This window comes from Amblyomma americanum, chromosome 10 (assembly GCF_052857255.1).
Source record: "Amblyomma americanum isolate KBUSLIRL-KWMA chromosome 10, ASM5285725v1, whole genome shotgun sequence".
Lineage (NCBI taxonomy): Eukaryota > Metazoa > Arthropoda > Arachnida > Ixodida > Ixodidae > Amblyomma > Amblyomma americanum.
This window is the reverse complement of record NC_135506.1, coordinates 116,135,550-116,207,638: the sequence shown is the minus strand read 5'-3', so window position 1 is coordinate 116,207,638 and position 72,089 is coordinate 116,135,550. Positions and strand designations below refer to the sequence as shown.

At 45.9% G+C, this 72,089-nt stretch overlaps 1 protein-coding gene across 2 annotated transcripts; it reads right to left on the bottom strand.

Annotated features, from left to right (window-relative positions):
* Positions 1-38,547: 38,547 nt before the first annotated feature.
* Positions 38,548-71,314, bottom strand: LOC144107621 (uncharacterized). Of its 2 annotated transcripts, XM_077640721.1 has the most exons (7): positions 70,618-71,314; positions 59,921-60,077; positions 56,328-56,524; positions 54,943-55,019; positions 52,747-52,848; positions 50,481-50,552; positions 38,548-42,782 (listed from the first exon to the last, which is right to left on the bottom strand). In XM_077640721.1, exons 1-7 carry the CDS (start codon positions 71,059-71,061, stop codon positions 42,698-42,700), a joined length of 1,134 nt encoding a protein of 377 aa, XP_077496847.1. In that variant the 5' UTR covers positions 71,062-71,314; the 3' UTR covers positions 38,548-42,697. The 2 variants fall into 2 exon arrangements, with proteins under 2 accessions (XP_077496847.1, XP_077496848.1); XM_077640722.1 differs by lacking the exon at positions 54,943-55,019 and having other exon boundaries at positions 70,618-71,305.
* Between the last annotated feature and the right edge of the window lie 775 nt (positions 71,315-72,089).

Sequence of the window (72,089 nt, the reverse complement as noted above, 5' to 3'; positions counted from 1 at the left end):
CTTGGCTCGTTTTAGCAATTTTGAGAAAAAAAAAGTTCGTACTGTGAGGGTTGCTTCCTAGAATGTGATTGGCTGGAGGAATGTCACGTGATTCACGTGATACGCAAGCATAATTCAGTGAGGTCAAAATGACGTTTAGTGACGCAAAGGAAATGCTTCCATTGCTGAAAAATGCCCCATTTGGCCGCCATAATTTGAGACGGCCGCAAGATGGTCGAATTATGGTGGACATAGTCGAATTATGACCCCACTGATTTATACGGCTGTTAGCTCACCGTAGTTTGGTAGGCGCTTATTTGAAGTAATAAACTGTTCCGAAACATGGTTGTTTTGAATGTAGAAGCATTGAAACGGCGTTATAATGGTACCTCTTAATTAAGCAGCCTTTTAGAGCCTTAATTATCAGAGCGTAATTTTGCACCCGCGTGAGGACTCTAGCTGCGCTCCCGTTTCAAACGCTTCTCTCATGATAAGAAATTATCGGTCCGCGCGGTCGCGGTTGCTACAGCACGGATATGGCGGCGTCCGTAGCTGCCGTTTGTTGTCACGGGCTGCGAGAAGCGAAGCATTCGTGAGAGCGCCTCAGTGTTTTCGAAGGACTGCCCGGTTCGTGAGTGTGACTGCCTGGCCAGCGATATATGGTGTGGTGGCTGTGCAAGAAGCTTTGCGGCAAGGGGCAGCTCGTGAGCACACTGGTCTGCCTTAAACATGGTATTGTAGGTGCTCCGGCCGTTACTCTGATCCTGTGTTTCAAGGCGCGATCGGTAGCTGTGAACGTCTGGACACCGATTAGTTCAGTGTTTGCCTCTATTTACACGCTGTCGCTGACCTGATATTCAACTGCGTGAGTGATGAGAGGGTGGCACAAAGGGTTGTCTGCCGGCTGAGCAACATGCTCCGAGAATGTGTTCGGCTTGTCGGCGGGACTGTGCTCATCAGGAAATTGCCCTCATCAGTGCATCATCTGTGTGCTCAATTTGTGTGCATCAGTGTCTGTGTGCATAAGGGCAGTTTCTGAAGACAGCGGCGTCAGCAAGGCAGCGTACATGTGCCGGGTACATCGTCTCGAGTATCGATGAGGTAAGAAAAACAGCAACGAAAAATTGCTGTTGACTTTCTTCAGATGGCTGCATGCAAGGTTGTTCATATTGATGGCTGGTGGCTTTCTTCGGGTGTGTAATAACAAGTCCCTTATGTTCCTACCCTTTTTTGGTCACATGCAAACAGCTGTGAATCTCGTGGCACATTTATTTGTAGCCTATTAAGCGAGGAAGCCTTGCGCAAATAAAAACAGCATTTCAAAATAGTCTTCTCTGTAAAGTAAAACGCACAACGAGTTTTCAGATTACTACAATATGCGGATGTGGGTGACTCGTAGGGCGTCTGCATGTCTATGGTTTTCTTTCATTGCACACAAATGCAATGGCTTGGAATCTGCATTTTGATAAATGCAGTTGCAAAAGCATTCGTGTAGTGAGATTTTAATGCAGTTAAATATTCTGAGGTAAAGTTAACCTTGGACTTCCCCTACAATGTGCCTTGTAGCAGTTGCCTTCACTGCAACACAATAAAAATAAATATGTAATAATTATTTATACCCATCAGTCTGGCTGTAGTCAAGCTGTTTTCACAGTTTTGTTTTACTTCCTCCATCATTTTGATAGAGATGACCAATAAAATATAACTGTTACAAAAGCAGTTTATTTGAGTAGTATTTACAGTCATACATGAAACTTTAGTTTGATAATTACAGCCCTGTGATGTCTCGTATTTGAAAGTCTTTTCTCTTGTGTGTATGGAACTTGCATTGCACTCAAGCTCACGCACTAAAGACAGTGTTGATTGCCTTCCAGGTGACATGTGTATAATGTGCCTCTTCGATGCATCACTGCTATCCTAGGAAGCCATGTGCTGAGGAATGCTGCTGCAAGGTTCAACATCATTCACCTCTCAGCTAGAGTGCTTCTCAAGCAAAGAATCATTCTTTGGAAGGGTTGCATTGGATGTCTTCACAGGTGTCAAGTGCTGTACATATGGAACAGGATTCTTTTCAAAGGCAATCACAACTTGCACTGTGCGACACATTGCATGCATCCGCACTTAGCTGCAGGACTCACTGGCATAGTTTTCACCTGTAGTCATGCTATGATCAGTCTATGTAAACATTTTTGTGCTTCAAGTTTCATTGCACACAGCAAGAAAGCTGTTCAAGTCTGTGATTTTTGTGCTGCTCTTTAAACAGGACCAAATTTTCCTTTCAGTTTGTCACTAGAGTGTGTAATGACAGGTGTATTTGATGTGTAGACTACACACTAAACAAATTCTCACCCTTAAGGGTGCAAATCAGCTGTCCCCAGACGAACACCCTTTTGGGTGCTAAAAAGGGTGCAGAGATCAGCACCCTTCAGGAAGGGTGCACAGCAGGAATGTTTAGAGGGCGCGCATCAGTCCAAGGCTTTTGCTTCATGAGTGGATCAATGTGGAGCACCCTTCCAACATGTATTCGTAGAGGCATTATGGAAAAATAGTACCCTTTAATGAGGGTGCATCCATTACATCCTCTAAAGTATCATTAAGTGCACCCTTTCTTAAGGGTGCTGATCTCTGCACCCTTTTTTAACACCGAACAATTGGAAAAGGGTGTTCGTCTGGGGACAGCTGATTTACACCCTAAAGGGTGAGAAATTGTTTAGAGTGCAGGCTTTTCTCTATTGCTGCAGTTCTTCACGTGACAGGAAGCGTAGAAGAAACTTTAATCCTACCATCTGCAAATTGGCCGGATGTGTGCTTATACACATGTTTTAACGCTACTGAACAGTTGCTAATTCTGAATGTACTGCAATGCTGTGTGCTCTCTTTATGCAGAATGTGCATGTTGGTGCTTGAGTGCAGTGAAACAGAGGAAGTCACCAAAATGTTTTTCTCTTGCCAGCAGAACTTTGAACCAGTACTTCTCTTTGATTTCTGTTAAAAGTTTGTGCTCCATGACGTGATTACTGCTTCACTGAAATTTCTTGACATGCACGACACATAGGGATGTGTACAGTCATTTATCACATCTTGCTCAGGGCGCAGTCTGATTTTGTAGGCAACTGTTCGTCCGATAGGACGTCCCTAATGTGTCATCTGTGTGTGCTCACAGAGCAAACCAAGCTTTGTCTCCTGACATTTCTTTGCCTCTGTGCCTGTTTTCTACTGTTGCTTTTAAATGCTATGTGTAGTGATACAGCAATCTACTAGTTTTCCTCTGAGCAAAAAGTGAGGCAACTCTTTCATGTTTGCCATCTGCCAAGCTTGTATGAATGAAAGAAAAGGCAGCTGTCTGCTAGTTTGATTAGTTTCGCTGTGTAACGCCCCGCTTTTACCAACCTTGTTGCTGGCACTTTGCTTCTTGGCTGCTGCTAATGCTGTTAGGCAAATTTGACAAAAATTCCAGACAATCTGTTCAACCTATGTTTCTTTGGTAAAACTGGGGCATCAATGGATGCATTGCTATTTTTTTGATTCAACACAGGAATCTACTGGATTTGGCACTTCGTGAAATGGGCATTATCAATGTGCACATATACCGCATCACACTTCTTTCACACATTGCAACTTGTCTTGTTACCGGAGAAATCTGCCTCTGTGACCCTGATGTGCGCGGGATTTTACCACTTTTGCTGTGTGGCAGCAGCAATCGGCTCATTACTGTCATTGCCATCACATGTCCTGCAGCAGTCATGAAATTTTCTTTTGTATCAAAAACAAATGTGTTTGTTGTGATACTTTGCAGAAAGGAAGTTTGTTCTACAGCTGACTTGCTCCGAAATTTTGCTTGAGCTTCAAAAGAAAATTGGAAGCAAAGCAATTATTTTTTTAAAAACAAGCTAATATTTCAGGGGGCTCAAATTTTGTGCAATATATCTTCCAGTGCACTCAATTTCCACTAACATATCGCAGTTTTCTCTGCCTTTGTATTACAGTTGATTTGTTTAGTCAATAAAATACACCAGTTTCACTTACATCTATCCTGATCACCAGAGTTGAGTTTCCCCTTCCGGTGGCGATGAGAGGAAACTACTTGATGATGAAATCGGGGTTTCTTGATGACCCGGTGGTTCTACTCGCAAGCATTCACATTACTCAAGGAAAGGAGAAGGTTAACTATTTATTTACAACATGGGTAAAAAAACGAGAAGAAACAAAGCAAGGAGAAAACTATTTACATGACTAAATCGTGGATCAGACGAATTCAGCCCCCGCTCAATCCAGAGCGCTTGGTTTTAAACCCTCTGTCTCCGCCCTTAGCGGGGACAGCAACCAATAAGATAACAAACGACCCATCTCGCCAATCAGTGGTTAGGGAAAGGAAAACAAGGTCCGCCCACTGATCAGAGATTGGGGAAAAAGTACTGATTAAACATTTGGGAAAGGAGAGGTTGCAATCAAATAGACAAACAACACAAATGCGACTTCCGTTCCCCACGCCACCCACGGCACCACAGACGCTAGAAACATGTGCCGACGAGGCGATGACTCAGGTTGTTGACAGCAACAAAGAGAACACAGTCGTTAAGGGAAGTAGACAGTCGTTACAGGAATAGTGGGTTTCCGGTCACTCGGCTAATACTCAGCCGTATCTCGTGCGCCCCCGAAACCTCGTCAACCCCTTAACAACCACATGTCGTCAGCTGTACTTGGTTCGCGTTTTTCCCGGCGGGTAATCCCCGTGACGGCGCGGCGTAAACGAGGACGTCCGCTGCACAAAGGGGAAGCAGGGACGGGACGGGCCCCTTTGTTGGGGACTTCCGACCCCGCTGGCGCGGCCTTGCTTGAGAACACAAGACCAACGAGTTCGCAGAAAGGTCAGCGAACTCCACAACCAGTTTATTGTCTACTTTACCCAGTACTCAGGCCTTCCCTTGCGATTAACTGTGTCAGTGCCACCAATGTCTAATCCCACCTCTGTGTAAAATTATCTACACATGCGTGGCTGTGCTGATGTTCGGCAAAAAAAAAGAGGCAAATGAATAAATGCATGAGAAAATTGCATTCAACCCTTTAGGGCACTTTGTACACAACTGCGTACATTGCGAAATAAGTTTTCTCGTGGTTTGCTTTAGTTGTCACTGATTTATTCATTTCAATCCCATTTAGCATCCATCGTCCTCTAAATAGGGTGCTTTTTATGGTTGCAGCACATATTTTTCTGGCAGAATACAACAGCATAGCAACTGCTCCAGTATGTATGTTTGTAAACAATGCCTAGATCAAAAATTGGAATGCTTGTTCTGCTTTGTATTTGGCATTTCTGTTTTGGTTTTTAATGGTGCGCCAGCTGTCTTCGATTGTAATGAATTGCAGGGTTGTAGTCAAGTCTTCAGGCCACATGGTCTGCTTTTGATCCCCGAAGTGCAAAACTCAGTATTCTTGAAGCTTAAAGGCCCTTGAAAGGCTAAAACAAGGGTTTTCCTCACCTTACAGAAGTTTATAGCATGATGGGTGCCTTGAATACTCCACTACACAGCTAAAAAGTGAACCCTGTGGCGTGAAGTCTTCACGTAGGGGTCTACATGCACCGTATCGTTGCAATTCCTACTGCTGACTTCTCCTTTTAGCTGTGTATTGTATGGTGCTGTGAGGATAATTTATTTCGTGTTGAACAATCTCCTGTGGTTAATTAATTATCATGAATACATCCTATGTGTTGCACACATTAAAAAACCTACCGAAAGCCAGTGGCTACCGTCGCTGGCTAGATTGCTTTTTGTGCATCCTGGAGACTTTTATCTTAATAGTACCCTAACCAGAACACTACCGCTGTCTGTATTGGTGCCTCCCATATGTTGTCCTGAGGGCGACATCAACATTGAATGTCTTGCCTATTTTCTGTCTAATCTTACGCTTTTGTTTTTCCTGCCATGTTCCTGCCTCTATTGCTGCAATCTTACGCTTTTGTTTTTCCTGCCATGTTCCTGCCTCTATTGCTGCAATCTTACGCTTTTGTTTTTCCTGCCATGTTCCTGCCTCTATTGCTGCAATATTTGGCTGTATTAAATTCAAAAAAGCAGTTACCAATTTTATGTGTTCCCCCACTCTTCTTTGTATACTTCTGGGCCTTCAGAGTATGGAAATAAATTAATTTCCTCCTTGTCTGTAGTGCTCCTAAGTTTACTGTCATGTTTTTGTTCTCCTTGAGCTCTTCTGCTCATGGTGCCACTTAGTTGTCTCTTTAAATACTGCGTGCAAGACCAACCGGAATGCTTGGCCCCATAACACATGTTCGGGCTTTGTGTGACATGTACTAGGCAATGAGTGTGCATACATGAACATTAAATTAAGTTCCTTGCATCATACAAATAAAGCTGCCGCGGTGGCTCAGTGGTTATGGTGGTTGGCTGCTGACCCGAAAGACGCAGGTTCAATCCCGGCCGCAGCGGTAGAGGCCCGTGTACTGTGCGATGCCAGTTCACGGCAAAGAACCCGAGGGGGTCGAAATTATCGAGAGCTCTCTACTACAGCATCTCTCATAGCTTGAGTCGCTTTGGGATCATAAACCCCATAAAACAAAGCAAATAAAGCAAGTATCTTGTACATTGCATGTGTCTTACCGTAATATGGTGTCGTCACCGATATTTACTCTCTACCTCTATGTTCCTCCCCTGACCTTTTGTGGAATAACAGGTGAAGGAACTTTTCCTTATCCGACCTCTCCACCTTTTCTGGCATATATCTTTCTCTCTTACTTGGAAGCTTGCTGTACTGTACTTGATCAGGCATCTAAAGGAGCTGCTTGATTTGTTGTTGTTGTTAGCCTATCAACGAAGAAACTTCAAGACGCTGCCAGACTCGTGTTGCTTGTGTGGACAGCAAGGGAGGTGAGGCGGCCTGTAAGTGCTCAAGAAAATAAGTTTGCCCCACCTCACAGAATGTTGTGCTTACTTGCATCGCACATATAGTGTAGCTGCTTCTGTGTGGTGGTCGTGAGTGTTACGCATTCACTTGAACAAGTAGAAAAAATTTATGCCTTTCTAGGAAGGGAAAAACAAGCAGAATTGCTGACAGCATTTGTAATTTTTATGAAGTAATATATGTGCCACTTACATCACAAAAGTGCATGCGTGCAGGCTTGCGAAGCAAAATATGAGTACATCACTGAATTTTGTGAGGATACGCTCTATTCAAATTATGTTGTGTGTGTGTGTGGGGGGGGGGGGGGGGAGTTTTCGCTTTGTTTTATGTTGTTTGTTATTAATGCCAGAAAAGAATCTTTTTTCCCCGGCTTAGCACATTTAAATTGATAATAAGGGATGCGCACTCGGTGTGTTCTCCTTGACGAGATTTCCTCCGATATTCCGCGCTTTGCAGTTTCGTTTCGTGCGCGGGTGCATGCAAACATGACTAACAACAGAGTCTGGTGCAACGCGTTGCCTAAAATGTGCACATCGGCTTGCCTTGCCAAGCATGCATTTCAGCACTAAACACATCTTGGAGGCCTTCCAAGCGCACACAGATACAACTCCGCTGCACCCCGCTCTGTTAAAGCCGATACGTAGCGATTAAAAGCTTTAGCACCTTTGCTGACCTGACGGTATAGCTGACGCGGCGCCTAGGAAACAGTGGGTTTCCGCAGAGTTTACAACGCTAAGTATGTGAGCGTTGTCCTCAGACAGGGACTGCTGGCCTGCGCGTATTCAGGCGCCGTTTCGGGCGCCTTTTCAGCAGTGGCGGCACCACTCTAAAAATATTGCTCTCGTTGCTTCCTTTCCTGGCCCGGACGAGATGACTTTTCCCCCAGAAAACTGCCTTAGTCTCAGTTCCTGCATTCAACTGTGGCTGGTAAGCAAATGTGCGAAGCTGTCGTCGATCGTTATAAGGAGCAATGCCACAAAGGCATCATGCCGGCCAAAGCTTTCACTTTCCGCTCCCATTCGGCACGTACGCCATTACGAATACCCTGGCCCCGTTCCTGATGTTCGCCAGCTTCTCTGGGCAACAGTACGCACGCGTGTGGCGCCGCTCGTGACTCGCGGGTACGCCAGTTCACCTCGACTGCAAAGTCGTCTAGGCTGCGCCCTCGCTCGCACCGCCGCATCGAACTCGATGAATCCTTTGACAACCGACGTGCGAGTCTTTCGCACTGAGTAGCCTAAGTCTGCCCTTAGCTGCTGCCGGACATCCGACATGATACTCAAGAGGCCGCAACATATTTCACTCCTTCGCACTGCCCCTCGACGCGTATGCACCGAAGATTGCAACGCAGAGGCTCAGCGCAAGCTCCCGAAGCGGCGCCAATAGTAGCAGACGACGGTATTTATTTCTAGATCAGTTTTTACTTTTGTTCTCTCTTCACGTAATCAGATTCTGTGAGTACGTAACCTGGCACCGCCTTGATGGTTACGTCACACCTACGTCACAATTTGAACAAAATGGCGAAATGTCGGCCCCTGGTCAATATATGACATATATGCTGCTTCTGCAGTGCACAGGCTTGAAGCAGCCACCGATAACTGCGGCAGCTGCGGTAGGCACGGGCAAGCGGAACCTGTTTTGCCGGACGCGACTAACCTCTGCGGAATACACTAGGTACACCAGCCCTCTAGTGTCCCTAGCGCGTTGAGCCTAGCGTTTTTAGCTGCTCAACTTACTGAACCTAGAGCTTGACAGTCCCTAGGCCACATTGGTTGGCGATGGTTGCGTTATTTCAGTTTAGCAATGACTATGCGGGGGTTCTTGTTGGCGGCAGCCAACTCAAGCGATTGTGCTGAAGTCGCCTACGTTTATGCCCGTCGGTTGAGACCTGTACGTTTAGCTTCGGGGGCAACTCAAGCGATTGTGCAGAAGTCGCCTACGTTTATGCCCGTCGGTTGAGACCTGGGCATTTGTGCCGCAATTACACAGATTTGTGTGTGCAGAGAGTGCGGTGGAAGTGTTGAGCTCATCGAAATTGTGACAAAACGGGTAGGTGTTGCAAGCGTTTACAGTTTGAACTGTGAAGTGTGTAGTGCCGCACAACGATTTGAGACGTCGAAGAAAACTACTTCTGGCCTCTATGAAGCCAACCTCAGGTTAGTGTATGCCTTGAGGTCCATTGGTAAGGGAATGGCTGCAGGAAATATACTCTGTGCTATGCTAAACCTTCCTAAGCCGCCGACAAAGTTTGCGAAATACAATCAAGAGCTTCTAGGTCACATCGAAGCTGCTGCTCAGGAGTCGATGAAAAGGGCAGCTGACGAAGCTGTGCAGCTGAATGAGGGGGATAAAGACATCGCAGTTGCTCTTGATGGAAGCTGGCAGAAGCGAGGCCATACTTCCAATAACGGCATAGTCTCTGCGACCAGTGTAGACTCTGGGAAAGTGCTGGATGTGGAGGTTTTGTCTAAACGTTGTCCAAAGTGCAGCATCAAGGGTACAAACAGTGACCCCCTTCATAGAGAGGTGTGCCAAAGCAACTACCAAGGCACCAGCGGTGGAATGGAAGTCGCAGGAGCACTGAAAATTTTCGGCAGGAGTGAGGAGCTTCACGGCGTTCGATACGTCAAATACCTTGGGGATGGTGACAGCAAGGCTTTTATGGCTGTGAAGGCACAAATGCCATATGGTGATTCCGTTGAAATATCCAAGGTTGAGTGCATAGGGCACGTGCAAAAAAGGATGGGCACAAGGTTACGAAGGCTAAAAAAAGGAAACAAAGCAGGAAAACTCTCTGATGGAAAGAGCCTCTCGGGCCGAGGCCGACTGACTGATGCAGTAATAGACAAGCTCCAGACGTACTATGGTTTGGCCATCAGAAGAAATGTAGGAAACCTGGATGAAATGCGAAAGGCCGTTTGGGCAACCTTCTTCCACTTATCGGCCACAGACGATGACCCATGCCATGGACTTTGCCCAAAGGGACCTGATACGTGGTGTGCCTTCAACAGAAGTCAGTCAGAGGGCAAGCCATTTTTCCACAAGGAGAGTTTGCCTGCATCTGTCTTGGAGGCTATCAAACCCATTTATAGGGAGCTATCGAAGGCTGAGCTCCTAGAGAAGTGCCTGCATGGGCGAACTCAAAATGCAAATGAGTCGTTCAACCATGTTGTTTGGGAACGCGCGCCAAAGAATGTGTTTGTTAGGCTTCGGACCCTACGGATGGCAACACTGGATGCTGTTCTTTCATTTAATGATGGTAGCATCGCACGGGCCAACGTTTTGAAGGCGTGTGGATTGAACCCAGGGAGCAACACCATCAAGTGGCTGAGGGAAGCTGACCATAAGCGCATGTACTTTGCGGACCGAGCAACACGACAGCTTACAAAAGAGGCCCGACAGTCAAAACGACAAGCCGAAAAGCGAAAAAATGACGGCGACAGTGACTACGAAGCAAGGGGCTATTAAACCAATTACTATGGAGGCGTTTCTGCGAATAAAAAATGGTTTTTCACATCTTTTTTCTCTTTACGCTCTATTATCTCAAAACAGTGTTTTTTCTTACAAAGGTACCGTTATTTCCAATGCCTTTCAAGACAGACAACTGATTTTTTTTGCAATCATCTACATAAGTGTTGCCAACTACTGAACTAGAATTAAGCAATTTCACTGAGCAGTTATTCTGTTATGAATTTTGAAATGCGCAAAGAAAGGCCAGATTTGTGTACTACCGGAAAAAATTTTATTAAAAATCGAATTTTCAACACATTTCAAATATTCTAGTTCAGTAAAAAGAGCACAAAATTTGGCAAACAATGATATATGTATTATTAGGCTACTGTTATTAGTTAGTGAGAAACATGTACCTCAACATGGCCTAAAATGCATGGGAAGTATAGGGCTTACCCTGTGCCCTTAACGGCGCGGTTGCACGGGGCAGCAGGCGGCGTCGAGGTCTCCCACGGTTGCAAGGGCCAAGTTATTTATTTATTTTATTGCCACAAAAAACGGATAGGTGCTCAAGGACAGTCGCGTTTAAACTGGGCGCCTTGAAACTAAAACCAACGCACGACGCTTCAACGGCTTCAGCTAGATCCAACGGTCCACTGGATCGGACTCTCTCGCCCACTTGCATGTACCTTCAGACGTGTACCGTGAATGGATCAAGTTAGCCGAGAGCTCGAAAAGAACAGCTCCGCCCAACTGCCGAAGTTATTGTATTACGTCACAACGCGCACCTCGCCGCGAAGCCGCCGAACGCGTCGGTGGTCAAGCGCAGCTATAGAGGGTCTCGCTTTGGCCGACGTGACGTCGCCGTGCAGCGCGCGCGCGCGCGCGTGTTACTCCGGAGCATAAACGCGCCTTAACAGAGCCTGCACTTAACCGCTAACCAACGTATTCGGTGGCGGCATCTATGGGAGCCACTGAAACCCCCCGCCCACTCGCTGAATAAAAAAAGAAATCCTGTGCCCAGGTTCGGAATAGAACCAGGGCCTTTGGGGCCGAGACGCTACCACTCCGCCACGATGGCTCAAGTAGCAATTATCAATAAAGGCGCATCTAGTGAATGCACTCTTCCGGTGCAGAAATCTCTGCGCTTTCGCTACGTATACCATGGCCTAACAGAGCTAGCCCATCTGTATTTTTCTGAACTTTTTGTACCTTGTCTCCCGTCCCTAATAAACGATTTCCGTTAAGTAGTTTGAAGTTGACCGGCACAGCCGGGAATGTTTCGCCGGGCGAGCGTGCGAAGACACAAGTGCTGCCTTGTACGATTACTGACCATCGTGCCATCATAGTTTTTCATCATCGACCGTGGCGATCATCTCACAAGCCTTAACAGGCTCCTTAAAAAGTTAACTAGCACTTAAAGCGGCACTTGGAGTTCCTCTGCTGTTCGGCGCTTGTAAATCGAGGCGCGTCAAAGACAAAACCACGGGGCACGCAAAGCTCATAGACACGAAGCACCTTAAAAAATCGCAACTCTCCTGGCCGCCTGTGGCGTCGCCAAGCATCGGTTTTGTTTGCTTCCAACATTCAGGTTGTCTTTTGTCTGCCTTCCTTGTGTGATAAAAGTGCACTATCAGTTTTAAAACAACACTTACTTCAATACTGAACCGCGCAATCTTCCTTTGTCAGCCAGCCTAAGAGATTCGCGACCATGTAGGAAGGAAAATTCCTCCAAGGTGGCGTCTCTTGTCCTACGACGTCACCACACTTGTACTTGCGAGTTTGGCCTGTGGCGGCGACACCTGTATTTTGGTTCTTGCTATTTTCTACCTTACAAGAGCTTTGCTATCAATAAGAGCGGCGTTTTGGTGATCAGGAGCTGGTATTCTATCGATGCAAGCCAACTTCAATTTCTCCTCAGTGTCCCTTTAGCCTTATGTCACCTCTCCGCTTTTGAGCCACCAATCTTCCAATCGCTTTTTGCTAATTTCCACCGCAGATTTATTTACGTGACTATTGTTATCTCTAAACCACAGTGCAAAAATACTGAGGTGTTGACACGGAGACCGCTGGAGCGTCCTGATTATGTTCGGCCGCGGTGGAGCGCGCATTGCAGTTCGGCTGCAAGTCGATAGATGGCGCTGATGTCAGCGGGCCTGTAGGAATTTTGGCGCGCTTTTACGTTGCGCAGTGCCGAAGGTTTTTGTGCAGGATTTTTAGCGGGCTCTTACGTTGACTAGTGCCGAAGGTTTCTTCTGTAGGAATTTTGGCGGGCTTTTACGTTGCGTAGTGCCGAAGTTTTGTGCAGGAGTTTTAGCGGGCTCTTACGTTGACTAGTGCCGAAGGTTTCTTCTCTAGGAATTTTGGCGGGCTTTTACGTTGCGTAGTGCCGAAGTTTTGTGTAATATTCTTGGCGGGTTTTTACGCATAGGAATTTTGGCGGGCTTTTACAAGGCGTAGTCGGCCGGACGATGGGTCGGCAAGCTAGGAAAGTTAAGGAGGACAAGGACGGGGAGTTAGTACAGTGCCAGGAGTGCGACCGTTGGTGTTACTTAGATGAGACAGGGTTCGGGAGCTTAGCCGAGGCGGGTGAGGCTAGCTTCGTGTGTAAGATGTGCAAGCGGTTTGGGGACGCCGTTCATGCGTTAAAAGGGGAATGGGAAGCTGGGTTTAATACACTTAATGCGGACCGGCAGGTCGAACGAGAGGATCGGATTAAGCTGGAAGCTCAGGTCGCCGATTTGATTAAAAAGGAGGAGAATAATGCCGCCCTGTTGAAGCGAATGGTGGGCGAGATTAAAGAAGAGCGGGAAAAGCGGACCCAGCTGGAAAAACAGGTTGAAGCGCTCAGGTCGCGGCCGGCTGGGCACCCCAGTTCGGAGAAGTGTCAGGTGGAGGACGAGGCTCGTCGATCGTACAGTGCTGTAGTGCAGCGAGCATTGAGTGAGAAAAATGCGAACGAAATGAAAAAGGTTAAAGCGGGCATGGAAACTCGCGACAATAGCGTACAGCGGCAGGAGAGTCAGCTAGAGCGATCCGGAGGCCAACAGATGGAATTAGGAAGCGAACGTTTGGGGCACAGGAGAGTTCTGGTGGTCGGGGACTCGAATGTAGCGAGGGTTGAGGGAGGCGTTCTGACGGCAGTGAAGGCAGACAGGCGGGTGCAGGTGGAGGCTCAGTCGGGAAAGTGCATGGTGGATGCAATGGCCAGAGCCCGGGAGGTGGTGGTGGGTAGCATGGATGGCGAACACCTTGTGGTCATCCATGCTGGTCTCAATGATGTACTCCAGGGGAGGAGCCAGAATCTTGAGACGCAGTTGGAGGTGGGGATGCGTAGGCTTAGAGAGGCCTCTGAGAGTGTGCATGTGACCATATGCACAATCCCAGAGGTCCAGAGGCAGGCTCGCGAAACGGAAAGGAGGGTCGTAGAGACTAATCGGGTAATTAGGCTATTGAGTCGACGACTAAGATACGAGGTGATGGAGGTCAACAGGGAAGTGTACGAGGTTAGGCCCCACCCTTTTGCACAGGATGGCATCCACTACGGTGGTGCCACTGGCAAGAAGGTGGGTAGTAGGATAGGTCGCCAGGCAACAGCTTTTTTGGGGGGACCCAGAGCTCTGAAGGAACCAGTGTAGAGAAGGAAGAATTAGGATCAAACGGACAATGGAACCATAGGGGAAGAAAGAGACGCAAGCGCCAGGGCCAAGTTAATTCAAATATAGGTTTCATTAACATGCAAGGTGGCAGGAATAGACTGAAATGGGAGGAAATAGAAGAACAGTTAAGACAGGAGGAATTAATGGTATATGGTTTAGCGGAAACACATCTTAGAGACATGGAGCAACCACCCTGTAACCCAGACTACGCATGGGAATATTGCAATAGAACAGAGGGCAGCAGAAAGGGAGGTGGAATTGGGGCATTCATTCATAAAAGTATGAATTTTCAAAGGGTTAGACTGGGATGCAGGGAACATTTATGGCTAAAAGGAACAGTGGCAGGCAAGCAAACACTCCTTGGCTTTGTATACCTGTGGACAGGGGTTAATGCCAAAGAGGAAAACAGGAAAATGTTAGAATGTATTGCAAGCGACATTGATGAGCTAGGAGGACAGGGCGAGATAATTATATTAGGCGACATGAATGCACACATAGAAGACCTGGATGGGTACACGGATTCGACAGGAAGCATGCTGCAGGACATGTGTGACAGGCATGATTTAGTTGTATGCAACAGCACCGAGAAGTGTGAAGGGCTCATAACATGGGAGGCGGGGAGTCTGCACTCGACGATAGATTATGCACTAATGTCACAGAGGATGTATAACAGATTAGGGGTAATGAGCATAGATGAAGATGGTTCCAGAAGTCTAGGTAGTGACCACAAGCGTATCAAGTTGAGCTTCAGAAGAAAAAGCATTGTAGGACTGAATCAAGATAAACAATCAGGGGAAAATTTTTACTCAGAAAAGCAATTGGAAGTAGCAGCCAAACAAATCGAGAAAGTAATTTTTGAGGATAGTGAAACAGAATGGACTTATACCAAATTAACTCGATTACTGGAGCTAGAGCTAGCTAAGGTGCGAGTAAAGCTAAAAGGGAAAAGATGCAAACCCAAGAGTTGGTGGGATGAGGAGGTCAAGAGGGCAATAGAAAAGCGCAAGGAAGCATCCAGGGAACACAGATATTCCAAGAAGAGGGGGGAACCAAAACCCGAAGTAGACAGAAAATGGGATACCTTCATAAAGTGTAGAAGGGACGCATCCTATTTGATTAATGAGAAAATTAGAAGAAAGGGTGCCCAATGGATGTCAAAAGTAAATAAAAAGGATAGAAAAGCAGCCCAAAAATTCTGGAAACATCTAAATGCAATGAGTAATAAAACTAGGCTAGAACAAAGGTTTATTGTTACAGATGAGGGTATTCGACTAGAAGGGGATGAAGCAATAAAACACATAGGAACAAGGATGACGGAAAAATTTTCAGCAAAGCACGTGGTACATAATTTATCGAAGGAGGATAGACCGGTTACAGCAATAGCTTCACTTGAGCAAGGAGAGTGGGAAAGGGCAGAGAAGAAGGTTCCTAGTGGCACATCAACAGGACCAGATGGTATCCCGATTATGTTGATAAAGAAGTTAGGACCAAAATCCAAGCAAACATTAATACAGGTAGTGAACAAAATGATAGTGGATGAGAAAGTCCCCGATGAATGGCGATTAAGTAGAATGAACATGATATATAAGGGAAAGGGGGACAAAGCAGACGTAAGTAACTATCGCCCCATAACAGTGACGTCTGTGGTTTACAGGGTGGTGATGCAAATTATAAAGGATAGACTGCAGGCTTGGGTGGAGAACGAGGGGGTGCTAGGGGAACTACAGAATGGGTTCCGGAAACAAAGGAGGTTGGAGGACAATCTATTTTCATTGACACAGTGTATAGAAATTGCGGAAAAGGAACATAGGCCCTTATTGCTAGCATTTCTGGATATTAGGGGAGCCTATGACAACGTTACTCAGGAGCATTTGTGGGACATATTGGGCACATTGGATGTGGAAAATGGAGTAATTAATCTTTTAAAAGATGTATATAGAGGTAACAGAGTGCTCATAAAATGGGAAAAAAATGTATCAGGGCCTGTAGAGATACAGCGGGGGCTTAGACAAGGATGTCCTCTGTCCCCTTTGTTGTTCATGTTGTACCTGCAAGGTTTGGAGGCCAAGCTAGAGGGGAGCGGACTAGGTTTCAACCTATCTTTTTTCAAGCAAGGGGAATTGATTAAACAGACATTACCGGGACTAATATATGCGGACGATATAGTGATAATGGCTGACAACAAGGAAGACCTGCAGAAGTTGTTAGACATATGCAGTACAGAGGGAGATAGATTAGGCTTCAAGTATAGTAAGGAAAAATCTGCAGTCATGACATTTAATGAAGAGGGCGGCGAGCATAGAATACAGGAGTTCGTGCTAAAGGTAGTGAATGAGTACAAGTATCTTGGGGTGTGGATAAATAACAGTGTTGATTATCTGACAGAGCATGAAAAATATGTAATGAATAAAGCTAGTAGGAATGCAGCTGTCATGAAAAATAGGGCACTGTGGAATTACAATAGGTATGAGGTGGTAAGAGGGATCTGGAAAGGGGTGATGGTCCCTAGCCTGACCTTCGGGAATGCGGTCCTGTGTATGAGGCCAGATGTTCAAGCAAGGCTGGAAATTAGGCAACGGGGAGTAGGGAGGTTAGCTTTGGGAGCACATGGCAATACACCAAATCAGGGGGTACAGGGTGATATGGGATGGGCGTCTTTCGAGAGCAGAGAGGCTAGCAGTAAGATAGCATTTGAGGAACGATTGAGAAGGATGGAGGAAAAGCGGTGGGCTAGGAAAGTTTTCAGATACCTGTATATAAAGAATGTTGACACGAAATGGAGAAAGCGAACTAGAAAATTGACAAGCAAATATCTGGACAGCAGTAAGGGGGCAAATCAGCAATTATCGGTTAAGAAAAAGGTTAAAGGAACAGAGAGAGCTTTGTGGAAAACAGGGATGCTGACGAAATCGGCACTAGAAACATACCGGACCTTTAAACAGGAAATTGTCAAAGAAAATATCTATGATAATTGTAGGGGAAGTTCTTTGTTGTTTGAGGCCAGGACTGGAGTTTTGCGGACTAAGAAGTATAGAGTCAGGTACCAGGAGATTGGCACTTTGTGCGTTGCGTGCGGAGAGGAGGAGGAAACGGCTGAACACTTGATACTTTTCTGTAAAGGGCTTCACCCTACAGTGGAAGGCAGCGGGGCTGACTTACCCAAGGCATTGGGGTTTAGGGATAGTGAAGGGAAAGTGGATTTTAAGAGGTTAGAAGTAACCAAGCGAAGGTTATCTGATTGGTGGCTAAAAGCAAGACAGGAGTAAAATTTCACAAGACATGGCTAGGTGGCTTGAGCCACCGCCCGATGTAAAGGGTTCAGCCGTATCCATCCATCCATCCATCCTGACGATATAAAGCAGTGAAGGCGCCGATATTATTCTGTTGGGGGACATGAATGGCCACATCGAGGATCTGGATGGATACACAGATTGTAACGGGAAGTTGATGCTAGACTTCTGTGAGTGACACAGCCTAGTCATTGTAAATAGAGAAACTAAGTGTGAGGGACAATTCATGTGGGAATTCCGAATCAGGCAAACGACCATTGACTACTGCTTAATCTCGCAGGGGATGTATCGCAAGCTCGCAATAATGGAAATAGACGAAGAGGGGAAGTGCAGCCTCGGTAGTGATCATAAGCGTGTTAGTCTACAGTTAGGAGCCCTGCTCAAAAGAGAAATGAAGGGGAGTCAAAAAGAGTACGCAAAATTAAATGACGAACAAATAGCGCAAATAGCGGCCTGCATAGAGGAAGCAATAGAGACACATCCCATGCAAAAGTGGGATTATAATAAGAACTACTCATTAGTACAAAAATAAAACAAGTAAAAGGAGTAAACTGCTGGAAAGAGGAAGCCACGAAGTTGGTGGAATAAGGAAATTAGGGAGGCCATCGAACAACGACGGCTGGCATCACCGGAACACAGAGAAGCAAAGTGGGCGCAATTACCTGAAGAGGAAAAAGGCCGAAAATGGGTATCTTATTGACAAAAGAAATAGCAAGTGCAGGTCCTCGTCCAGGCTAGAATAAAGCAGTCCTCTTATCGCTGGCTGGCTGAAGATCGCGATGCAACTAAAGGGGGGCCAAGCAAATTCTGGAACCATATCCCCTTCAGGCGTGAATTAAGACAAGAAGGAAAATTGTGATTCCTTCAAATATTGCCTATAAACAGCTACCCAAACTGAGTGGTATGAAGAAAAACATGTTTATTAAGTCAACAGAAATTTTTTGTGATGTGGACATTTGTACACATGGCGCCTCTAGGCCGTAAAGTATGTCGACAACCACTCACATAGGCAGAACTATTTCAAGGTGCTGTGACTCTTCACAAGTACTTGAGAATGAATTTTCAATGCCTCTCAGCTTGCCCACTTCGATTGCTTCTACTTTTTGGCATGAAATTCATAGCAACAATCCTTTGCGGCACTTAGGCAGAGGAAAACTGCGCATTTGCGACAGCAAACTCGAGACTTCGAAACACAGCGTGTGTTTCGGCACCTTTGCGGGAAGTTGGCATTCATGTGAATGGGCCAGTGATTGTTTCCATCAAATCTTGTAGAGTTTGTCGGCATGGGCATGCCGATATGTGAGTTTCGGGCAGGCTTTGCAGAGCTGGTGCTCGGTCTTCCCCTCTTGTTTGGTGCAGTCCTGTTGCTTGCAATCAAGCTCCTTGCAATGTCGGACTGAAAGGCCATAACGTCCTTCACATCTTTTTTTGGCAGTCCCTCTACATTAGCATCGCGAATGTACTCAAGCCAGCTGTCTTAAAGTGCAAAGGAAATGAAGTGGGAGATTACCCTTACTGGCCATTTCTTCGTCTTTGCATGAAGGGGATAGAGCGACATCAAAAAATCCAACTTGCCAACGCCACCCATAAATCGATTGTACTCGGCGATTACCTGCGGGCAGTTGATGTCGACATGCTCCTTTGCTGCTTTACTCCATCTCTTCACCTTAGTGATAGTGCCTAGTCCTACAACTGTAGAGATCATGTTGACTGGTCCATTGTCGTGCCAGCGAACAATGACCACGTGTTCCTCTTCAACAATCTTGAAGTCGTAGCTTCCGCGCCCTGCCTTCTTCAGCTCTTTTTCGCTTTTCTGCTCACAGCCTAGAAGTCTATTGGCCCTAATCGTGCCAGACGCTAAAATTCCAAGCAATTTCAGCTCTCGGAAGAGCGGCACAGAAGAAAAATAATTGTCCATGTAGCATCTCATGTTGAGACCATGCGGGAGCGCTTCCACAAGCCGCATCACAACCGAACCACCAAGGCCCAAATGTGAATGGTCGTTGCTTACGCCAGTGCCTTTCCCTTGATAGAGCTCAACGTCATGAGCCATGCCGTCTGAACTAGGTGAAACTAGGTTTCACTAGTTGTTCACTTATAAGGCATTCATCAATGCTCACGTGGGGTGTCGGCCCGTTTGAAGCAAGGGCGGGAGTGCAAAGTGGCGCCAAATTTGATGTGTACAATTGTACACACCGCCGCTGAAGGGGATATAAGCTAGCTGGGCAAATTTAAGCGAATCACAGAAAGCAGGAACATATTCACGATGCTGAGGGAAAATGTTTAGAGGGAGATGACGCTGTGCACATTTCATCAGTTATAGCTGAGTCATTTAAGAAAGACGATAGAGTAATCACCCCAAATGAGGGAGCAACACAGGACAGCACAATAGAGAACAGCGTGGAACTGACGAATCCTAACTGGAAAAAGGCGGAAGCAAAAATTCCAAGATGTACGTCCGCAGGGATCGACGAAATTCCAGTTAAGATAATTAATGAACTTGGCCCAATTAAGAGGCAAGGAAACGCTGATAAAAGTATTGGAGGCAGTCATAACAAATCAGTGAATTCCGCACAGCTGGAAACAGAGTAAAATGAATTTGATTTATAAAGAGAAAGGCAATCAGACGAACATAATTAATCCTTCCGACCGATTACGATAACATCAGTAACATACAGGCTGGCAATGCAAACGGTGAAAATAAAAATGCAGTCATGGGTAGAAAGTAATAGAATACTCGGAGAACTTAAGAAAGGGTTCAGAAGTGGAAGGCTTTTAGATGATAGCCTGTTCGTGCTTACCCAGTGCATAGAAATAGCAAAGGCGGAAAACAGACCTCTGTATTTAGCCTTCCTGGGCATAAGCGGTGCATACGACAACGTGAACAGCTAGGGAACTCCTGTGGAACATATTAAAAGGTGAAGGTGTCGGTCATGTGGTAATTTTCTACAGGAAATATATCGAGAAAATGAAGCTGAAATAACATGGGAAGGAATTAAGAGTACAACAACTGTCCAGGTACACAAAGGATTAAGGCAAGGTTGTCCTCTACCACCGCTGCTGTTCATGCTTTATATGATAAGTATGGAAAGAAGGCTACAAGGAATCAATCTAGGTTATGATCTGTCATACACATTAGGCGGAAAGGTTGTTGAGCAACGACTACCGGGTCTAATGTATGCGGACGATATTGTACTGTTAGCAGAAAGCCAGGAAGATTTGCAAACTTTGGTGAATTGCTGTGGAGCCGGAGACAGTCTAGGTTTAAGTTTTAGCGCAATTAAGTCAGGTGTGATGGTTTTCAACGGTACAACTGATCGGGAGCTTACAATACAAGGCCATGAAATACCTCGAGTGGCCGAATACAAATATCTCGGGGTATGGGTAAACAAAGGGCATATGTACACGGAAAAGCACGAACAGTCTCTCATAGCAAAAGGGCGAAGAGATGCCGGGTTAATGAAACATAGGGCATCGTGGGGGTACAACAGCTATGAAGTCCTTAGAGGTATTTGGAAAGGAATAATGTTGCAGGGGCTTACTTTCGGGAATGCGGTTCTATGCTTAAGGGCTGAAGTTCAGTCGCGATTAGAAGTAAATCAGAGAACTATTGGAAGGTTAGCACTAGGTGCCCACGGGAAAACCACAAATGAGGCAGTACAGGGGGATATGGGCTGGGCAACGTTCGAAGCACGGGAAGCTCAGAGTAGAGTACTATACGAAAAACGCCTGAGGAAATTGGACGATAACACGTGGGCAGCTAAAGTATTTAAATACCTGTACAGAAAGAGCGTTGACACACAGGGGCGGAAACGAACTATAAAGCTGGCCATTAAGTTTTCCAGAGAAGAAGTAGGAAGAAAGAGCATTAAACGACAGGTTAAAAACGTCGTAGGTAAAAATTGGATAGATTCAATGGAAAAGAAGCATAGTGTAGAACTATATCGATGCTGGAAAAGGCAGATAAGAAAGGAAACGTTTTATGATAACTCAAGAGGCAGTGCCCTCCTCTTTGAAGCTAGGTCAGGGTGTCTTAGAATGCGCAGCTACAAAAAGAAATTTTACAAAGATGACACATGTGCTGTGTGTAGTAAATCTGTTGAAACAATAGAACACCTCATTCTAAAATGTGATGGTATCCATCCCGATGTCGATGCAGGCACAGTCACTCTTCCCGAGGCCTTAGGGTTTAGAGATGACAATAGTCATGTAAATAAATCTGCGGTGGAAATCAGCAAAAAGCGATTGGAGGAATGGTGGCTCAAAAGCAGAGAGGTGACATAAGTTTCAAAGTCTAGGAAGACGTATTTTAAAGAAAATCGCGAATTTTATTAACAACTCACAGCAGAGTTAAACAAAAATAAAAGAGAAACAAAACAGATGGTGGCAACAACCACTGCCCCGTTTCAAAGGGGTCGCTCCATCCATTTCCGTCTGTTACAACGTTACTCAGGAGCATTTGTGGGACATAATGGGCACATTTGATGTGGAAAATGGAGTAATTACTCTTTTAAAAGATATATATATATATATATATATATATATATATATATATATATATATATATATATATATATATATATATATATATATATATATATATATATATATATATATATATATATATATATATATATATATATATATATATATATATGTAGAGGTAACAGAGTGCTCATAAAATGGGGAAAAATGTATCAGGGCCTGTAGAGATACAGCGGGGGCTTAGACAAGGATGTCCTCTGTCCCCTTTGTTGTTCATGTTGTACCTGCAAGGGTTGGAGACCAAGCTAGAGGGGAGCGAACTAGGCTTCAACCTATCTTTTTTCAAGCAAGGGGTATGGATTAAACAGACCTTACCGGGACTAATATACGCGGACGATATAGTGATAATGGCTGACAACAAGGAAGACCTGCAGAAGTTGTTAGACATATGCAGTACAGAGGGAGATAGATTAGGCTTCAAGTATAGTAAGGAAAAGTCTGCAGCCATGATATTTAATGAAGAGGGCGGGGAACATGAATACAGGAGTTCGTGCTAAAAGCAGTGAATGAGTACAAGTATCTTGGGGTGTGGACAAGTAACAGTTCTGAGTATCTGAAAGAGCATGAAAAATATGTAATGAATAAAGCTAGTAGGAATGCAGCTGTCACGAAAAATAGTGCACTGTGGAATTACAATAGGTATGAGGTGGTAAGAGGGATCAGGAAAGGGGTGATGGTCCCTAGCCTGACCTTCGGTAATGCGGTCCTGTGTATGAGGCCAGATGTTCAAGCAAGGCTAGATATTAAACAACGGGGAGTAGGGAGGTTAGCTTTGGGAGCACATGGCAATACACCAAATCAGGGAGTACAGGGTGATATGGGATGGGCGTCATCGAGTGCAGAGAGGCTAGCAGTAAGATAGCATTTGAGGAACGACTGAGAAAAATGGAGGAAAAGCAGTGGGCTAGGAAAGTTTTCGGATACCTGTATATAAAGAATGTTGACACGAAATGGAGAAAGCGAACTAGAAAATTGACAAGCAAATATATGGACAGCAGTAAGGGGGCAAATCAGCAATTATCGGTTAAGAAAAAGGTTAAAGAAACAGAAAGAGCTCTGTGGAAAACAGGGATACTGACGAAATCGGCACTGGGAACATACCGGACCTTAAAACAGGAAATTGTCAAAGAAAATATCTATGATAATTGTAGGGGAAGCTCTGTGTTGTTTGAGGCCAGGACTGGAGTTTTGCGGACTAAGACGTATAGAGTCAGGTACCATGAGATAGACACTTTGAGCATTGCGTGCGGAGAGGAGGAGGAAACGGCTGAACACTTGATACTTTTCTGTAAACGGCTTCGCCCTACAGTGGAAAGCAGCGGGGCTGACTTACCCAAGGCATTGTGGTTTAGGGATAGTGAAGGGAAAGTGGATTTTAAGAGGTTAGAAGTAACCAAGCGAAGGTTATACGATTGGTGGCTAAAAGCAAGACAGGAGTAAAATTTCAAAAGACATGGCTAGGTGGCTTGAGCCACCGCCCGATTTAAATCTCACTTCGTGTTTCACTCGACCTAATCATAGATCTAAGCATTATAAACGTAAGTGGGGGTCCTCGTGCCTTTTTCCGCTCACAAGGCTAGAAAATTATTGCACCGAACAGTTTTTGCTTCACGCTTATCGTTGCTTCTTCTCTACATGAAGACCGTTCAAACATTGTTTCGTTGAGTGGGCGAATTTTCAAGATGCAGAGCACTCAAGTTTTAGGTAAAAGCTTTCTCACGCCGGAAATGTATCAGACGGGATAAAAGGGCGCGTCGCATCATGGACCATAACCAAACACGAAAGCTTGAGATAACGGAATTTTTATTCCGATGCAAATTATCATAGAGCGGGCATAATTTTCAATAAGCTCCTTTCCACTGGAGGCTAAATGGCGATGCGGTGTATTTGTTGAAGCACCATTAAGTGCCAGACATGGCATCAGTGGCAGAGTCAAGATGCTGTCACTTAACCGCTGGCTCCAAGGCTGTTTCCGGATCTGCAGGCATCATAGCAGGCAAGGAAGCTTGGAGAGGCTGCATCGCACCGTTGTCGACTTTCGGCAGGCGTAGCTTGGATGCTTGCGCAGGAGGTGTCCTCTTCCAGGGTGGCTTTCTATGTCTCTCTGGCCGTGTGAGATACTTGGGACAGCTCGGAAATAATGTAGGAACTGCATCACTGGAAAGCATCGGCCTCTTTTCGGCGTCAAGTAGCACTCTTCCATCCAGCTCCGCGTAATATGGCCGGGATATCGCGTCCTCTGCAAAATCCTTGGCGCAAACATGGTCAGTGGGCATTAACGTCCGGTCTGCCCAAGGAATCGCACGGTGCCACTTCTCCAAGCGAACGTTGTCGGATGGAGCTTTGAATAATGGCACACGCTCTGAACACGTTCGGTTGCCCGAATTGCAGTTCGGCACGAAACACTTGCCCCGCCGCGGTGGCTCAGTGGTTAGGGCGCTCGACTACTGATCCGGAGTTCCCGGGTTCGATCCCGACCGCGGCGGCTGCGTTTTTATGGAGGAAAAACGGTAAGGCGCCCGTGTGCTGTGCGATGTCAGTGCACGTTAAAGATCCCCAGGTGGTCGAAATTATTCCGGAGCCCTCCACTACGGCACCTCTCTCTTCCCTTCTTCTTTCACTCCCGCCTTTATCCCTTCCCTTACGGCGTGGTTCAGGTGTCCAACGATATATGAGACAGATACTGCGCCATTTTCATTCCCCCCAAAAAACAATTATTATTACTGCACCATTTCGTTTCCCCAAAAAAACAATTTAAAAAAAGCACTTTATTCCCATCGCGCAGCTAGAACTCACCTGAAGTGGGCTACTCTGCCGACGATAGCCAAACACAAGGTCTTGGTGCAAAATAAAAGAACTCGTTAAAAACAGCACAGCCGCACACTCAGAAATGTGCCAAAAAAACGTGCGCAGTGCCGCGCCACGACGGACCGAGCCGCCCAGCGTGGGTACGCCTTTCGCAGCGCCCTCCAAGTTAGCGACCTGGTTTCCATGGCAACCCTTCCCCCTCCCCCGAACATATTGTGGCCGCAAGCGGGCGGCGCTCTCGCGCGCGGCGGGGGGAAAGTGTCAACACCTCAGTCTTAACCTCAGTATGTTATTCTTACACCGTGCTCTAAACCTTAGGGCCTCAGGAAGAGTGACTGTGCCGGCATCGAAATCAGGATGGATACCATCACATTTTAGTATGAGGTATTGTTTCTACAGATATACCACACACGGCACATGTCTTCGTTAAATTTCTTTTTATGTACCTCCTTCACCCCGCGACGTCACGAAGATGCTGTGGCGCTGATGTTAGCAGCGACTTTCGCATGGTAGGCAAAACAGGTTCCGCTTGCCCGTGCCTACCGCAGCTGCCGCAGTTACCGGCGGCTGCTTCAAGCCTGTGCACTGCAGAAGCAGCATATATTGACCAGCTGCGTCACTGCTGGATCCGCGTAGTAGCATAAAAAATATTAAATTAGCCTCGATAGGTTTCTCGCGCATAAATGCCGCATTTGGAAACTGGCTAACAGGCATTGGGCCACGGTAGTAAAGCGCGAAGTCTGGGAGTCGATAGGCACTGCCACTCAATGCACTTAATGCATGCAAGTTACTGCGTTCATTCACCTGAACTTCAGGATAGTAGGCTGATAATTGCTCAAGGAAAAAAAAGACATGTAGCTGCACACGTACTTATCACCTTGAGCCGGAATGCACGGGGCGCCGACAGGTTCACTCGCCCCCAAGGAATGCGTTTTTTTGTTAATAGCACACCATGTTTAAATGGCGCGTTTTGTGACATTTAATAGTTACTTGAAACTGTTTCTTGATATGACGACGTAATTATTTCATTCGAGTAGAAAGAAGTCTGGTAAGTTGTGTCAATCTTGCGCGGTCGCGTTGGTGTGCTTAGAATAGCGTACCTTAAGTGTGCTAAACGCCATATGCTTTTTCATTGCATCATGCATGTGTCATGTTTCATGAGGTAATACATGATCGCGAAGCTTGTTTGGAAAGAAGCAGCCGCAGGCGTGCTAGTAACAGACACGTGGCGAGATTGAGAGGGGACGCGGCATGAAAAGTGTTTTCGTTGTAACTAAACTTGGTGTAAATATGAAATTCCTACGCTAGTTTCAGTCATTCCTTTTATTTATAGCTATACCTGGCGCAGTTCTGGGTAATTATAATTAACACCGTCGTCAAGTCCCCCCAAGCTAGGTCTCTAATTGAGTAGATAGTGCGCAGTTTTTTTTTATGCCAGCATGTGCATAAAGCCCTGTTCTGTATGATGACGCGATTAGTTGTTTTTCTATATGATCAGTACTTATGCATGCATAGTTACATGAAAACGTTTCTTACAAAAAATAACTAACACAATACTGCACGTGTAGGGAAAAAATCGAGAGATTTATTACGCTCCTCAACGTCTCAGGAATAGATTGCGACAAATGGAATCATTTGATTTTCATGCGAATTACGAATGTGAGTGATCCAGTCGCAGAAAATGTGAGAGGTCAGAAAACGAGCCTTAAAGAAGGAAGGAAGGAAGAGAATTTTAATGAAAGAAAGGCGGAGAGGTCGGCCGGTGGTAACAGGGCCCTGGCCTGCTACTCCACACAGGGGAAAGGGAAGAGGAGGAAAAGGAAAGTGTGAATGAAAACTGATGATGGCATAATACAATGAGTTTCACGGGTGATGTCTATGCACACGCACACACACACACACACACACACACACACACACAACACTGGCTGGCGCTCGCATCGCGGTTACTGGACACACATAAAACTCAAAACTGGTGTCTGCAACACAACACCGACATATGTCATTAACCATGTAGGTTGTGCACAGGCGGTCACAAACGAGTATCCAGGCCTGTTTCACACAAAAAGTTGAGCAGGGCTTTTGTCACACGCCACCAATCAGAACGTCTCGTCCTTGCGCCCAGAAGAGTTTCCTGAGAGAGAGGGCGAGAGTCCAGGTTTTTCACGGTCGCCTCCAATGTTGTTCTTTCAGAAGTATACTTCGGGCACGCGCAAAGAAGGCGTCCAATAGTCTCTGGTGTGTTGCACTGTGCGCAATTTGGGTTACTTTCGATGCCGATCTTGTGAAGATAGTGTTTGGTGTAGGCAACGCCAAGCCGTAGCCGGTGGAGTAAAGTCCCATGACGTCGCACCACCACAGATGGGAAATGTAATCGTGAGCCAGCGTCAAGCTTACACACGCGGTCCTGTTGATGACTCGGATCATGCCAGTGCGACTGCATTAAATGCGCCAACAAGGCTCCAATGTCTGATCTTGAAAAGGCTATCTCAATGAAGGCACCATCACTATGTGCCATCCGAGCCTCGGCGTCAGCACGCTCGTTTCCCGCTATGCCGCAATGGCTCGGTATCCATTGAAACTTTATGATATGGCCGCGGTGGAAAGCCTCGGCTAACAAAAGCACAATCTGTTGAACCAGCTGCTCGCATGCTCTTGGTTTGAGATAAGTTTGTACGACCTGTAATGCCGATCTCGAGTCGCAGAATATAGTCCATTGCTGCGCTGGCTGGTGACCAATATAAAGGACGGCTTCTCGTATGGCTGCCAATTCGGTTGCCGTAGAGGACGTTTTGTGCATGAGCCTGAAACGGTGACATGAGGCATTTCCTGGCACTATCACCGCTGCAGCTGAAGAAGTGGTCGTAACGGATCCGTCCACGAAAACATGCTGGGTGTTAGTATACATAGATGTAATGTATGACAGCGCCAGCTGTTTCAGTCCGACTGTTGGAATGTGCGTTTTCTTTGTTATCCCTGGGATTGTTGTCCGTATAGATGGTTTTGGTACTGCCCAAAGTGGCACCTCCGCAATCTGGTGTGGCACGTAGTTCGAAGGCAGCGCATTGCGCTGCATCCAAAGGCCTCTGGAAAAGGCTGCATCTGAACGCACCGCACTAATGTTAGTCAGGGGGTGATGACGATGCCTGGTCAGATGCCGCAAATGCACACGAAGTGGCTCCTGTTGAAAATAAATTCGTGCTGGGCAGGCGCGGGCCTCATAAAATGTGCCCCATGTAGAAGTTTTACATGGCAAACCCAAGCATACTCTTAAAGCACGAGCCTGCGCGCTTTCAAGCACACGCAGGCCTGATAGTCTGACCCCCGAGAGAACGGGTGCACTGTATCTGAGAAGGCCGACTACCAGCGCCTGGTACACGTGTAGTAAAGATCGCTCAGAGGGACCCCAACATTTTCCTGCCATACACCGCACAATGCTTGCAAAGCTGTCGAGCTTTTTCTTGAGCACAGAAATGTGCTTCGTCCAGGACAGGTCACGGTCTATTGTAACACCTAAGAATTTGTGATGTGTTACGTATGGAACAATTTGCCCGTCGATTGTGACCGGATACCACACCATTATCTTGCGTGTGAAAGCCAATGTTACGCTTTTAGTTGGCGAAAGTTCAAGCCCCTGACGGCGCAAGTACGCAGACATAATGGACACCAAACGCTGCAATCTTGCTTGCACTTGGGGACGCGTGACACTTGATGTCCAGATGCAAATATCGTCTGCGTAGGCGGATATTGAAACAGTCTTCGGTAGTTGTTTGAAAAGGCCAATGAGCACGAGATTGAACAACGTTGGACTGAGCACTCCTCCCTGAGGAACACCACAAGCAACATGATGATCTGCTGTGTCACCTTCAAGAGTCTCCATGTAGACTGTCCGGTTTGTCAAATAGCTTGCAATCCAATTGTGTAGACGTCCGCCTATACCACATTCTTCGAGTGCATTTAGTACTGCATCATGCTGAACATTATCGAATGCGCCCTTTATGTCGAGGAAAAGAGCAGCAGTCAACCTGTGACGGCGTTTTTCATGTTCTACCGTTGACACGAGATCAATTACACTGTCGATGGCAGACCGGCCTTTGCGGAAACCCGTCATTGTGGAAGGGTATAGCCCATGTTTTTCAAGGAACCATTCTAGTCGGGTTAGCACCATACGCTCCATCGTCTTGCCAATACAACTTGCCAGAGCTACTGGTCTGTAGGATGTTAATGTGAGTGGCGATTTCCCTGGTTTGAGCAAGGCCACAATGCGGCTTCTTTTCCACTGCTGTGGTACAGTGGCAGAGGCCCAAGAGTGGTTGAACAATGTTAAGAGGGCTTCCATTACCGGTGGGCCTAGATGACGAAGCGCATTGTATGTTATTCCATCAGGTCCTGGGGATGAAGGATGCGTGCAAGCAGAAAGAGCTGCTTTCAGTTCTTGAATTGTGAAGGGGATGTCCAGTCGATCGTCCATCGTGGGGGGAGCACATCGATGCTGCCGAGGTAAAGAAGCGCTTCCGGCAATTCTCGAGCAGAAATCCTCCGCCACCTCTAGTTCTTGCCGTCTATCATGAAGTGCCAATGCACGGAAAGGGTGTTTCTGCTGGGGAAATGTCGGCAGTGCTCGAACAACGTGCCAGATTGTGGAGAGTGGTTTGCGGGGATCCAATCTGCTGCAAAATGACCGCCACCGTTGTTTGCCTAGGTTCTCCAAATAGCGCTGTATTTGCTTCTGGGCACGTCGAGAGGCCCGGAGATCCGAGACATCCTTTGTCCTCCGGTATTTTCTTTCTGCGCGCCGACGAATCGACCGAATCTGCGCATAGATCACATCCACTGGTGCTGTGGAATTTGGCGCTGAGATATTGCGTGTTGCATCGTGCATGGCCGAAATAATACGCTGTTCCACATCTGTTGGATCAGCGAGGTTCCCACAGGTTTTTTCTAGAACAATGCGGAAAGCACTCCAGTCGGTGCAACGTATTTTGGCATTTGGAAGACGGTGAAACCACCGTAGCTGCACATACGTCGGTATGTGGTCACTTCCATAACTTTCAATATCAGCACACCACGTTGCGAACGATGACAGGCGCCTGGATACAAATGCAAGGTCCAGGCAGCTTCTGTAGGTAGTCCCGCGTAGAAATGTCGGCGTGCCATCATTGAGCAAAACGAGACCTGCATTGTTCATGAACGTGGCGATATCCCGTCCTCGAACGTTCGTAACGGCGCTTCCCCAGCCGTGGTGATGCGCATTGAAATCTCCTACTATTATATGGGGTTCCGAAACGCTGTCAAGTAGCGATTGTAGTCGTAGGGCATCAAATCGACCCCTTGGTGGTATGTAGCCCCCTATAATAGAGATTGTGCGCCCATTCAAAGTCACAGTGATTGCTACATACTCGTTGCTACTGCCCCCAGGAATTTGATGCCGAACGTAAGTGAGGTCACGACGGACGCATAGTAGTACCTTGCTCAAATGCCCAGCCGCTTCAGAGAGGAAACTTTCATAACCGGACAGTCGAAAAGGAGATGTGATATTAGGCTCACATATTACAAGCACCGGAAATCGGTATTTGAAGATCCTCTGCCTGAGATCTGCTAGGCGGCCTCGCAGACCTCGAGCATTCCATTGTAATACTGCCGATCGAGAGATTCTCTCCTGCAGTGAGGGTGCTGACGACGGTAGAGCCATAATTTTGACTGCTATTAAAGGGTGGCAAGCACCGGTTCAATAGCGTCTAAAATTTGGACAGCAGCCTTAGCAATTGGCGTGTCCACTCCAGCAATTATCAGCCGTAAGGTGCCTATCAGCTGTTTCAGCATCGCCCTGATTTGATCATCTGTTGTCGACACAGCCGGCGGACGCACAGGCGGACGTGTCACAGAGCTTACAGTACGCGATGGTAGAAGTGGCCACTCTGCGGGGTCCTCCTGGGGGGTGGTCAGTCTTGGCTCTTGCGGAGCTGGAGGCAGTGGCTTTTGCGCGGCAGAGCGGTCGCGGTCCTCCTGATGTGTTGACACGTCATTTACTGAGCTCAATTTCTTCTGCCGACTTCGTGTCCTCCTCCTGGAGCGACGTACTGCGATTGCTGCTTCTCGGTGAGTAGAATGGTCTCTCACCATTTTCTTCAAGATCTTCATCTCTGTTTTCACCTTCGGACATTCCCTAGATGTTGCCTCATGAGGACCTTTGCAGTTGGCACAAACTGGAGACTCATTCGTACATGTAGGTCCATCGTGCACGCCACCACAACGCGGACATGTTTTCGTGCTCGTACACGCAGCACTTACATGTCCAATCTTCTGGCATTTTCGGCACTGCACCGGTCGGGGCACATAAGGACGCACTGGGTGCCTCACAAAACCCACTTTCACATGCGATGGTAAAGTAGTACCCTCAAACACTAGTTTGACACACCGTGATTTGCCGAAACGATGGATGTCAGTTATGCGAACAGAACTTGATAGCAGTTGCACCAAGTCCATATCCGTGATCTCTATGTCCACGTCAGAAATCACACCAGCAGTAGTGTTAAGTCCATGAGCGAAGAACGAGCGGACTCGTATGTTGCCAAGGACAGACACGGTCTTCAACTTATCCAGGGTTGCCCGGCTAGAGACATCAACAGAGAGGATATTACGAGCCTTAAAGTTTATTCCCTCGTTTATGGCATCTTCGCTTTCGCTTTGGTCAAAGAAATGCGGCACTGAAATCAAAGAAATTACCTCACAATTTTTGACGACCACACTTCTAAAAAGCGTAATTTATAAATTTGTACTCAATATTTTGCTATAATTTTTCGTCACGAAACTAGACTTCAGGGCTAGGAAAGGAAATAATTCTAGAAATCAAAAATTTTCACCAAATCGACCAGCTTAACAAGAGGACAAGTCGGCCTGGCTGGTGCGTGGTCATGCGGCTAAAAACAGCGCTAAGCGAGACAGGAGATCGGGGACACGACTCTGTCCCCACTTTTCGCGCAGCGCGACACGTACGTATGTCAGCAGACGATGAGCGCATGTCTGCTCCGGCGAAACAACGCCAGCACTTCCCCTCACTAGTGTCCCGAAGTAAAATCATTCCGGCTAGTGCAGAGTGTCAAAACTTGTTTTATTCAATGCCTAGCGCATAAATAAACGGCCGGAACGCTTTCTACATGTTTACTACTAACCATATATACAATACACAGTGGCAAACTATTTCTCTTTATAGGCCGCACTTGGACAACGCGAGCTCGTGTACTTCGACAAATTACTAAGTTGGAAGCATCGACCATTGCTGTGATTCGCAGAAACTGGAAACGCGCCTACAGGCCTTGAAAACCCGCGCACAACACATATCCGCGACGCCACTCCCCGACCTTTTGCCTACCACGAGCTCGCTAGCGACTGCAGCGCCACCTCGTTTGTTTACAAACATGCAGGAGGTCCATAGCTGCGCGTTCCAAGACATCCTAACATATAGCTGCGAAGAGTAGGGCACTGACTCTTTTGAGTTATCACAAGACGCTTCCTTACAGCTCTGCTGTTTCCAGTATCAATATAGTTCTACACTGCTCCTTTTCCATTGAATTATCCAATTTTTACCTTCCGCGTTTTTAACCCGTCGTTTTATGCCCCGTCTTTCTCTGTCCTCGTGTCTGGCAAACTTACTGGTTAGCTTCCTAGTTATTTTCCGCCATTGTGAGTCAATGCTCTTTCTGTATAGGTATTTAAATACCTTAGCGCCCACCTGTTTTCGTGCAATTTCCTCCGGTGTTCTTCGTATACTACTTCACTCCGAGCTGCCCATGCTTCGAACGATGCCCAGCCCATATCCCCTTGTACTGACTCGTTTGTGGTTTTCCCGTGGGCACCTAATGCTAATCGTCCAACAGCTCTCTGATTTACTTCTAATCTCGACTGAACTTCTGCCTTTAAGCACAGAATTGCATTCCCGAAAGTAATCCCTGGCACCATTATTCCTTTCATTTATACCTCTCAGTACTTCATAGCTGTTGTACCCCCACGATGCCCTAGGTTTCATTAACCCGGCATCTCTTCGCCATTTTGCTATGAGAGACTGTTCGTGCTTTTCCGTGTACATATGCCCTTTGTTTACCCACACCCCGAGGTATTTGTATTCAGCCACTCGGAGCATTTCATGGCCTTGTGTTGTAAGCTCCTGATCAGTTACATCGTTAAAATCATCACACCGGACTTAGCTGCGCTAAAACTAAAACCTAGACAGTCTCCTTCACCTCCACAGCAATTAACCAAAGTTTGCAAATCTTCCTGGCTATCTGCTAACAGTACAATATTGTCTGCATACACTTGACCCGGTAATCGTTGCTCAACAACCTTTCCGCCTAACCTGTACGACAGATCATAACCTAGATTGCTTCCTTGCAGCCTTCTTTCCATACTTATCATATAATAAAACATGAACAGCAGTGGTGATAGACGACAACCTTGCTTTAATCCTTAGTGTACCTCGACAGTTTTCGTACTCTTAATCCCTTCCCATGATATTTACACTTTATTTTCTCGATACATTTCCTGTAGAAAATCAATTACCTCATTACCGATACCTTCATCTTTTAATATGTTTCCCAGGTGTTCACTGTTCACGTTGTCGTATGCACCGCTTATGTCCAGGAAGGCTATATACAGAAAACTGCTTTTCGCCTTAGCTGTTTCTATGCACTGGGTAAGCACGAACAGGCTATCATCTAAGTGCCTGCCACTTCTGAACCCGTTCTGACGTTCGAGTATTTTATTACTTACTACCCATGACTGCATTTTTTGCTCGCCTGACATGCCGTGCCACCTAGCGGCAGCCGGCCGAAGTTCCTGCGAGACGCCGACAGGTTGGATAGTGTTTTAGCATGCATTGTTGAAGCACCATAAACTGTGTGCTCGACCAGTTTGCACGAGAAAAACAGCGAAAACATGCAATTCCGACTGTTAATATGAAGGCTAAAATAAACTGTAATATAAATTTATTCGTAATGTTTAGGAGACAAATACTTCGCGGGGTAACTTTGTGACACACAAACTGTCACAAAGTTACCCCACTCTGTTTTTATTTTAAATTATATGTTTTGTTGATTTTTCAGTGTTTAAGAGAGATGACGAATTATAAAACGAAGCTTGGTGCACGGCCATACCAAAAAAACGTTGAATAAGGCCGTTCAGTTAATCCTTTCAAAGAAAGTGTCATTGAGGGCAGCATCTGAAAGGTACGAGAGTACTCTTAACACATCTTTTTCTTGTTTTTAAGTTCTTACCTATGCATTACCGTTACTTATGTCTTATGTGTTGTTTGTTTTTCCTCTTAGGTTCAATATTCATCGGAACGCCTTGTGGTTGAAGACTAAACAGGCTCGGGGTTTAGTCGATTGACCAGCTCAAAAAGCTGGTCGTCAACCTGTTTTTATGGAAGAGGAGCAGAGGTTGATTGCTCATGCAATCACAATGTCTTCGTTTTGCTTCCCAATGACAAAGTTTCACTTGCGTTGTGTGGTGGAGTGGTATTTCGACCGAACGGGAAGGAAAGTCTCTGCTTACAAAGATGGCAACTTTCGCTGTAAGGAGTGGGCAAACTCTTTCATGAAACATCACAAAGATATTCTCTCTGAACACGTCAAAAAACACCACATATGCAAGGGCCTCAACCAATGCAGAAGTGATTGACACGTTTTTTTGGCCATCTGGAGAAAGAGCTACATGGTATGCCGGGCGAAAACATTTGGAACGACGACGAAATAAATGTACAGGATGATTCAGGGAGCCAAAAAGTGATAACTAGAAGAGGAGCTAAGTATCCAGAAAAAAATTCAAAATGCATCAAAAGCCTGTACTTCGGTTATGGTTTGTGGAAGTGCTGCAGGAGAGTTGCCTCTGCTTTAAGTCAGTTACAAAGCAGAAAAGCTTTGGTTGACATAGACAGAAAATGGACCAGAGGGGGCCCGGTATAATCGAACGAAATCTGGTTGGTTCTATTACAAATTTTTCGAAGACTGGTTCATGTCACTTTGCTCCCCATATTAAAAAAGCAAGATGGTTTTAAAGCTCTCATCGGGGACAATTTCAGTTTTCACATTAGCCTCGAAGTGCTTCGTCTGTGTGAATAAAGTTCATCGCGCTCCCACCGAATGCGACTCGCCTACTGCAGCCTCTCTATGTCGCCGTTTTTCGTAGCCTGAAAATAATTTGGCGTTCACTTATGGCAGAATGGAAGGAGTTAACCTCAAGAAGCCGCTGCACATTCGTGCCAAAGGACGAATTGCCCGGTATACTAAAAAAACGATCAAATTGGAGGAAAGTATTAAAACAAACCTGAACTCAGGATTCCGGAAGACCAGAATTTTCCCCCTGGACAAGACCAAGGTTCTCCAACGGCTTCCTAAATCAGTCCTCGAAGAAAGCTTGAAATCTATGCCAGACGTCGTAGGGGATGTCTTCTTGGAGGAATTAAATAAAAAAAGAAAAGAGGTGACGGGAAAGCGGGAAACGAAGAGGAGGAAGATGCTCAACGTCTCAGCGGGGAAAAGCATATCGGTTGCCGAAGTAGAAGAAGCCAGCAGGACGGGAAAACCGACAGCCAGAAAGAAAGGCAGCTCTTCCTCCAGTATCAGAGCTAGACAACCTAGGAAGAGGTCCTCTCTTGAGGACGACAGCACAGAAGAAAGCAGTGACAGCGAATCATCTTCAGACGGTCGGCACAGCGGCAACAAAAGGTGGTCGGAAGGAGATACAAGTGATTCCGAGGTACTCTCTGGAAGTCTTGACAACCTGTCGGAAACGGTCACTCCTACCACTTCCACGATTCCAAACACTAGCAATGTCCCAAGAGTCCGCGGTATGGGTTCCAGAGAAAGCACCTTCAAGGGGGATGACTTTGTCGTAGTAAACTTCGAACGACAACTTTTCCCGGGAAGAGTGACGGAAGTCAAACCTGAGGGGTACATTGTCAGCACTATGGTGAGGACCAAAAAGAATTGGAGATGGCCAAACTGCAAAGACACTATTTTGTACTCAAAAGAAGAAATTTTGCACACAATTGAGTCCCTTAGGCCGGTAAGCAAGTGAGGTATCTTTGAGGTAAAAGATCTCGATTGAGGTGGTACATTTATGAATAATTTGCATTACAATTGTGACGTTGCCTGAGCAGAAATCAATTGTAGATAATGCAAATAAACTTTTGATGGGGTAACTTTATGCCAGCCATTTTTTTCCCAATCATATTCAGCCAAAAACAACTTTGTCACAAAGTTGCCCCACACGACGGGGAGCTGACAGCTTTTAACCTGAATATAGCCATTTGTATTAAAAATGTGGATTTGTAGAACATTCCGTTGTCTGAGGGAAGGTTTTTAGCAACGTTATGCCACTTCTCTATAACACACTGTTCTGTGCCCACATTAACTACTGCCAGCTTGTATGGGGCACTGCAACGTATTCTTCATTACAAAAAATTTATGTTCTGCAAAAAAAGTTTCTTCGCTACGTCTTTAATGCGGACTATGGAGCACCCAGCAAAGCGTTCTTTCGTGAAACGGGCATAATCAAAATCTTTGATTTATATCAATATCGACTGAGTGTGCGTTTTAAACTTGAAACCAAAAATAACATAAATTATATTCGACGTCTGGCAAATTTGAAAGAAAAAGAAGCGAGTTACCCTTTTAGAGAGCCTGAAACCTGGTTGGTGCCTACACCACGCATAAATACCGGTAAACAGCGCCTGCAATATAGACTTCCTTCTCTTCTAAACACATACAAATCTGCCAATTTCAACTTGTCTACCTGTACTAATCGTGAGCTGCGTTGCTTATACATAGACTGTGTTACAAAATGATTTTTTTTTTTTCTTTAAACTGCACTAAGAGGTGTTTTTGTTTTGTTTAATTTGTATTGTTTGATTCATTGTGCTTTTGTTGTACTGCTGAAAGATACTTATGCAATGATGTTTGGATGAACACGTAAATTGCCCACATGTACAATCTAGTGGTAGATTTTTTTTTTTTTTTTGGTGTTAATGTGTTTTTCTCTGAATTGTTTTCTTTTGTTTGTTTTGTTATTTTTTCTCGTTGCCTGTCACTGCTGCCCGGTATAATGGGGGCTGCGGCTCAGTCAAGCTGTCTATGACAGCTTTTTCTGCAGCTCCTCTGTCACTTTTTTGAGGCAGAAATAAAATTGATTGATTGATTGATTGACTATTCATTCACCTTTATGTTGATAATTGTTCAGCGAGATAATGAAAACGTAAGGAATCTGTCATAAAGTAACCCCATTTTACGGTAGCGTCGGTCCAAATGCCTGTACGAGCAATCAAACGTTTTTCCCGCCACCATACATCATTTGCTTGGATATATCTCGATAGCCTCTTCGAATGTGTACGTTTTCATCCTGGAAATGCTATTAACTTCAATAAAGAAGGCTCTAGAGACAATCAGCGAATGGCAGTTTCTCTAAGCCACAATGCCAGTGCAGTTATAATGGGCTCCTACAGCTGCCCAAGTGAAATTGGCCGATGGCTGCTGGTTGGCAACTACCGGTTCCGAGTTGGTAGCCGATGTACTCGGCCGCCTAAACTCGGGCCAGCGTCGGGTAATGGCTGGCCAACTGTTGTGTCGGCTAGCGGTTGACAAAAACAACCAACCACTGGCGAACACCCGGCAACAGTTGACCGCCGACGCGTTAGCAAGCAAGTGGCCAACACCGGCAACCAATCTGGTCTGTTATATTTTCAGACAATTGTGCATAATCAGGGTGCAGCCACTAGTCTAAACGCTACATGTTCTATCTTGATTGTATGTTTAACAGCCGGCAGAACTTTTTTTCAGAGGTATACGAAAGCATCACCTCCATGAGACGTGCATGCCCCATGGTCCTGTGCCCGAGAAAATCACATCCCGTTACGTTTGCTTAGTGTTCACGTAAAAGATGGCACAATAGATTGTACAGCTTTTTCCAATAGAAGATATCTACAACGTGGTACGGCCATTTTATGTTCTCATTTGTGTCATCACAGACCCACAATATAAAATATTATTGCTCAATAGCCAAAGGCGCCAACAGGAGGGTCTTAGATTTGGAGTATATAAGCTCGTGCAAATTCTTCGTTCTGTGGAGGTATGCTATGTTGGTGTCGCATAACCACTTCTGGTTTGTATAGCGCTTTTAGAACTTGATGTGCACGTCGCAACTGCTTGTCGTCAGACAACAGCCTTTGTGAGCGTGATATTACTACTAAGATTTCAGCTGTATATATGTCTGCATCGGGCCATACAACTACTCCTTTGTGATCGGCTCCTGACCTTTCTTTTTAACATCTAAATTACAGAAAATGCAAGTTAGACTGCGATTTTCACCTATTTTGTGCAGCTGCCTTTCTATTGAACAGACTAGTACGAAAGGTAATTCGTCCCTATAGGCTGTCGTAGGGAGTGTGCCAGTGTCGGCAAGACCAATGTCAATGCCCAACCATGGCCAGAGCTGGTTGCCCAACTCGGGCCATGGACGGCCTGCTTGGCTGCCGGACACAGGCCACGCAAGCTTTTTCCCTTTGGGGGTTGCTGTTCCGCCTATGTGTTAACGTTGTTTGCCCCGCGATAATAAGTCTCTTCGATTTGGCTGCACTACTTCACCGCCGCCAGCGTGTGCAGTCAGTTCAAGAGCAGCATGGCATTGGCTGCTTCCAAAACGAATGGTCGAGTGCAGGCCTGGTCGTCTGCTAGCCTTGGCATTGCTACCAAATTAGAGGCAACTGCGTACAGCCGACATCAACGGGCGCCAAAATCCTGAAACACATGAAGATCCATGGCGCTTAATTCGACGCCATAGATCATGAACTAAGATCTATTCTCTGCTGTGGAGAGCAGTCATCGTGTTTGGTTTACAGAAAAGACGGCATGTCGTGGGAACCAATCATGCAACTGTATTTTAACTAAATTCAATTGAGGTTTCATATATTAGCATGGACAATGAAGGCCATTGTACGATAGTGGATTTTCAAGTGTTTACATAAAACTACAGAGAATGCTAACGACATTCCAATCAGTGCGAAAGCACAGAATTGAAGATGATGAGCGGGCAATCCCGCGGGACGGAGCACTCGCACTACACCAGCTACAGACACGCAAGAGATTTTGCTCTGGTCAGAACCACTGGATTAGTGCCACGTAGAAGACGACGAATAGCGGGCAGTGCCACGGTACAGTGCGCTTGATAGGCCAGCTGCGAACAATGCGACAACGGACAATTTTGCTCGGGGTTTGTACCCATCACAATTTTTTTGCAATTATCTATGATTCTATGGTACACTACGCATGCATTACTTTGCGTGCACTCAATGTGCACGGAATGATCCTTCTATATTCCGTGAACTAAGTATGCATGGTAGTATCGTACATGTATTGGGTGAATACTGCACGAAATGATTTGCTGAAAACGGCAGCTGCGCCGTTTGAGATAAACACCTCTGGTGCGTTGATACGCATTATCAGTAGTGTACAGAATGCTGCAACATAGACATATAGCGTATATTGAGAATGCCTTTTCGACTGGATGTAAAGGAAAGAATGTGCCAATAAAAATATGCAAAATATGATATGTTCTTCCTTTAATGGCCCAGCACTGTGGTTACCATTGTTGACCAGCAGTGCAACCAATTTTAACATGCCACAAGAGCAAAAAAGGGATGTCGGCGGTGCGCAGAGCAGGTGGACAACGATATATCCACCCACCTCCACTAGCAGCTAGGCCCGGTTTAGGACCAGTGAACGCACGAAGCAGATGCTATGCAAACATTTTCTGCGCCCACGTGTTTCGGTCATCCGTTGTCATGAAGATTAATACTCTGTTACGGAGCCTCTGCCTGCTATGACCATAACTGAAGGAGGAATTGCCGCTAGCAGCTGTAATACGTGGCCAACCGCAGGTATCGGAGCTTTCACAACCGTGCCGCAGCTCTACCAGCATGGGCCGCCGCCCTGACGTCAGACTTCTCACACTTCCCATGATGGACTATCTTGCAGCCATGGCACGAAAGGTGGCTCTTTTGAACGAGAGTGTGCCATGCGCAAGTAGGCTGCGGAAGAGGAAGAACACATGGTAAGTGGTTATCGTTTCATCAAACTGATGGCATCACAAAGAGCTTTTTTTTGTGCTCTACACAGAAGGATGGAAAGTTCGGCCACTTGCTCTCGAGAAAACCAGGCTGGTGTGAACTGTTCGCTCGTCAACTCTAGTCTCATGCAGTGCAAGAAAAGTTGAAACAGTGGCAGTCCCTGCTGTTCTGGAAATTACTCAAGCCCAAACTACATAAAGTTCTGGAAAGCCTGGACACTGCTCATGGCTCTCACAAAATCAACGAGCATGGAGAAAACCCGAAAGGCATACCTGTACCGAGCACAACAAGCAAGAGCAGTTGAGTCACGAAAAGCAGCCAAGAAGCTCAAGTTTGGTGCTCTTGTTGGTGAACGTTGCAATTGGATGAGGAAGGTTCAACATAGGCTCCTGGGGACTTCTTTGCAGTTGTTGCACCTTTTAAGTAAACTAACGTCTTCAAAAACTTGATACAATTTTCTCATTTCATTTTCCAGGAAGTTGCGGTCTTAGGTGAATTACCCTTTTCACGTCAAGCTGCAAATCTGCCTTGAGTACACCTCTACTGGTATAAAATTTTATCAGGAAACGTCCATGAGCTTTATTTTTTTATCATTGTCAGCCTGACTACACCTACTGCAGGGCAAAGGCTTCTCCCATGTCTCTCCATAAACCTGTCCCTTGCCAGCTGCGCCCACCTTATCCCTGCAAACTTCCTAATCTCATTAGCCCACTAACCTTCTGCCACCCCATGCTATGCTTGCCTTCTCTTGCAATCCACTCCGTTACCCTCAAGGACAAGCGGTTATCTTGTCTTCGCATTACATGCCCTGCTCAAGCCATTTCTTCCTCTTGATTTCGACTAGGATGTCATTAACCCGCGTTTGTTCCCTCACCCACTCTGCCCGCTTCCGGTCTCAACGTTACAGCTATCATTTTCCTTTCCATGGCTCGCTGCGCTGTCCTTAACTTAAGCTGAACCCTTTTCGTTAGCCTCCACGTTTCAGCCCCGTAGGTGAGTACCGGTAAGGTAGAGCTGTTGTATACTATTCTTTTGAGGGAAATTGGTAAACTGCCATTCATGATCTGAGAGAACCTGTCATATGCATTCCACCCCATGCTTATCCTTCTAGTTATTTCTCTCTCCTGATCCGGATCAGCTGTCACTACCTGCCATTCCTTTACAACTTCCAGGCACTCGCTGCCAATTGTGAACTGCTGTTCCCTTGCTAGATTGTTGAACATTACTTTGGTTTTCTGCCTGTTAGTTTTTAGACCCAGCGTTCTGCTCTGCCTGTCTAACTCATTGATCATGATTTGCAGTTCACCTCCTGAGTGACTCAGCAAGGCAATGTCATCAGCGAACAGCAGATTATTTAGGTATTCTCCATTTACTCTTATTCCCAGCTGTTCCCAGTTTAGGCTTCGGAATACTTCCTGTAAACAACGGTGAAAAGCATTGGCAAGATCGCGTCTCCTTGCCTGACGCCCTTCCTTACTGGAATTTGATTGCTGACTTTATGGAGGACTATGGTAGCTGTGTAGTTGCTAAATATACCTTCCAGTATTTTGACATAAGGGTCTTTTAAACCCTGATTCAGCAATGCCTGTATGACTGCTGAGACAAGTGGTCCAAATGAGAGGGCACGCAACGTTTTTTGCAGCAGTCATCAGCCATGGTAGCTTCTCTGGTCTGGCTTCAAGTTCTGCCATCGTTGTTTAGCTTGGTCCCGAAATAACAGTGGCCCTGCTGACAGCTTTGTTTCCCGTTCATTTAATGCTCGTCTCCGCTCCCTGTCTTATCATACCATGCGATGGCATCATGGCTGTCATTAGAGCACCTACAAGAGTAATTGAGCTCAGGTTAGAAATATAGCAAACTCAATAACATAGATTATAGCTTGAAACCACTTCCAAGCATAGTTTCATATGGACATCACCAAGATTACTAATAATGTGACAGCAGCACAAACAGCTGTCAGGACAAGGAAGCAAGACCGGTGAGGTAAGTCACTGCAATGGTTTCATGAGGCAAATTAGATACTAATCTGTTAAGGTGTCTAATGTGATCTAAAATATTTTTTAAAGGCCAGGCTCCCAGAAAAATTGTCAATATGGCCTCACGTCCACATCTCCCAGTCCAATTAAAGCAAAAATCTAAGTAGAAAGGACAATGCAGCAGGGAGTGCAAAATGACACCTAACAACAAACTAGATGCACACAATTCCATAAGCACTTGTCTAAAAACAGAATTATGTCTTCACGTTGCACAGCCAGTCCCCTTTAGTAGTATCATTATGTAACAACTCTTGTGTGTCTATCATTGAACTATGCTTCGCTGATTTGTCAACGACGTGATAGCACAGTGGTGCAACACAATGCATGTACGGTGCTTAACGCAGATTGCAGCGTACAGTTTCTGACAGCTACTGGTACAGTATTTGGCAGGAATTCAGCTTTCTTGCACTTGCCCATGGCGGCAAAGAAAAGCACCCAATCTTCAAGCCACACACTGTACATGTCACACGCAGCTGAACCCAAAGTGAACCACAGTGGAGAGTGCCACATGCTCTCTCGTACGAGAGTATACCCGAAACGGCGACATTGGCATGACCAAACACATGTCCGTACTTCTCAGAGACAGCGTGGCAGCATGTGGATTCGGGTAAAAGGCTCCCGACAGAGTTCTCAGTGGTCCCATCCGTTTATGCCACCGTCAGTGGTTTGAGTAAGTGTGCCGCTTATAATGTATCCCCTCTTTCCAGATCGTTCGCAAGCTTACACATCTATATACAATTGCATTGCACCTCCAACAAAAGCTAACTCTGGGACTTTAGTCCACCTATAACAAATGAGATGCAATGTAGTTGAAATGCCGGGCCTCTGAGATTGCTGCCACGATGCAACAGCTGCAACCGTCATGGTGTGCGAATACTGCTTAAGGCCCCTGGTCAGCACTCATTGTGCGCGTGATACAAGGTTGGCACGTCCCGCTTCTTCACCAGCTGGCACTTGAGGTGATGGCAATGAGAGCTCAAAGAGCCTGCAAAGGAGCAAAGCACAAGACCAAACCTGTGAGCACCAGAAATCAACTCCAATGCAGATTGAGATGTACAAAACAAAACAAACAAACAAAAAAAAAAACGAGGAAAGGCACTCAGTGTGAATGTCTGAAAACAGAACGCTGAAGACAAAAAAAAGCTTGAGCAATTTTCTTTCGTAAGCCTGCAAATTTCCATGGTTTTTCTACATCTCACTTTCACTCACCTCAATCAGATTTGTGCTTTGGATGGTTCTTTGCTTTGCATTTTTTATTTGCCTCATTCTTGTCTTTTATTTCTTTTCTCCTGTATACATGTGTACACTTTCTAATAAGAAATTCAGCTGTGAAAAACATTTCTGTTGTCTTTCTTTCATGGCTGTCTTTTTCGAGCTTCCTTCTGAAGATGAACAACATCCAATTGACACAGCTGCATTGCTAAAGACAATTTTTTTTTTCTCTCTCATAATTGGAAGTATATGCTAAAATCACACCGATACCCAAAGCAGAAAGAAAAATCACTTCTTGCGTCTTACAGACCAATTTCACTTTTATGCAAATGCGGGAAAATCATGAAACATATCTTTAAGCATATATCCACTTTTCTTGAAAAACACGATTTAATACATCTTCGCAGCACGGTTTCCGCAGGGGGGTATCAACGGTCACACAACTACTTGAGGCAGTACATGACTTTGCAATAGCTATAAATAGACAGAGCCAAATAGATATTATCTTTTTAGATTTTGAAAAAGGGTTTAACTGTGTTTCCCACCAAAAGTTATTAAAATTGAAACCAATACTTAAAAATGACACACTGCTTTCCTGAATAGCGGCGTATCTTTCCTCGCGGCACCAGTTTGTGTCGATTGAAGGTGTACTCTAGTCATGGGCCGGTCCGATTGGCCGTTCCGAAGGGTCTCTTCAGGGGCCTCTTTCTTTTTGTAATCATTAATGAAATTGTCACGGACATGTCCATGAAAATAAAAGTTTTTACGGATGACTGAATTACAGTAAAACCTCGTTAATTCGAAATCGCTTAATTCGAACTTCCGGTTAATTCGAACTGACGGCCGGGTCCCGGCAAAGCCCTGTGTATTTCAATGGGTCAAAACTCCCGATAATTCGAATATGCCGGTATCCACGTCGGTTAATTCGAACTAGGCGCCGATGGCTGGCATTGCTCCTCGCATATAGAAGTCACCTCGTAGCAAATACAATGCGCTGAAAATTAAAAAAAAATGCAGAATGATGAGAAAAAAAATAAGCCAGCACGCATGTCAGCACGCACGAGGTGAGACGTGAATTTCGTTGCCCGAACCAACCCTCCGGTGCATGCTGTAGCAGGTTTTCGCTGCCAGAGCGTCGAAGCATTGCCTTGTCTATTTTTGGCTGACGCGCGGTCACGCGGGTAGCCACCCTACCGCGGGGGCCGCCTATGCTCCGGCCACGGTGGCTCCGGCGCAAGCCGTTGCAGGTTTCCGCTGCGCCGAGGCGGTCGTGACCATTGGAGACGCACGCGACCATGGAGGAAGGAAGTACTCGGGAGAGGCGGTTACGTCGCATTTTTTTGAAGCCGCACTTTTTTTCTGATGGAAATGAACGTTTTAATCAAGCGGGCCTCCCCTCCCCGTTCCCCCGCTTCCCTCTACTTGGGCGCCGTCCCAGCGCGCCTGCCCATGCAGCAGACGACCCCGCTGCGCCCAGCGTTCTATTGGCTGCGCCGTTGGCTAAACTCTCCCAGTAGCCCTTGCGAGAACGCGTGACTTCCGGTACCCGTTTTTTGTGCAGCTCGGGAAGCAAAGACTCTTTCCTTTCCTTCATCCTGCACGCAGCACCCGGCCCCTCTTGCGCCTAGTCTTTGTTGCCGCGGTGTCTAGCGAAGTTTGTGTTGCGTGATATTCCTCGTTTGTTTGGTGTCTCGCTGGTGACGTCTCATCGACTGTGCCAATCATGGCAAACTGAGGAAAGTACTCCGCAAAGGATTTGAAGACGAAGGTGGAGATATTACAGGAGGTCGAACGTGGTCTCCTAACAAAAACAGCGATCGCAGAGAAGTTTGCAGTCAAGAAATGCACGCTGTCCGCATACCTCAAGAACAAGGACTCGATCTTCAATGCGTATCAAAAGGAGATGGAGCCCTCGCGGAAACGACTAAGAACATCGGCTCATCCAGAGATGGAGGATGCTGTAATGGCATGGATTAAGGACGTTCGCAGCAAGAACATTCCGCTAAGTGGACCAATAATTGCCGCAAAGGCAGTGGACTTCGCCAGCCAGATGGGCATAAGTGACTTCAGCGCGTCGGAAGGCTGGTTGTCGCGTTTCAAGGCCCGTCATGGACTTACGTTTAAAAGCGTTTGTGGAGAGGCAGCCACAGTCGATGAAGAAACGTGTCAAAATTGGATCTCAGGTCAACTAAAGGACTACCTTGCCGATTACTCGCTCAGCGATGTGTTCAATGCAGATGAAACCGCGCTTTATTTTAAGTTGCTGCCGAACAAGACTGTCAGTTACAAAGGCGACACATGTTCAGGCGGCAAGAGAAGCAAGGAAAGAATGACGGTGTTGGTGTGCGCAAACGCGACTGGCACGGAACGGTGCCGCTTGCTAGTTATAGGCAAAGCAGCGAAGCCTCGCTGCTTTAAAGGGCTAAAAACTCTCCCTGTTGATTATACTTTCAACAGAAAGTCGTGGATGACGCGAGCAATTTTCACGGATTGGCTGCGCACACTCGACGGGAAGTTCGCGGCACAGAACAGGAATGTTCTGTTGTTCATCGACAACTGTTCAGCCCATTGCGACATCAGCGGACTGAAGGCGATCCGTCTGGCATTTCTGCCGAAAAACACTACGGCTGCTGCAGCCTATGTACCTTGGGGTTATTAAAAACCTCAAAACACTGTACAGGCGCCACCTCCTAGAGCGGATTCTTGTGCGTATGGACAGCGGAAAATCGTACGACGTCAATCTCCTCGGAGCCTGCCACATGCTGGCAACATCATGGAATGCTGTCAAGGCGGACACAGTCGCGAACTGTTATCGAAAGCGCGGCTTCATTGAAGGCCCAGAAGCCTGCAGCACGGCAGAGCTGGATGCTCAGTGTGATGACTCCGTCGCGCTGCACCCTGCCTACGCTGCTTTATCGGAGGGTGTTGACTTCCAGAGCTTCGTAGACGTTGACAGCGGCGTGGAGACATCGGGGCCGTTAAGCGATGCCGAGATTATTGAAGCGGCCTGCGGTGACCAGATGCCGCACAACTTGGGCGCGGCAACCACAGCTGACAGCGACGACGAGTCCGACGGAGGCGACGATCCATTGCCACCCCCGAGTGCATGTGAAACAGCGTCAGCACTCGATCTGGCTGCGCGCTACTTCTCCGCCGATGATAATTCGGACGCCGCGTTGGAGCTGTTGGGCAAGTTGCAGACGATGCTTGTCGAGTCACGGCAAAGAAAACGAAAACAAATGCGCATCACCGATTATTTTTCTCTTTGATATGCTTTGCCAATCTGCTGTTAATAAACATGTTTTTGAAGCATAGTGTCATATTTAATCATTAAGCTTGCTGCTTAAGCGAATGCATTTTGATGTTAGCTCCAACCGCATAAACAAATTAACTTTATTTCCTTCGACATTCGGGCTCTATGATTTTAATTCGCGCAATCGCCCGCCGCAAATGTGTAGTAGCGCGTAGTAAGAGATAACGATCTAAGATATGCCTGTTTTAGCTTCGGCCCGTGCTGCCAGGCGTGATGGCCGCTTTTTTTAGCGCCCGCTCGTTAATTCAAACTCCGCTTAATTCGAACAATTTTCCGGTCCCCCTCGAGTTCGAATCAACGAGGTTTTACTGCATTTACAAACTCGAAAGCTAGTACAAAAAGCTAAGCAAGATCCTTTACAATTATGTCGGTTTCATGGATGCCTCAAGTGCATGCATCTTCTGTACCATAGTAAACTAGGAATAAACCAGAATTTATACAGGATTGCAGTGCTCTCAAACGTTCCGTGTAGGAACGAACTTAAAAGGTGACAGGGCAGCGACGCAGCAGCTGGCTGTGCTTCCCTTGCAGCGCTTCATAGCGAAAAGCAGACACAGTCCTTGTCGCTTGCGCTTGCATAAATCGCACAGCCAGCGCCTGCGTCGCAGCCCTGTCACGTTTTAAAGCAGCAGCACACCGGGCTAAAAGATCTGTTCGTTCCTACGCGGAAAGTTTGAGAGCACTGCAATTGCGGCGCACATGTCACGTGGTATTTTTGTATTTTGAGGGTATCTGCAGAGAGCGAAAAAAAGCAGACGCGTAATAGATGGAAAGTTAGAAACTGTTAAATTGGACATTTTGCGGACCGTTCTACAACTTTCTAATCGGACTTTGACGTTAATCTTCATTGCTTGCAAAGTTGATTAATCTCAACTAATTAACTAATTATGCAATTAAGCACAACACAAAAATAGTGCGAGTTGCTCCACGCAATAGCCAGCAACATGAATTTGGTCGTGTCGTCTTTGAGTGCCGCAGCATATTTTTAAAGCCTGACTAAAGTAAGCATGGACACCCTGCACATCGAACCTGTCAACCGGCGGACTACGCGTGTAAATCATTCCAAAAAGTTGAAAGAATACACCTGCAAAGTGTTTAAAAATTCTTTCTTCCCTAGAACAGTCAGCGAGTGGAACACACTTCCTGCTGATACCGCAGAATGCCCGACTGTGGAGTGTCTGCAATAAAAATTGAAAGGTTGTTGTTGATATGTGCGCGTGTAGTGCTCCCTTGTTACTCTTGGTGTTTGTCGTGCATGCGGTTTGCCTTTCCTAGTCTTATCCGTCGGGTATTGTGCTCCTGTATATTTTTTCCTTTCTGGAAAAAACGTGAATGTGTTTCAGGCGTAGGTCTTTCGACCCACTTTTCCAGTTGCAGGTCCCAATCGGGATGATCATGTTTGATTTATCAGGTTTTCCTCTTGTTGAGCTGGCTTTTCTCTTTTGCTGTGTATTTTTTCTTAAACAATGCATGTGCATCCCACTCCTGCTTAAGGCCTTCTGGGAAGGCTGGTAGTTTATCTGAAATAAAATACATTTTTTCTCTTTTCCCATCAAGCTCTTTTCTGCACATCGTCAGGAGACATTGAACACTTGAACAAAGATGAATGTAATACCGTATTTACTCGCATAATGCTCGCACTCACGTAATGCTCGCACCCCCCACATTGGCCATCAAAAATTGGAAAATTCTTTTTCCCCGCACAATCATCGCACCCCCAAAATTACTGCCGTGAGCCGTCTGCTTGTCGTGGCGATCGCCATCTATTGACTGCGGCCACAACTAACTGCCATGGTTGGGTGCGCGTGCTACTAGGCGGCGGTACTGCGGTATCATCCGCTGCCACCGCCGCTACCGCTCATCCACTCACCACCGCTACGCCATTTTGCGAAGGTGTGTCCAGCTCTCCGGTGTCTCGTAGGCCTCGTTTGCCTTGTTTGCGTGTTGCACCGTGCTCTTTGTGCCGCTTCAACATGGGACGCAACGCAAGCTACACAGCTGCTTTTAAGCTAAAAGCTATTGAGTATGCGTTGAAACATGGCAACCGCGCCACCAGCAGACACTTCGGCGTCAACGAGTTTTGCGTCCGGTATTGGAGACGGCAGCACGACGAACTCAAGACGACTGGTAAGACGCGCCGGGCCTTCCGTGGACCGAAGACTGGGAAATTTCCTGCCGTCGAATCCTCTTTACTGGAATATATCAAGGCTCCACGAGCAGATGGGTGTGCTGTGTCGATTGATTTGATACGGAACCAGGCGCTCGTAATAGCAAGAAAGGAGGGCATCCCGGTGCAAGACTTCCGAGCTAATAACGGGTGGGCCACACGATTTATGCGGCGCAATGGACTCTCGCTCAGGAGGCGTACGACGCTTTGCCAGCGCCTGCCTGTAGCCTATGAAGAGAAAATAGTGGACTTCCATCGATTCGTTACCAGGATCCGGCAGGAGAAAAACTTCTTGCTCTCCCAGATAGGGAACGCGGACCAAACTCCGCTGAATTTCGATATGTCCAGCAGCAGGACAGCCGAACAGACAGGCGCTCAAGACTGTGCACGTCAGGACTACAGGTGCCGAAAAACAGAGGTGCACGGTCATGCTAGGCGTGACAGCGGACGGGCGGAAGCTCCCACCATACGTCATTTTCAAGCGGAAGACCCTCCCGAAAGGAAAGCTCCCCCCTGGTATACACGTGCGCGTCCAAGAAAACGGGTGGATGACCGCGGACCTTATGGTGGACTGGGTGAAGACTGTGTGGGGGCGGCGACCGGGAGTGCTTCTTTTTCCGTCGCTCCTCGTGCTTGATAGCTTTCGGGGCCATCTTCAAGAGTCGGTTCGGGCGAAGTTCTAGGAACTGCGCACGGACCTGGCTGTTATACCCCGCGGCCTCACATCAATGCTACAGCCTCTTGACGTATCTTTGAACAAGCCATTTAAAGATAACGTCCGGAGGCTGTACGCAGAATGGATGGCCGAAGGTGAACATGCTCTGACGCTGGGCGGCAAGATCAAAAGACCGACCGTGGAGCTGCTGTGCAGCTGGGTATCAGAGGCATGGGGGATGATTGATGTAAACATGGTGGCCAGAAGCTTCAAGAAAACAGGAATTTCGAACGCCCTGGATGCGACCGAGGACCACCTGGTGTGGGACGACAAAGAAGCATCGGAAGATGAAGAAACCATCGATTCCAGTGTCGACACGGACTCTGATGAACAGCAGAATTGCCTGCAGGACGTACGCAATGCAAGTAGTGACGGGGAGGTTGCGCGCGGCAAATAAAGTGCTTTAGCAGCTTGAGCTTACGTTCACCCTGTACTTTCATAACGAAGGTTAGTTACGCTTGAAAGTAATGTTTTCATTATATTTACAATTGCGGACCTGACAATCCTGATCTTGCACCCATTCATCTTTGCATTTAACACTCCGAAATATTTGCTTGAAAATTTTCCCCGCATAATTATCGCACCCCCAAACTTCGCGTTGATTTTCAGAGAAAAAAAGTGCGAGGATTACGCAAGTAAATACGGTACACATACAAAGTCCTGCATCGGGTTTGTCCTTGTTCCAGCGTGGCGAACTGTTTCTCGACGACATGTACCGCCAACTTGCACAACTGTCTATACTATAGTCGGGTACGACTCGAACGGCAGATGCCCTTCAAAGGAGGCCCTCCAAGGAATGGTGTCAACCGATTTACATGACACCGTGGTTAATCATTTTAAGCTACGGTTAACCCCCTTTTTTTCAGCCACCTCCTGCAATGTCACGCTAGCATGTGGATAAACCACGATGTCACGAGAATGACGTCACTAGCAGAAGAGCCTCCTCTGAGGGGTCTGCTGCTTCGTTCTTGAGTTTTGTCAGACCACAGTAGGATTCCTGTTGGCATGTTTTAGTTCCGTGTTTAGTTAGCACCACAATTCAACCCGATTAAATGCCTGCCAATATCAAGAGCATAAGTGCCTTTGAGCGGTAAACTTGCCTTCTATCCCATTAACAGAACCCAAACATGTCCTGCAGCAATAAATAATGTTTTTTCTGGGAAGGATGCTACCTAGCCCTATACAAACTCTCAACAGCCCACTCTGTAGCACTGATTCTATAGCCAGGAGCCCCGTGCACTCCTCGCAAGTGAACTCTAGAAAACTGCACACTTACTTCATTGTGACAGCATAGTTGTCGTCCATTAGGCGAAGAAGCTCAGCTGTGCTGACTTCCAGGTTCTGGAGCCTGCAAAGGGCCGAGGGGAAGAGGAAATATTTCAATGGCACAATACATCCCATCAGCTCAAGAATCTGCGAGTGACTTTTCAAGCATAAGAAACCAGGTGCCAACAATATGCTACAGGTCTGGCCAGGTTGCAAAAGCAGGCCTCTGGCATCAAGATGAAAATATGCCATTTTCACAGGCAATCAGGCATGCAGGAAAACACAGGAAGAGCTTTCAAAGGGAACATTTTCTTGAGCGAACATCGTGCCCACAAAGAAAAAACAACTCTGTGGCAGAGACAGCAGCAAGTGCATAGTATGACGGGCGCCAATAAACGAATGCTCACAGTTCTCAACCAACAGTGAACCTTCTAGATAACCTGTCGAAAGAGGCTACAACCATCTTTATAATATAATCGTACAATAACTTTGTATGAAATTCTGCACATCCCTGCACAAAATTAACCAGACGTATTTTGTGCTGGAAAAGTAAAAAAACATCTTTCTTAACCCTTTCAGCCCTGGATTTTTATTTTGCTGCGTGCTTTTACAATTTCTAAGGCCCCATAACCACGGAGTAAAAATTTTCAATAGCTTAAGAGTAAAGGGCTAAGAGCTTTTTTTCTGGCTCATTAACACATTTCGGGCCGCATGAATACAAAAAAAAAAGTGGTACAGTTTTAACGTAACTAGACCGAGTAGACATGCAAAAGCATGTGTTTAGCCTGGCTGGCTCATGGTTTTGCTTTGCTGGGTCGTCGGCACATCTGGCGATGGTTAACCCAGGTTATGATGATCTGATCAGTTTGTGCCACATGTGGAAGTTGATGAAGACGATGCACAATGCATAGCGCGAGAGTGCGTTGCAGTTTAGCATCAGGCCTGATCGGCTGCAGCGATAGCACAGTGCTCTCGGGCAGTGGCCAGCGATGCTAAGCTGCTCCCGCAATTGTGGGTTCGAAACCCAGTCGCGGTGATATATATTTTATTTCCGCACCCTCAGGGTGATGCAAGCCACAAGATTCCTGGTTGAGTTCAACCCCATGAAGTAGCACTTTCGCACTAAAACTGCTTCAGCATAACCGATCCCGCGTCAAATCTTGACCTTTTCGTTTCGTTATACAAACACAATTCTCATTGAAATAATGCATGGACCAACCAAACTTTGCTTTTACTTTATTTTATTCAATAATCCGCTATAACGTGTTCATTACAATAAGGTTCAACTACAGCCACCATTTATTTGGACCTCACGAGGACTGCGGAAAAGTGAATAAACAGGTGTCCGAAAAAACATTCAGAAAAAGCAATCCTTTATTTTCGCGTACTTATTTGGGCTTGGAGTAGGCTTAAAGCAATTGTGAATGTGCTGTTGTACGCTGCTCCGTTTGCAAGCAAGCAATCAGATCGGCATGCTTTATTTCCTTGTCATTAGTTTTCTTCAATGCTGTGACCCCCTTCCCCCTCGCTTATCTGCTGCCTGCACACGCTGTTAGAGAACAATCTCAGACCGGTACTAAATTCGGTAAAATTTCTGTTGGTACTATATGCTGAATTCAGGCAGCAACTCCATGTACACTTTGCACAGAATTTCACAAAGTGCGAAACTGCAAGGAAGTTGCTCTTTCTAAACTGTCAGAGACAATAATATGTACTCCCTCTCTCATATCACCTTCATCACCTCCACCACCACCATCACCAGCCCAACTATTCCGTCCACTGCAGGGCAAAGGCCCCTCCCATATCTCTCCAATTATTTCTGTCTGGTGCCAGTCGCAGCCACCTTATCCTGCAAACTTCCCACTCTCGTCCACCCACCTGACTTTCTGCTTCCCCCTGCTACCTTTGCCTTTTCTTTGAATCCACTCCACTAGTGGTTATCTTCCCTTCGCATTACGTGCCCTGCCCATGCCCATTTTTTCCATATTTCAACCGTAATGTCATTGCTGGTTACTTCACCTTTATTCCCTGACCCACTTTGCTCTCTTCCCATCTCATGACGTTACGCCTATAATTTTCCTTCCCAAAGCTCCCTAAGTTGTTGTTGTTCTCAGCTTAATATCAAGCCTTTTCATCAGCCTCCAAGTTTCTGTCCCACAGGCGAGTAGTGAGCACTGGCAAGATAAAACAGTTTATGTACTCCCCCCCTCTTGAGCAATATCACTAAGTCACTATTCACGATCTTCCATATCATCCACAAGCGAGAGTCCACTCACTTGGCCCATGTCTCGAGCGCTTGCGCCATCTTGTGGCAAGCCTGCAGGCAGCGCTCTTGCAGCAGCGACAGCAGCTTCTGGCACGTCTGCCGGATCTTGTTCCTGCACACACAGGCGTTTCCTGACTAGCCAGCACATGAAAACACGCCTCAGAAATACAGGGCTCATTCAGCCTCTAGAAACGGTGGGAAACAATCTCACTAGAGCAATCTCTCGAGTATGAGAATACCCCCACAGACACATGCTTGTTCAGGAATAAATGGTAGACTTGTGCATATCAAAGCATGGCTTAAAAAACGAACAAAAAGAAACAAGAAACAAATATGGCCAGTGAAATATATTTCAGCACACAAAATTGTGAATGTGCCAGTTGCTTGATGATATAAGCAAACTCATCATCATCATCAGCCTGACTATGACCACTGCAGGGCAAATGGCCCCCCATGTCTCTCCATTTAACCCTTAACTATGGTACACCTACTGCCTGAAAGTTGGCAAGGAGCTGCTGGACATAATTTAACCCTTGAACTGCCAAATTCACGACAAACGTACGAAATGACTGTTGTCAGGCTTAAAACAAGCATTAAAGGCACGAAACTTGTTTCATGGATGACTATCGCCCTCTAGAGTTGAAAAATGTAACCAACAATCTTCCATGCCATGATCTCCCTGCAGCAGAAGCTAAGGCAGTAAATGCAACAAACAAATTATTCGGGCCCGCGGTCTACTGCGCACCAAAGCGCGAGCGTCTGCTAGCTCCCCAGGTGCCGCCACTATCGGCACCGGGGAGGAGCCGAGAGAAGGAGCACCGGCATAGGAGGAGGGAGAAGCTGTCGTTACTTTTAGTTCATCGAGGAGCTTTACCTGACATGTACAACTTATCTACAAGGTGCTGTCACATTCACTTCAAATGGAGTGATCTGTGCTTAAGAAAACTGATCCCTGGCTAGTGCACTGTCCCAATATCCAGTGATGTACCCCCTACAATTTTCTTTTACTACGTTTTGCTTTAGTGCTGCGGTCAATCAACAAATGTCAACATTTTCAAAAATTATTTTGCCGAGATATGGGTATTTCCGTGCTAAATGCCTTGACTATAGCTCACTATGAAAAGGGAAAGAAATACAGCCTAAGAATCTATCACCAATAGTTTTCTGCACACAAAGCGAAAAAAAAAAGATGCAATTATTTCCCAACATAGAATAAGGAGAATTTTCACCCGAATGAGTCTTCAAAACCAGTCCAATGAAATTGCGGATATGATTCGAAGCATTCCTACACAGCTACATTTCTCAAACTACGTTTCGCCCCAAGCCCTCCTGATTAAGCCGTATATTCTATTGTAGCAACTGCAGACACACCTGAGCAGCAATAGGGCTTTCAGTTGACTCTAAAGCAAATCTTCCATCATGATCCTGAAGCAGCCAGCCTGATGCACACATCCTTCCATCCAAGATGTATGTTACAGCGAAAGCCTTTCCGCGCGACTTTGACTGCACTGTTGCTGCATCTGTGAATTACCCTTAACTAATCAATAATTAATCAATTACTAATTACTATCACTTATTAATTACTAAATCCGGCATTTTTTCTGTCCATTCTTTTTTTTTTTTTCACTGTGCTGTGACGACTTCCAGTGGATATGACGTCACTCCGTTTTTTAACGCAATTTTTTGACATTTTTCACTATAACTAAGTAATTATATCACAGTCATCAAACTTAGCTTCAATGTTCATTTTTTCCTCCTCTATCTGATGCAACTGTTCTTTTTCTCCCATCTTTATTAGTTCCCGAGTTACTTCAATATGCTGTGACGACTTCCGGTGGATGTGACATCCCATCGTTCCCGTGGCAATATCAACGTCGTCCGCGCTATTTCTATGCAATTTTGACATTTTTGGCTGTAATTTTTAGCTAATTATTCTAGTCATCAAAACTTTGTTTCTAGGGTCATTTTTTCCTCCTCTATCTGAAGCAACCATTCTTTTTCTCCTATCTTTTATAGTTCCCACTAAACAAAGCATCATGAACAGACGGACACGATCGTGGCTGCGAGCATGAGCCATTAAAGGCTTTCGCCTTAATAAGCACAAATTTATAGAAAAAATAGCCAACTTATAGGACACTGTTTTCTTACAATAGCTAGTAAGCACTGATGCAGTGTAAACATTTACTGAACGACTGCACATCTGCACCTTTTGCTTGATGCACACCTGGGGCCAAGCAGAAAGTATCCAGTAAACCCCACATACGAAGGAACTTCCTGAACAGGCTGCAAACACAGGATGAAAGGAGTTGGTCAGCTGAGTAAAACAACAGTTAGACATGGGGCAAAATAAGATGAAGCAGGCATGCGCAGGGCTGACTAGCCACTCATTTTTATTCAAAAAGTACTCATATATTTATAATGCACATTAGAACCAGTACTTACGCAGCACTCACTACATCTATATAAAGGAAGCCAACCACCAAAACCAAGAAGAGCACAGTGTTATGTTCTTTTTTTTTTTGGTGGCGTGGATCAAAGTGGGAAATTACTGGAATATTCAGCTTTTAGATGGAGATAATTTCATGCAGAGTAAATGAAGAGACAAGCACAAGCTGCTGGTGGGATCCAAACCTACCATCTCCATATGTCCTGTATGGTGCTCTATCAAATGAGCTACAGCGACGACTGCCCTAACTCGGTGCTCCAGGAAGGTGCTAACAGAACGCAGGTTTGGATTCCACTAGCAGCATGTGCTTGTCTTTCCTTTTGCTTCTCATCAAAGCATCTTTCATATAAAAAAAATACAGTACCAATTTCCCACTGTGATAAAAACTGCCATTAAAAAATGAATAAAAGGAATGTTTCCCTGTACTTTTGTTGGTTTTGATGACTGTTGGCTTCTTGCATGTCTACCATCATGGGCAAAAATAGAAGAAACCCCCCTACAAGTTCGGACCCATGCCACTGCATGGGGGCGCCACGTGATGAAACACTTCTGGTATCGAAATGAGCCCACTGCACCAGCCTCAACACCTAGGTGCTTTGTCAGGTGGCACCCCTGTGCAGAGTGGCACGAGTTGGAACTTGGAGAGAGGGAGGGGGGCCTCTTACTTTTGCACACAATAGTGCATCATAATGAGCCCATATACCCGAAGTTGCAAACCGAACGTCAGCAGATGACGTGTTCATAGGTGGGGCCCAGCCCCGACCTGCTTTCTTTATTTTTTTTTCCCGGTGCCCCTGCGTGTACGAGTTGAGGGGGAGAGGAGGAGCATAATTTTTAATCGTTAATATCTTGGTTGTTATTGATGCTAGCTCAAAAAATTCTTGCATTGGGGTGACGAGTGATCGAATGCCAATCTCTCGTCTGCTTTATGTAATCTCAGTTGATTTATTGCATAGTGCCTTTAAGTGGTGAACTCGCGACACGCATTAAAACCTGCTGCTAGCAAGCTCCATGCAAGTCTGGTTCCTAATTTCCCACGCATTTTGCTTCTGATCTTCAGTTTGTTAGTCGCCTTCCACACTGACTTCAATAAATTTGGAAGATTCGTTTCGTATGCATGACGACCAACACAGGCCAACACTTGCCTGATTTTCCTTCTTCACAAGCTTGCACCTCCATCGGCGTGGTCCATTAATAATGTCCATGAACATAATACGCTTGTAGTGGACCCAGTGAGACTCTGGGGTGATTCCCGGCCTTGCTTCCGAGAGAGATTTGAGCTTTCGCTTCTCCTCCCTGAACTGGTTACGCAGGATGCGGAATTTCTCTCGCAACTGCGCAACTGTAATAAGTTACAAAAGGATAAGGCACTGTGTGTAGAATGCCTGCAACAATAGGCATGACATGCTGGTTTGCAAATGCCACTGTCCATTTTATAAAGTACAATGCTAAGAATTGAGAGTTAATTGCAGGTGCACTAAAGAGGAAAACTTCTTTTATTTTGTTTTTTGGATTTCTGTGAATAAATAGTTTCAGTTACAGACAACACAGCCACAAATTAAGCCCACGGAAATAAAAATCCGTGTGGACTCATTACTTTCACGACACTCACCTTCATCACCTTGCGACTAGCAAGTGAAAACCATGAAGAGAGCCAAAGTAATTTTTATAACTCTTTTTGAACATGACTGCAGTAACAGTATGATAAAACCACTACGTATTTGTGGTTCAGAGAACACATCACCAAAAAAACAAGCCCGGAGCTATCTGAGTGTTTTCTCCTCATCTGCTGCAGCGGAAGTGCATGCCTCGCTTACCTCCATACGGTGTGTCGGTGATCATGGTTCCCTTTTCTTGAAGGCCCCGTGTCTGCCTCACCCCCACTCCTCAATTTTGCAATCCTGTGACATCTATGGTTCTACACTTTTTCGTGTGATCTGTGTGATGCCATCGCGTTTTGTTGCAAGTGTTGTTTGGTTTGCAAGTAATCTGCATGTTTTCAAAGATCACTTGGCATATTACTACGTATTACTCCACTCATGGCAGAGCAGCAAGCTGGCAAGCGACTAGCTGAAAGGCACACTGTGCGTTGGTTGACTCCTCCTACTCTCCGAGCTCAGTTAAAAAAGAAAGACGGGAGCTGGGACGTTTAATGTGATTTAACAGAGAAATTGGCCATACAGGAGAATAATTCAAAGTTTCTAAGAATGGTTGCAGCGTGCAGATCGAGTTCTCGCAGTAAAAAAACGAACTCAGAATTTTCTTTAGTGCACCTTTAAGTAGTGTACCCACAGACTCTTATACAATAATATGGACTTCGAGGGTGGATGAGGTCTCGTTGTTTAGCTCAATGTGCTAGCCCTTAATTAAGATCAACGAGGATTGACTTTAGTTTCTTCTCTATAACAAAACAGGGCACAGGAGCACTCAGCAAAAAGGCCCAATTTTGCCTTTTTGGCATACATCTTTCCTGGCAAAGGCAACTTACAAATGATAGCATGCATTAATACCAACTGTCAAAGCTACGCAGAGAGAGAACAAGCTCCCTGGAAAAAAAAAAAAAGTTTGGACAACTCTCACATTGAACATGTCTAGCTCATCATCAAAACTGAGTATGTCATGAACTCTGCATACAATACAGGGAGCTGACAGCAAGGAAGACAGTACACTAGTATACAGTTGTGGTCAAATTTGAGGCACACTACAGTAGAAGCTGCAAGCAAAGGCCAGGGCATGCCACAAGTGTGCTGACCTCACACGAGCTATCGACAAAGGTCTAACATTGTGGCTTGTGAGCTTGTGACTTCATCTGCATAAACACAGACAGCTGTCCGCAAGCATGGGAAGCACTCATGCATGTAATTCCAGAGCCCCTCCCTCTGTGTTCAAACATACACCGCATATTTTAGCAGGTGTGGAGCCATAATATAATGGTGGTCATGGCTATACAGTTAAACCTGGACACAACAAAACTGAGAAAACTCCACTATTTTTCACTTTAAGCAGGATTTGTGTTACATGCAGTTTTTGTGTGAATACTTGGAAGGACAACATATAAAGGAAACCAAACAAAAAAAGAAATATACGTGAAATTGCTTCTGAAAAGTACACAGCAAAACCTCCCATTACTCTTGTAGTCATAAATGCTGAGCAACTTTTCATGACTGCACTGATAACATGACTGCGGCAGCAGCCACCACTACCTCCACCATGCTTCACACAACGCTGCTACGAGTGGGACGGGGAGAGTTGAGGAGCCAAAGGAACCACAGCCGGACTAGAGGAGAGCATGCACGGTGGCGCCACTACCACTAGACCGGTGGTGCAGGCACCTAGTGGCCTCTCCTTGCATGCACCTGCTCTTCTCTGCCTGGCCACTGTTACCCCAGGAAATGGACTCATCGCTTCGCATTGCCAGCATTCTATGCCATCCCTGCTCCCAACAGCTAGTGGCACCAGAATCACACGATGATGATGATAGATTTTTATGGCGCAAGGGCATCTGTGGCCAAAGAGTGCCATGGCACAAGGTATTTTCTTCTACTGAAGGTGGTGCCAAAGACCCCTTTCCCAAGAATTTCACCCTAAATAAGCCGAGCACCAGACCAGGGGGAAAGCTTGTACCCATTATATCAACGGTGGGCACCCGGCGGCACTGGGGATTGAACCTCGCACCTCTCACATGCGAGGCGGATGCTCAGACCACTAGGCCACCGCTGCGGTTTACCAGAATCACACAACCAACCGAGCGGCAGCAATGGGTGCGCACTGCTCGTCCCAGGTTTTTTTTGCTATACCATAATGCTTTTTCGCTGTTTTTGAGCATGAACTGTTGCAGCGACATGAGATGTGATGTTACAAAAGCAGAGACTACTGCGTTTGCCACGTGTAGGCAGTGATGGTGCTGCAACACAGCATATTTTGTTAACGAGGCTCTGAAAGGGGCTCTCACTAAAGTTGCACTATGTCTGGGACGTTAAAAAATGGCACTTCACGAATATCCTCCAGCAAGAATTTTTTCAATGCGTCTGTTAGAACCTGATTTAACTGTAGTGAAAATTTGAATTTCAGCGTTTTTATGCCTTTCCGTCTCCTCTTGTCACTTCTTGCACAGTGAAAGGTCAGCGCTCCTCCACTGACCCCACTGCCGATACGCGAGGGAATTCCACGAGGGTGCAGCTTCCTGACCTGCCGGAGTGATGCGGCTGTCTGGCCGCGGACGTGGTAGCTAGGTGACGTCTGAAAGAATCTAACTGACAGCCATGTCTTAACCGACATACACAGGAGCATGAAACAGAGGAAAGTTCGGTTATGAAAAAGTTGCGGGAAAGGGCTCGCTAACTTTTGTGCACGACTCTGGGTTCTCTGGTGCATGTAGAAGTGTATTACTTGGCTCAGGTGTTCATGACAGCACAACGTAGTGATTGAGCAACTTTATGTACTCTCCTCAGAAGTTGTCTCACGGGCCCTAAAACTGTGGTTGCTCAAGGCGATCATACGCAATCCTATCAGTTTCTGTTCTATTGTCATGAAACTTTCGCGCGGTTCGGCCGAATCTCAAGTAACGCAGCACTCGCTAAGAGAGTTGGCATGGTGAGTTTGTCATATCAAGGACAACTGCTACAAAATCTTCGTTACATGGCACAGCACGAGTAGGTGGATACCAGGCGAGCTTCAGTGGCCGGGTTAAGTCACACTGCATAGTGAACTGCCTGCCCTGCTTCCCCCTGATACGCACCCGTGAATTTCCCTCGAAATGCTGAGGCTATTTGTCCATATGCGACTCCCTTCAGCTCCTGGTCGAAATACTGCGCATCATCCCTATTCCACAAGAGGGGTCGTTCCTTGACCAGGTCGATGAGGTAGGCTTCTTCCTCTACATTGAATGCACCTCTCTGCATCGGGGAAAAAAGACACAAATCAAGATAGCTACCCCATGCGAAACCACATTTTCGAGCTGACACACTTACAGGTTTATCATCCAAAAACACACACAGTAAAATACATTGCAGCAGGTGGCAAAGCAATGTCATATGAAAAAGTATAATGTCACATGACACAGGGGGACCATTTAGTACAAGCTCAAATGGCATGAACAGCAAAAAAGTGCGAACATTAAAGACAAGCAAGGTGGAGAGCTCGGTCGGTGGAAACATGAACCTAGTCTACTACTCCACACAAGGGGAAAGGAGAGAAAAAGGAAGGAGCTAAGTGTGGATGGAAGGTGATGATGTCATGACACCTGCAGGCACTGCATCCTCATTCGTGGACACGGCCTAAGCTCAACTATATTCTGATATAGAAGGCGAACTTTTGCTTTCTAATCGGGCATCCAGAAAGTTTAGACTCTGCCTATAAAGTGAGTGGCTCCACCTAAAGCAGGTAAAGCAAAATGTGCTCGTAAACATCAAGTAAAGATGGGCATCTGCATATTTTATGGCAGGACGAAAAAAACGGTTCTTATTTTTTTGCGCTCTCTTTACAACTGCTATTAAAGGGACAATTAGGAAAACATCATCCAATTACTGTTCTTAGTAAAAATTATCTGAGTTTCCCTGAATATGCTAACATTTTTTCAGCAGAAGCAAGAAACACATTTATCGGTGAGATAACAATTCACATGAGCGTAATTCACGTGCGCTATGGAACATCATGTGAATGTAAAGATTTTCACGTCATTGAATTCAAACTCGCGACATCCACACCGAGAAAGACTGGATGCCAACATTTTGAAGTGAGTAGCAGTGTAGGATAGCCTCTGGGATCCAAGCTAGAAATTCAGTGCCGAAACAGTTTATTTGCAAAATTGGCCGATGATGGCAACACCTCTATTTTGTTTATTTTGGTCTTTCCTAGCTTATATCCTCGCTTTTGTTGAGAGGGGCCTCTCTGTTTTTATAATGGCATAGGCAATCGATACAGGCACTCTGGAGCAGCAAAGTGACGAAAAGCGGTGAGCACCGCAGCGTGGGTGGGTCAGAGATTGTCACATGGCATGTGCGCCACAGGATGACGCGATTTGATGCATACTGCTGTTCACTCTCTGCAGGCATGCGATTTTTGAATGGCTGGATAAATGGCCAGTTTAATGAGCCCCAGCAGCAAGGGTAATCACATTTATGAAATTTTAAAAATCTGATGTTGATATTACTTACAGTACACTACACCCCTATTAAAGGGACCATGCAATGAATTAAAAGTCGCTTGCAAATGTTTTCAATGCTTAGAAATGATGCTAGTGAGCATTTACACTAAATATGAGTCTTCGGAACTGAGCCGGCAATTTATTATGAATTTTTAAAAACCGTGTTTTTTAAAATTTGTGGGCCGACTGGTGTGCTTGTAGTGACCGATTTTGAAACTAAAATCGTGAGAAAAGACGTCGCTATACCCATGACGTCAGCAGGCCACCACACGCTGTCATTCGCTGGAGCCACAGCAGCCACAACGTCACGGGCACACTTCCGTTAGCCGTGAAAGTCGTCTGCTCGTGCTGCCGTGCGAGCCCCTCCGGCAAGCGCGAGCCAGGTCACTGCCTTCGCGCATATGGTTTCAATTTACCTCTGCCGCCTCTTTCTGTCGGGAGTTGAGGGGCCACCCGCAGTGTCTTTTTCGTGCAACAACAGACGACAAGCAAAAGAATCCGAAGCGCACCGCAATCCAGAAAGGTGAAGAGAGACCGCGGAGACGCTGCCGATGCTGCTGCTGGGGCGCTGGGTGCGACAACCGGAAGTTGCAAACCGAACGTGTTCATCGGGTATTCAGAGGATGACGTGTTCATAGGCGGGGCCCAGTCCCAGACCTGTTTTCTTTATTTTTTTCTGGTGCCCGGCATGTACGAGTTGAGGGGGGAGAGGAGGAGCGTAATTTTTAATCCCCTATATCTTGGTTGTTATTGATGCATGCTCAAAAATTCTTGCACTGGGGTGACGAGTGATCGAATGCCAATCTCTCGTCTGCTTTATGTAATCTCAATTAATTTATTGCATAGTCCCTTTAATAAATAAGCAGCCTAATGGTAATAGCTTAAAAGTTAACTATCAATTTTAGTTAACCAGCCAGCTAGTTAGCACATCTCAGCTGTATTCTGACGCATTACACTACTGACAATGCTATGCCGAAAAAGCGTTCTAACTCAAAAAGCCTATTTTCAAAAACTACAGAAAATCTTTGGCAAGAAAAAAACTATTTTTAACCCTCTGCAACAAGCCAGGAAGAACTACTTAAAGCCAGGCATGCAAAATGAATGCAGAAAACTGTTTTCAAGATCAATGCCTCAGCATTTCCTGTAAGCAGCAACATGGCTCCGGAACATATGTGTATTCTGTCTCTTGTCCCTAAAATAAGCTGGAATGTCCACATAATACCTTCTCCGTACTGAAATGAGTCATTAGTACTACAGCAGACTCCCTAAAAACATTGTAGAGTCATGACTTAGAGATATCAGGACCCGACAGAAATTGCATAAATAATCATCAGCGAGGGTTGAATTCTTTTATGTGTTATCAAAACATGTTCATTACAAGAATCTGAAATTCTGAACGTTTTCATGCCACAGGGTCATAATTACATGGGTGAAAGGCTGGCTAAAAACAACATACTGATATTTATTTTAGAGCCACCTATTCTATCGATTTGAATCCCGAGGCCATACCTATGCAACCGACCTGGAATCTTCACTAAAAATTAAAAACTGACCAATATTTTTCATCTCAACAGCCAGTTACACTGTCCATATGTTGCCTCTTTCTAAACCTTTAAAGATACTTCCACTTCAACCATTAATTGAATATAAAACTGTCAATGGTGTCCTGTCTGATTAGCATTAACTTTTCACTACCCTCACTTAGCTTTGCATCTTTGCAATACAGGTCACCCAGCATAGCAAGAAGCAACTATCTGCCCCAGTCAGCAAAAATGCTTATGGATAAAATGCCTTTATAGGTTGGAACTCTAGTCTGGAACACCATGCCCCCTAAAATAAAGAAAGCATTAATTTCTCTACCTTACTGAAATTGTGCAATAAAAGGTTGTAATTTTTCTATTACTGTGTGAACAGCGTTACCTGCTTGAGCTGCCTTATTTCCTGAACAATGTGCCTGGATCCCAACTAGCCTGCAAATTAGGGGTCCAGCTACTTTGTCCAAATGATGTTTGTATCCATTTCAGCCGTTGTTCAATTAATGAATGAACAAACGAATACACCTACTGCAGTGCAACAGAAAAGAACAGTGATCACTTATCCTTAGTAAATGTTTATGAACTGCTTTTTTTTTTCTTTTTACTACTCTTTCCCTCTAAGTACATTAATGCATTCATGGCATCTGCATTCATAGAATTTCCCTGTCCAAGGAGCATGACCTCTGTATGCATACTAAATCTGGGAACGTTCCTCCAGTGCCACATGGGCCATATGGAGCACACAAATCGATTTAGACTGACCATGTTTGTACAAAGATGCCAGCAGTGTGTCAGATCAACTCCTACAATATGTCGGGTCACCTTTTATGTGTAGCACTGAAACTCATCCTGAAATGAAGCCACAGTTTGGATGAGAAGGGTTCAAAAGCGGTTTTGGGTGAAATAAAGCTAACTGGGACTGGGGTGGCCACCCTTCTAAAATGGGTTAAAGGTTAGCTGCCAGTTTCTACACACCAGCTCGAGAGAGGCGGTTTAGAGAAGAGATCAGGCTTAAGCTGATTTGTATAAAACTTCCACCCAGTGCAACTATCAGGGAAATGTGCAAAAACAAAGCGTCCACCCGGAATATGTTGAACTTAAGTAGCGCTTTCACACCTTCCCCTCATTAAAATTCCGCTTACAATACTTCTGAAATCCCATTAACCAAGGAATGTGATATGAAAACAATTCAAGAACACATGAAGAATCAATATTTTTGTAACAAGTACAATTTTGCATACAAACACACTTGTGCATGTCATTAATGAAAACACTGAAAGCATACTAAGAATACCCCTGTAGTCTGAGATACACGACCCCAAATGACGTATTTTTCAATTGGTGCATATACCCTCTGTACATATTTATATTATACTTCGCAGTTCTGTTTCTGTGCAGTACTATTTTTTTAGTGCCTGCGCTGTATGTGTTTGTCCCCCCCCCCCACCTCCCCCTGCTATGTAATACTGTTGTGATGTATCACATCATCGTCGACCCACTAGGCAGCGACGAGGTGGGGAACAGACATGCGACCAGCATGAAGGGTGAACACATGTTGGAACACAGTGTTGCCATTTTAGTGGTTTTCCTGCTAACTTTAGACTTTTGTTGCCTCTCAGCGAGAAAAATTGTCCGTCTAGTGGCTAGGGGATTTTTAATCTTTAATTGGTGGGTCTTATTGTTTTAGTGGATTTCAGGTCATTTAAGTGGACTTGGTGGATCTGACCAAAATGAGCAATTCTGTCATCGGGCTTTAATAAAAAAAAAGTAGCCTGCGGGTTATGTACGAGGAAGGGACTTTAGCAGCGTCACCGGCAGCCTCCTTGTCATCCACTATGTGAGCCAGTTGGCATGGGCAGTTATATGATATGCCCTGAAGAAGCCCGCAGAGAGATTCGCAGTTGTGCCTCTCTGCACCTAGCTGCTATAGGGTGTCAATTGATCCCATGCATGACCCCATGCACTGACCCTGCAAGGTGCGGCAAAAGGCGACACCCCTCTGCCTCGGCACCTCTGTCATTTGTGCTACCCTAACTCGCCTCAGCACTCCGGCGCCAGCATCTTCCAGAAAACAGTTGCTCCACACTTTGAACTCTCCTTCTCAGTGCTTCCTCCCTCCCCTTGCTTCTGTTGTTATGCGCAGAATAAATCAGTCCACTTGGCATACTGGCATTGTGTGCGGCGCTTCGCCAGAAAATAACCTATCCCACAGTTAATTCTTCGGCGCGCATGTGCATCAGAGATTATCATGCCGATAATGCTGAAAGTGAAGTATGCTAAAAAGTTTTGAGACGAATGGGTTTAAGACCCGGACCTGGGGAGCTGGCTCCTCTGCAAGACTAAACCCAATGGATTGAAGGTAGCCAAACGTAAGTTTTGCCAGTGCTAACTTAAATCCATGTACTGAAGGCGCAGAAGGATACAAAAAAGCATCAGAATGCTGCTGGTATATTGGGCCCGTCGCAAAAGCAGATTACCTTCTCTAAAAGAACTGAAAGCGATGCAGCGACCACAGTAGTGGGTAGGGCGGTGTTGTTCATAGCTGAACACTGCAGTATTATGACTGCCGACCATTTGGAAAAATTAATCAAGAAATCATTCCCAGACAGTGCAGCTGCCAAAGGCTATGGAATGAAGAGGACAAAATGTGCTGCAGCGCTTAGAAATGTTCTGTACCTGTACTTTAAAGAAGACCTTTCATCTGACACTCGCAACAGCAAATACAAAATCATTGTTGACGAATCAACTAACATATCGGTAACAAAGTATTCACCAATATCTGTAACTTACCACAGTGAAGCAATGTCGTCAATTGTAACAACATTCTTGTCCCAGTGCATGCTAGAAATATGTGATGCGCACAGCATAGTTGAGAGCATAAAATGTGCACTGTACGATCACAGCCTAAAACTGGAAAATCTGGCTGGTATCACTACAGACAACGCAAGCGTTGTCACAGGCGTAAACAAAGGCGTCTATCAACAGCTCAAGTCTCATGCTCCCCATTTGATTTTGACTAGATGTGTGTGCCATTCACTCCAGCTGGCGACATCAGCCACTGTGGGACAAGTACTCCCAAGAATCCTACAGATTGCCTTGTGAGTGAAACTTACAATTGGTTCGCTAGGTTCTCATGACGGCAGTAGGCATACAAGAAATTTTTTTGTCTCTTGAACAGCGGAGAAGCACCTTTGAAGATCGTGCAAGCTTGCTAGACTAGATGGCTTTCTATCACAACAGCAGTGGAACGAGTGCTGTACCAGTGGGAGGAGCTGAAGGCGCACTGCCAAATAGTTAGGTTGACGGAAAAATGTTACGGCGCGTAGGTGCTTCACTTCATGTACTGACGACCTGAATAAAGCTTATTTGCTAACCCTAAAGCCTGTACTCCTGGAAATACAAACAGTGAACAAGTCTTTTGAAGCATAGAATGCAGGCCAGACAAAGCTGCTGGAAGACTTCGTGCGACTTTTGTCTACTCCAATAAAGAAAGTTTTGCTTCCAACAGTAAACATTGACGCAATCAAGACCAAAGTAGAAGACTGCCTCAACCCAAAACCGTACTTGGGCTACTTGTTCGAAATGCACATTCAAGGAAAGAAGCGGGCTTTGGTCCAGAACACGAGGACATGTTTAGAAAGCGATGCATAAAGCTCCTGGTTTCTACAGGCTAGAGGCAGAGGCTTCCTAAAAACACTGAAACAATAAAAAGCATTTTACCGTTGTCAGTAGAAAAAGCCTTGTGTGTACTGAAGCTCTCTCAGTCCCACTGATGGAAGTGGTTGCTTTAACGCCAGGCAAAATACATGCGGCAGAAAGACAATGGAAGTGCATCATGACTGTCACATGGGTGAACGATGATGGTGAGGGATTTTTATGGCGCAAGGGCAACTGTGGCCAAAGAGTGCCATGGCACAAGGTGTTTTAGATTAATCATGGTGGGGTCAAGACCCATTTCCCAAGCATTTCGCCCTAAAGAAGCCGAGCACCAGGCAGGGGAAAGCTTGTACCCATTGTATCACTGGTGGGTACCCGGCGGCACACAAGGGCGAATACCTCAACGACTGAGAACTTCTGGTGTGAAGTAAAAAATCAGAGACTCTTCTAACAAAAACCCATTCAGATAACTAGCGTACTTTGCTACCTCAATGCTAGTCCTACCTTACTCGAACGTGGAAGTTGAAAGGTCAGTCATCCAGATGAACTTCGAGACAAAGCTGTGAAACAGACTCTCGCCAGCTACAGTCAATGCTATTATTGTGATCAGAGCGGGGCTGAAGAGGCACAATAAAGGATGTTTTGACTACCAACTTCCAGAAAAAGTTATCCGACTCATTGGAACTGATACCAGTTACAGCGGAGAGACTGAGCCATCAACTTCAGGAAGTGCTACGTGTCAGCCACATTGCTTGCAGGTGGCTGATGAAGATTCCGATGAAGATGCTGATGCATTTGTGTATTGAAGTCACACAGTTTTTAAGCGGCTCTGCTTCAATGCTCGCATAGAGTTGCTTTCGGCTAGTTGTGACTAGTCCGAACATACTTACACTCCTTTCATGCTTTTTCTTGTAATTAGTCATGCAGTGTGATTGATGGACTATGTAACCTTTGTTGCTATCTCCTAATGTTTGTATACATTTGAAGAATGGCACCTTATGGAGGATTTTCTATGTAAGTTATAGCGGACTGTGCGTTTCAGGAGAATAGAATTAGCTTACAGCTTGAAACAAAATTACTGGCAGGAACGCTCGCTGAGAACGCAGCAGGCGCAAAACGATGCGGTACGAGCTGCCCTGGATTCTGCCAACGAATGTCGCTCAAAAAATAATGTGACTAGACGTTTGAAGAAAATGTTTTTTCCTAACCATTGTTGCGCAATAAAATATGCCACCTTTTCGTTCACCTCATGCTCATGGCTGGCTATGACAGGCGCACAAGCAAATGCCACTGCGCATTCTGGTTTTGTTCTTGCTTACCCCTTGTTTTGATCACAGTTCTGACACTGAATCGTTACATTTGCATGCATTTCAAAGCCAAGGAAAGACGCACTGCAAGTATTCTTACATCTAGCATCGCAGTGTATATTAGTGGATATTTCGGTGTTTTTAGAAAATATTTAGCAGATTTTTAGTGGATTTTGGAACCCATTTTGGTGGAATGCTCGGAAATAGAGGTGGCAACACTGATGGAACACATGTGGAACATATGCACATGAAAGTGATGATTGATGTCTAGTAGCGCCCTCCAATGATAATTAAGTATGACATTTTCAGCAGACACAACAAATCCCCCACATGAGGGAACTTAGAGGTACTGTAAATACAACCATTGTCCGCAAAGTTGAGACTGATTTATTTTCTTCTCTAGAAATGATTCCCCAAAACAAATGTTGATGCGTATGTGTTGCGCCATCTTTTCGGGCTAACCTGAGCTATTTATGTTAATTGCTGTGGAAGCCGCTAGATGGCACTACATATAAAAAATACGTTGTCACTAGTCATCTGTGCATTCTACTGTGAGTGAATGTGGAGAGATGGACGTCCACCTCGAACAGCGTGTAAAACATAAAATTCTGTGTGAAGCTCAGCAAGACAGCAACACAGACGTATCAGCTCCTTCGTGACGCTTACGGCAACGAGACATTATCGCGGGCGCGAGTTTTCGAGTGGCACAAGAGGTTCAATTTGGGGAAAACGTCGTAAGACGACACAAGGCAGGGGCGCCCTTCAACCTCACGGAATGAAAACAAGTGGCTCGGATCAGGAAACTCGTACCACACCACTCGCAAGACCACACCATTACAGCCCGCATGATATTAGATGCTCTCGACATTAGTAAGACAACATGCCATCAAATTTTGTGTGAGAACTTGGGGAAACGAAAGCTGAATGCCAGACTTATGCCGCACTCTAAAACTCACTTGCGAATAAAGTTTTTCTGCCTCTGTCTGACCCTCACACAGGACCAGAAGGACATGTCGGCATCAGTGAGCGCTGATTTGAGCAGAGACGGATGCTGCATTCATCGACAGCATCACTGCTGGAGACGAAACATGGTGTTTTCAATACGTTTTTATGGGTTCATGGGGGTTTAACGTCCCAAAGCGACTCAGGCTATGAGGGACGCCGTAGTGAAGGACTCCGGAAATTTAGACCACCTGGGTTCCTTAACGTGCACTGACATCGCACAGTACACCGGCCTCTAGAATTTCGCCTCCATCGAAATTCGATCGCCGCGGCCGGGATCGAACCCGCGTCTTTCGGGCCAGCAGTAAAGCGCCATAACCACTCAGCCACCGCGGCGGGTGTTTTCAATACGATCCACAAACAAAGAAGCAGAGCGCCGAATGGAGGTCCCAAGCTCTTCGGCATCAAGAAAGGTGCGGTGACAGAAGACCAAAAAAAAAGACGATGCTGATAGTTCTTTTCGATGCCAGAGGCGTCATACACCACGAGTTTGTCCCCCAAGGGCAGACGGTGAATGAGAAGTTTCATATTCGCGTACTCTGAGACATGCGTGATGCACTGCGACGCCGACGCCCTGACTTATGGGCATCTGGACAATGGAGACTTCTCCACAAAAACGCAAGGCCACACACTGCTCTCAGCATGACAAAATTTCTCGCCAAGCACAGTATTGCTGTACTTCCCCATCCGCCATACTCGCCTGACCTCTCCCCACAGGATTTTTTCCTGTTTCCTCGCGTGAAGAGCCCTTGTTGCTCCCAATCCAGCGACCTTTTGGTCGCTGGATTGGGAGCGTGGAGGCCATTCAAGACACCACGACAAAGGAGCTGACAGCCCTGCCAAAAGCGTTTTTCAACTGTTTCCAAGACCTCAAGAAGCGTTGGAAACTGTGAAGCTGCAAGGGAGACTATTTTGAAGGGGTGCTGCACAAACGATTTCAATGTTAAATGCATTTTTTTAAATGGACTCAGTCTCGGAACTTTACTGACAAAGGTTATAAATCAAACGAACAGTGCCACGGTCCTTCACGGCTTCAGTGTAGTCAAGTACAACTAGTGAAGCAATAAATAGTGAAGCAGTAAGTGCCACTCAAAGGCAGCCCTCCAAGCAATAGTGTTGAACTTTTTTCGTAAGAACACAGTCGACTGCCTTGCACCTGCAAGTGTGGCAATGCAGGTGGATGGCAGGTGCAAGTCAAGTATTCCGTTTGCTTTCCGAGGTCACAGGCAAGCACTGTGTAGTGTCACGACACCCATATGCTGCCACTGTGCTCATCCAACTGATGGAACTGCTGAGGTTTCTTGATTTTATCACTAAAACCTTCACTAATTTGGAGCTGTATCAATACATATTTTTTTGCATCGTTTCTATTACTGCAACCTAGGAACCTTTCCCTAGAACATGTCATCTTAACTTCTCATTTTAAGCCATCCGTACTTCCCAGATGTATTACTAGGCTTGGCTTCTATGTTAATTCATTATTGATCCCCTTCCCTAGTGAAAGAAAAAGGGTAGGTTTTACAGCACTGAAAAAAACGGTTCTAATTTTCACAGCATGCCTGTGTCTGAGGCTGTCGACTGTGCAACATTAACAAAAACAGAATTGGTAAATGGTGTTCCAGTTCATTTCCACGTCATTTCCTCAGCGAAATGTATCAATGCCTGTTCTACAGCCTGTACGCAAATAGCCTTTCTAGCACAATTTGTCCACTGTAAACATGAGCCCTTTCAATACACATGCACACTTCTCATCAGAGACCGAGAGCACGTATGAGTGGTGCGTGCTCACCGGCAGCTTCTTCTTCTGGTCGTCGCCTTTGATGCTCGGTCCCACATCAATCCCACGCTCACCCAAAACCAACGGCGCGACCGGGACTGCAGATGCCACGCCTCTAGCATCGGCGTTGGCAGCTTTCGGGTAGATCGTGGGCACGGCGCCCGGCCTCAGGCGCCTCTCGTAAACTACGGTGCCGCAGCGCTCTTTCATCTTCATCGGACAGATGCAGCTCGCCGCGAAGTGTAGCGAGCACACGTAGACGGGCTTGCAGTTCGACGGCGTCCAATCGTGCATGCCGCGGCCGGGGCTGCGCCGCACGAAGTCGATCCACGCTTGGTGCTCGCGCTTTTTGGCCGAGGGCAGCGGGTGCAGCACCGCGTTCGCCGCCCACCCGAGGCCACACACGATGCAGCGAGGCCGCCATGAATGACCCGGGCCTTGGTTGTCTGGGTTCATGACCGCCGTCCGGCACGGCCGCGCAGACGCAGCCCTTTCGAAGCGTTCAAATCTCGGATCCGCATTCAGTGGGTCCCGTACAAGACAGTCGCGACATTTTAAACGTTGCACCGCGCCGAAACAGCTTTGTTAAAACCAATATTGATAATCAAGGTAATATCGCAAACCTACACACAGCCTCATCTCGTCCCTGTACCACATGCTAACTAGAGACCTGCACATTTGGCACTGCTCCAGCGCGTACCTTCTAGTTCATACCTTTTGCCGATAGAGAACGGCAGCTACGGGCAGCATGGCGCAACAGTTAACCTGTTGAGCAAGAAGACGTCAATTATCCTACTTCAAGGATGTAATAGTTTTCTCATTTGTCTACGTTGTGAGTATTCATCATTCATCCATAGCCTAGCAAAGATGCCAGAAAGTCTCACGCCTGGCATGCGCGCAAACAAAATATTCACCGCTAGGATTTGAAGAAATGTCATATTTGCATTGTTCATTATTAGGTTTCAATATAATAATACGGGACAAATGCACAGAGAGACAGTGAGAAACGAAAAATAGTTTGTCGAAAGCAGACGATGCTGATGATAATGACAAACGATACGTGGATGGATGAATACGGCTGAACCCTTTAAATCGGGCGGTGGCTCAAGCCACTTAGCCCTGTCTTGTGTGAAATTTTACTCCTGTCTTGCTTTTAGCCACCAATCGTATAACCTGCGCTTGGTTACTTCAACCCACTTAAAATCTACTTTCCCTTCACTATTCTTAAACCCCAATGCCTTGGGTAAATCAGCCCCGCTGTTTTCCGCTGTAGGGTGAAGCCCTTTATAGGAAAGTATATCAAGTGTTCAGCCGTTTCCTTCTCCTCTCCACGCGCAATGCACAACGTGTCTATCTCGTGGTACCTGACTCGATCTATACGTATTAGTCCGCAAAACTCCAGTCCTGGCCTCAAATAACAAAGAGCTTCCCCTACAATTATCATAGATATTTTCTTTGGCAATTTCCGGTTTAAAGGTCCGGTA

What these genes read in the sequence shown, in the direction of transcription:
- LOC144107621 (XM_077640721.1), bottom strand. Translation starts at nt 71,061, where the DNA reads ATGAACCCAGACAACCAAGGCCCGGGTCATTCATGGCGGCCTCGCTGC. An exon ending in ACCAGAAGAAGAAGCTGCCG is followed by an intron (nt 60,078 to 70,617) that starts GTGAGCACGCAC and finishes TCCCCGATGCAG; the next exon opens with AGAGGTGCATTCAATGTAGA. An exon ending in AGGTGTGCATCAAGCAAAAG is followed by an intron (nt 52,849 to 54,942) that starts GTGCAGATGTGC and finishes CTGTGTGTGCAG; the next exon opens with GAACAAGATCCGGCAGACGT.